The sequence below is a fragment of the Mesocricetus auratus genome, unplaced genomic scaffold, assembly GCF_017639785.1.
Source record: "Mesocricetus auratus isolate SY011 unplaced genomic scaffold, BCM_Maur_2.0 Super-Scaffold_100027, whole genome shotgun sequence".
Lineage (NCBI taxonomy): Eukaryota > Metazoa > Chordata > Mammalia > Rodentia > Cricetidae > Mesocricetus > Mesocricetus auratus.
In genome coordinates, this window is record NW_024429208.1 from 1,626,641 (window position 1) to 1,683,509 (window position 56,869).

Consider the following 56,869-nt stretch of genomic DNA (forward strand, 5'->3'; position numbering starts at 1 on the left):
GGACCCTGGAGGAGGCAAGGAGGGACAGGGGTACTGCAGGAAGGAAACCGCTGCTCCTGAGTTTGCAAAGGCTGGGTGGAATTTCTTTTCCCTTATAGGGAAGGCTAGAGGCAATGGCTAAGGAGGCAACCTATCCCCAAGGGGAGGCAGAGGAGTGGTCTTTTTTTTTTTTTTTTTTGGTTTTTCAAGACAGGGTTTCTCTGTAGCTTTGGAGGCTGTCCTGGAACTCACTTTGTAGACCAGGCTGGCCTTGAACTCACAGAGATCCGCCTGTCTCTGTCTCTGCCTCTGCCTCCCGAGTGCTGGGATTAAAGGCTTGCGCCACCAACGCCCGGCCAGAGGGGTAGCTTATGCTGGCATCCTACCCTTTCCTGTATCCACATCCAGGCAGGCCATGGTCCCCGTTGGGAGGTAACCAGGGAGATCAGGAATGTAATGCTCAGGCAGGAGAGTGGAGCCCAGAGCCCAACACCCAACCAGCACCCTACCCAGCACCCGGAAGCAGAACAAATCCTATTCAGAGGGTAACAAAAACAGCTCCACATACTTGGGAAGTTTTTTGTTTTGCTTTTATGTTTGTGAGGGGGTTAATTTTTATTTTTATGCTTTGGGTTTTTCGAGACAGGCTTTCTCTGTGTAGTTCTGGCTGTCCTGCAATTCCCTCTGCAGACCAGGCCGGCCTGGAACTCACAGAGATCCATCTGGCTCTACCTCCCGGGTATTAGGACTAAAGGCGTGAGCCACCACAGCCTGGCTATAAGGGTGTTAATTTTTTAATTTTTGAGATTACAATATAATCTCATCATTCCCCCCTTCCCTTTCTTCCTTCCAAATCCTCCCAGGTACCCCTTCCTGCTCTCTTTCAAATTCACGGCCTCTTTTTTTTTCAATAACTGTCACTAGGTATGTATACATAGATACATAATGTATTCTCTTTTTGGGGGGAGGGAAGAGTTGGAGAGAGGGTTTCTCTGTGGCTTTGGAGGCTGTCCTGGAACTAGCTCTTGTAGACCTGGCTGGTCTTGAACTCAGAGATCCGCCTGTCTTTGCCTCCCCAGGGCTAAGATTGTCATCCCTGTTCAGCTCATGCTTAGTTAGTCTTGTTGCTGAGACTTTATGACATTCCTAGAAGACACAGTCTCACAGCAAACTCCCTGATCCTCTCACAATCTGTTTACCCTCTCTTTTGCAAAGCTTCCTGAGCCTTGGGTGGGGGAGGTGTTTTTCAGAGGTGTCAACTGGGGGCTGGGTTTGGCAACTCAGTGTTTCCATTGGCTGTGTGGCTTTTGTACTGTGGTCTCTGTCCATTGCAAAAGGTACTTTCCTTGGTGAGGGGTGAGAACTACACTAATCTGTGGGTATAAGGACAAATATTTAAGAGGTAGTTAGGGGCTGTCTACTTAGTAAAGAGACAGTTGTAGATTCTCCTCCAAGATCCCTGACTTGACTAGCCCTGGTCAGTTGGCTAGGTCACCAGGACCAGGCATGACTTCCCTCTTGTTGAAAGAGCTGTTGTTTACCACCAAGGTATGTGTGCCAATTACTGCCCCCTTAGGGTCCTATGCTGCGTCTGGTTTGTAGGCATCAGAGCTGAACTGTAGGTTTAGGCTAGTCCTCCTCAGGGGAGAATGTTAAGAGCTCAGGGGCCGGGCCCTATCCAGGCAGTAGTGGCACAAACCTTTAATCCCAGCATTCAGGAAGCAGAGATGGGTGGATGTCTATGAATTCGAGGCCAGCCTGAGTTTCAGGCTAGCCTGGTCTATCTACAGAGTCAGTTCCAGGATAGACTCTAAAGCTACAGAGAAACTCTGTCTCAAAAAATATCCTGGCTGTCCTGGAACTTGATCTGTAGCCCAGGCTGGCCTTAAACTCACAGAGACCCGCCTGCCTCTGCCTCATGAGTGCTGAGATTTATGCCCTGCAATGTAAAAGAAACAAACAAACAACAACAATAAAACAAAACAAAACCCAAAAAAACTTTACTTATTTTATTTTATGTGTATGAGTGATCTGTCTGTATGCACACCGGGACCTGTGCCTGGAGCCCTTGGAAGCCAGAAGATGTGCTCCAACCATACAAGCCGCCTCTCCAACTCCATCAAGCACACTATTTTGTTACCTAAGGGGGTTCTATGAAATGAACAAATAAATATATATTTTAATCCAGGGTTGGAGAGATGGCCCTGGCTGTTCCAGTAGAGGACTAGGGTTTGGTTTCCAGCGCCTACATAAAGGCTCATATCTACAGATCTAGGGATGTAACATCCTCTTCTGGCCTCCATGGGCACCAGGCACAGGGTACACAGACATACATGCAGGCAAAACACTGTACATATAAAATAATTTCTCAGAAATTTGCTGGGTGTGGTGGTGCACACCTTTTATTCCAAGAGTCGGGTGCTCTGTGACAGCTCTGAGGCCAGCTTGCTCTACCCAGAGAGTTTCAGACTTCTGGGGGCTACATACACAATAAAGTGTCTCAAAAAAGCCCACCGCGGCCTGTGGCATACCCGCCTGAAGTTAAATGCCAAAACCAGACGCTCTGAGACCCTGACCGACGTGGTTTCTTGGTGGCCTGTGGCCTCAGATCCCTCTTCCTTTTGTCATTCTGCTTGGAAGCTGACTGACCATCCCTCGGCTCCACTGTCTGCTGTGACCAGAAGGAGTTTTCCCACGGCTTCTTCATCTCCGCTCCAGGCTCAAGCTACAAATGCTGCAGGGCATGACAGGCTAAACGCCGAAGTCCTTCACTGGGCCCTCGTCCCCTCGATGCTCCTACCCTCTCTCCTGCACACAAATGTTCAAAGAATCCTTCTCTCTTATCCTCTCCAGGTATAATTGATCGAGCCTTCAGTGCCGTCTTCCCACTTCCCCGAATAAGAGTCCCTTTTCAAGGCTTGGCTCCTGCGGAGACCGGCATCTTCATGCAGACTGTGCGTGCACCTCTCTCTACTCCCTCTCCCACATCTTCAGAGCCCCGCTTTCCAGCTTCCGGTTGCCTAGAGAGCCCACTGCTGGCAGCGTCTTCAACAACCTCGCTCAAGCCTGTTTGCGTCCAAGGTGGAATTCATCCCCTTCCCTCGGGAAGGAGCCCCAAGCTGCTACACAGTGGGCTATGGAAGCGTCTAGAGCTTCTTATGGATCTGCTCAACACTCTACAAGAGGAGACGGCCCCTAAGACCAGGGCTCATTCATCGTTTTGCCCCTTAAATCTAGAAACTCGGTCCCGTAGTCTGTTGGCTTTCTCTCGGGGCCCGTGGCGCCGTCTAGATGGGCAAGTGTCCTGCTCTCTGTACTGCCAGGAAGCTCCGCAGTCACCGACCCGACCAGAAGTGGCATGATGAACAATACAAGAAAGCCCACTTGGGCTGGGTGGTGGTGGCGCACGCCTTTAATCCCAGCACTCGGGAGGCAGAGGCAGGCGGATCTCTGTGAGTTCGAGGCCAGCCTGGTCTACAGAACAAGTTCCAGGACAGCCTCCAAAACAATACAGAGAAACTCTGTCTCGAAAAACCAAAAAAAAAAAAAAAAAAAAAAAAAAGAAAAAGAAAAGAAAGCACACTTGGGTCCTGAAGGCCAATCCTTTCGGAGGTGCCTCTCGTGCAAAGGGAATTGTGCTGGAAAAAAGTAGGGGTTGAAGCCAAACAGACAAATTCTGCTTTCCGGAAGTTTGTCAGGTCACAGCTCATCAAGAACATTGAGAAGATCACAGCGTTAATGCCCAGTGATGGCTGTTTGAACTTCATTGAGGAAAACGACGACGGAAGTTCTGGTTGCTGGGTTCGGTGGAAAAGGTCATGCTGTAGCTGGTATTCCTGGAGTCACTCTGCTTTAAGGTTGTTAAAGTAGCCAATGTGTAACCCTTTGGCTCCGTACAAAGTCGAGAAGGCAAGACCAAGATCCTAAATCTTGACAGTAGAAACACAGCAATACATTTTCATATTCCAAGAAAAAACATACAAAAAGAACTCTCTGTTCATCTCTTTCCTAACTGAACTGTTGGGAGGAGATCACCTGTGATCCTCCCCCCCCCATAGTCTAGAGGCTCAGGCAGGAGAATTTCCATTTCTGGGTCAGTGTGGTGACATACCTAGACCCTGCTCAAACCACAAACCAACAAGCCAGGTGTGGCTGAACTCACTGTAACTCCAGTACTCAGAAGGCAGAGGCAGGAGGGTCACAGCAAAATACCAGCCTGGTCTACAAGGTGAGCTCCAGGCCAGCCAGGACCACACAGCAAGACACCTTCTCAAAGAAACAAAGCCCACAAAATGAAGTCGGAGGCAATGGGCGAGCAACCAACCCATTTCTGAGAGGCAACCAGCCTCTGAGGGAATCTGGCTTTACTCTCTGGGCTCCAGGAAAGTTCACAGCACCCTCTAAAGGTTGCAGTGTAGGGGAGGGTATCACGGCAAGGTTTCTACACCACTGAGCACATTTGAACATCTAAGCCCTTAACTCATTAGTGCCTCATGCATGGGGACCATTGGCGGCATGTGGTGTGGTTTGCCTGACCTCGGGTTTCCCGGAGCAAGAGCAACCTCTCTTGTGAGGTCTGGTCTGGCTCGGCCTGGGTCGGGACTCAACAGGACTTAGGAAAGGCAGAGGCAGCAAACACTGCACGTGTGGGTCCATCAGTCCTTGGCTTAGCTTCTGCCTAGAGCTGAGAGGGTCAGTCCGAGTGCCAGGCACCTAGTGGAAGCCTTGGGGACCCCAGCAGCAGGGCTACAGCTTCCCCGAGGAGGGGACAGACATGAGGACAGACATGCTAGTGACCCCTGAGGAGTCCATCCCACAGTTTATTCTTTGAGACAGGGTCTCCCACTAAACATGAAGCTCCCCTTTTGGCTAGGCTCCAAGGATTTGCCTGTCTCCACCTCCATGTTAGCCAGGCCCAACCAAATGGTTTTTTGTTTTGTTTTGTTTTGGTTTGGTTTTGGTTTTTCGAGGCAGGGTTTCTCTGTATTGTTTTGGAGGCTTTCCTGGAACTCGCTTTGTAGACCAGGAAGGCCTCGCACAGAGATCCGCCAGCCTCTGCCTCTCCAGTGCTGGGATTAAAGGCGTGCGCCACCAAAGCCCGGCCCAACCAAATGTTTATTTCAACAACATCTGTCTAATATAAACACACAGGAACACAACCTTGCCAAAGAGCTGGGAAGCCTTTCTGGTTTTTTTTTTTTTTTTTTTTTTTTGGTTTTTTGAGACAGGGTTTCTCTGTAGCTTTGGAGTCCTGGAACTCACTTTGTAGACCAGGCTGGCCTCGAACTCACAGAGATCCGCCTGCCTCTGCCTCCCGAGTGCTGGGATTAAAGGCGTGCGCCACCAAAGCCCGGCTCACACACACACATCTTACAAGGGTCTGTGCAGTTGTTCCAGCCGAGGGAAGAGTGACTCAGGCCCAACTTCCATGTGGTTGCTGGGAAATCAAACTGGGCTCCTCTTGTGTTCACAGAATTCCCTCTCATCCTGTGATCCATCTCCCTAGCCTCTAATTTTCTTCTGGATTCAGCCTAGGATCCTAGGCCATGGATAATGCTGCCCATAATTAAGGTGGTTTGCTCATTAATTAACCTAATCGAGATAATCACTCACAGATATGCCAGAGGCTGGCCTGACTAGGACGACCCCTATCTGGCAGGCACACAGGTAACACTAGAATCTGTCATGTTCACATTTTCTTTGTTTTTTTAAAGACAGTCTCACCGTGTAGCCAGGTCTGGCCTGGAATTTGAAATGTAGACCAGGCTATACTCAAACTCACACAGATCCACCTGTCTCTGCTTTGCAGAGTGCCGAGGACACTAAAGATAGTTATGTGCCACCATGCCTGGAGACCATCAGTGGTAACCATCTCAGTGGGTAAGAATTCAGCCTGTGCTAAGCTACGTGAGACCCTGTCACAAAAAAACCAAAAAGGTGGGCTGGAGTGATGGATGGCTCAGTGGTCGAGAGCACTCTCTGTGGACCAGCGCTTTTCCTAATATGTATAATGCCAAATCAGGGTGTCAGGTGCCTCCGGCTGAGGGGAAAGGGACAACACTTGCACTCAGGTGTGCATACTCACAAGCAAACGCACACCTACAAATAATTAAAATAAGTCTTGCCGGGGTTGGTGGCTCACGCCTTTAATCCCAGCACTTGGGAGGCAGAGGCAGGGGGATCTCTGTGACTTCAAGGCTAGCCTGGTCTACAGAGCAAGTGCCAGGATAGGCTCCAAAGCTACATAGAGAAACCCTGTCTCGAAAAACCAAAAACCAAAACAAAACAAACAAAAAAACCCAAAAAACAAAAACCTCCAAACAAACAAACAAACACAATCTCAACAAAAGGAGGAGAAGGTGTTTTGGATTGTGGGCCCGGGCTGGGGGTATTTCCGTGGATAGTGAGTGTGAAGTCACACTTGGTAGAAGCAGCTTCCAGGGGCCATAGGTGTCTCTATTACCTTTTTGCTTCCAGAAGGGTCTCTTCCCTGAATATTTGTCAGCCGTTAGGCGTGAGGCTGGCCATCTGAGGTCATAAACAAACCACAGACAGGCTGAGGCGTCTTATCTCCCCCTCAGGCAGGTGACAAGTCTCACTGCTGCTTCACTGGTCACACCCCGGCTGGGGCTGGCTGTAGCCCACCATCCCAGGTGAAGGTCACTGGCTCCGCAGCCTGGGGCTGAGAGTCCCTCCTGAAAGAAGCCTCCCTGGGGGGTGCAAACAACAACTCAACTGTCCTGGCCAATAGCCGGGACTAGAATTCACTCCAGTTTTCCATTTTCTTGAAAAGATCTAGCCCAGCCCTCAAGAAGATGAAAGAACTTGGTCAAGACGACGTTGGTTGTTTGTTTTTGAATCTCAGTACTTAGCCCTGGCTGTTCTGGAACTTGCCATAGAGACTGTGGCTGGTCTCAAAGCTCAGAGAAACCTGCCTGTCTCTGCCTCTACACTGTTGGGAATTAAAAAAAAACTAAAAATTTAAAATGTATGTGTATGTGTGTGGGCCTGAGTATATATGTATGTGTGTATGGGTACCACACACATAGAGGCTCCTCGGGAGGCCCGAAGAGGGCATTGGATCCCTTGGAACTGGAGTTACTGGCAATTGTGAATTTCCCATGCAGGTGCAGGAGCTGAACTCAGGTCCACTGCAAGAGCGGCAGGCATGTCAAACTCAGAGCCACCTCTCCAGCCCCTCCCTCCCCTAGGGCTTTGGATGTAGAGCAAACTGGAGCCTTGCCTGGAGTGGGTAAAGTACTGGGTTCAATCCCCTGCACCATAAATAAACAGATAAAGAAAATAATCCCACTGAAAAATGAAAACTGCTGATTAAAAAATCATTTTATTGTTTAGCAATTGCATCACTGTGGTGGAGAACAAAAGGAGAGATCAAATCCCTCTGGGAGGGTTGGGCTCTAGAATCCTCCCGGCATAGTGTAACCCTAGCATTTGGGAGGCAGAGGCAGGAGGATCTCTGAGTTCAAGGCCAGCTCCATCTACAGAGTGAGCCCCAGGATAGCCAGGGACACACAGAGAAACCCTGCCTCAAGGGTTGGGGGTGGGGTGGGGTGGGGAAAGGTTCCCAGAATCTTTTGTGCGTCCCCACTTGGGCATGGGGTAGGGAGAGAGGGAGTCAAGAGAGTAGACCCAAGACACAGGGCTTGTGCCTTGGCCCAGAGGAAGGACGGGCAGGACAGGGCACCTTCCAGCCGCGCAGCTAGGGTCTTAGTATCTGGACTTCACTTCGAGTCTGTCTGGTCCCTTTCTTAGCTTTGGTGATGCAGGGTCTGGCTCAGTGATGGTCCCCTGTCACTCAGCATTGTACCTTACCTATTTCAGAGTCCCTTGGTGGGTTTATTGCCTATGGCCCCATCATAGGCCCCCATCCCCTTTCTGTATGCCACAGCAGTGCCTTCAAGGAAACTGCCCCTGGCCCCCCAGCCACAGTCCTCGAGGGTGCCTGTGTTGGGGGTGAGCTGCCTGGCTGGTCTCTCTCCACCTCCTTTTCTTCTTGGCTTGCCTCTAAAGACCAGTAGGGAGGGGAGAAAGAAGCCTTGCTCAGCCTGGAAAATCTATTGGACCAAAAAGAAATTTTTTTAAAATCACACATTGTAAGAAACAGTACCCCAAAATGTGAGGCGAGGGCTAGCTAACCCTTTAACATTTCCCAGGATTGCACAAGTCGGAAACTGGGCCAAAGCATGTCAGTTTTTCATAAGGAGCTAGGACTGCAAGAGGAGTTTGACTCTCTGGAGGCTGAAGGAGCCAAGCCAATGGGAAGTCCCTTGTCTAGGTACCAGAGATAAAGAAGAAAGCCCAGCCCTGTCCAGCTTCCACGCAGTCTCAGTCACCTAAGGGCACCTTTCTTCCTCTCTCACCTCAGGCCACTTTGTTCTGGTTCTGGCTTCAGGCCACATTCCTCTGGGAAGTCGTTCTCCTCAAGGTCACTCGGGCTGGGGAGGGGAGGTCTCCATTGTCTCCAGCCTCTCCAAGGCAACTTCTCTTTGTTTGCTCGGTTTCAGTGAGCTTACCAAGGGATCACATTGTACTGGGAAGTCGCTCCACACTGAAGAAAAGAAAAGAATGGGAGGAAGAGTGCCGGGAGCCAGGTGTGGAGGGCCATGTCTGAAAACCCAAGCTCTCCAGGGGCAGGAGGCAGGAGGACCATGAATATATGATATGGCCAGCCTGGGACACAGTTTGCCTTCAAGTCTGTGAGCGTGTAAGAGAAAGGGATGTTTTTACCTTTTATCATTATTATCTATTCTCTCATACATTACATCCTCACCATAATTGACTTTTTTTTTTTTTTTTTTTTTTTTTTTGGTTTTTCGAGATAGGGTTTCTCTGTGGCTTTGGAGGCTGTCCTGGAACTCGATCTGTAGACCAGGCTGGCCTTGAACTCACAGAGATCCGCCTGCCTCTGCCTCCCGAGTGCTGGGATTAAAGGCGTGCGCCACCAATGCCTGGCCATAATTGACTTTTTATTTTTTATTTTTTCTCCTTCGAGACAGGGTTTCCCTGTGTGTAGCTCTGTAGATCAGGCTGTCCTGGAACTCACAGAGATCCACATGCCTTTGTCTCCCAAGTGCTGGGTTTGAAGGCGTGCATCACCACCACCCAGGCATAAAATTAAAAAAAAAAAAGAGGTCTTAAAAAATAAAAAAGAGCTGTGAGATAGTGGCGTACACCAAATCTTGGTAGTCAGAGGCAGGTGGATTTCTGTGAGTTTGTGTCTAGTTTGCTCTACAGACAAGGTTTCAGCACCATTAGGACGACACAGAGAAACCCTGTCTTGAAAAACAAACAAACAAACAAACAAAAAAAAAACTAACAAACTGATAAATGAAAAACCTAACCCGAAAGAGTGGAGATGCCTCCTACCATTTTTGATAGTATTTTCCCCCCTGATTGAATCTTTACACGTGGGTTAAAGCAGAATGTGGAGACTCACACTAATCATCTCAGCACTTTGGAAGCTGAGGCAGGAGGATCACCTTGGATTTGAGACCAACCTTGAATAGAGAACCGGGCTAGCCTGGGCTACAGGTGAGATCCTTTCTCAGAACCCACTCCCTTGGAAAAACAAAACAAAACAAAAATAGGAGAGCTGGAGAGATGGCACCAGGTGCTCTCCCAGAGGACTGGGGTTTGAGTTTCAGCACCCACAAGCTGGTTCACTCCAGTTCTGGGAATCCCGTTCTTTCTTCTGGCTTCCCAGAGACACCAGACACGTATACGGAGACAAAACATCCATAACCGTAAAGTAGTAAAATAAAATTTAAAAAGAAAGCAGAAGATAATTGTCACAATAAATAAACAAAATCAGTGTAGCAAAGGACAATTTGTTAAACTCACCTGCAAGGGATTCTGCGGGGCCCTGGACTGCGGCTTCCGCGAGCTCAGCGCGCCCTCTAGTGTCCCGTAGGCTCCATCACACTATCGGTGGGACACCCTGATTGTACTTAGGGTAAGCCTGGATACATTTGAAGCCAATCACCAAAATTTCAGCATCACCATGGCCCCTTCTGTTAACCCTGTAATTTTCTCAAACCCCTCAAACTATGTCACTCCATCTGAGGGTGAGAGGAGTCCCTCTGGTTACATCGTAGCCCTGACAGCGAAAATACAAGGCCAAGCAGAGGTCACTAGCCAGAAACAGAGCCCTGTGCTGTGTGTAAAGTCTCTGGTTGATCTCTGACTCCACACCTGCTCCCTCCCCGAGTGTCTGTCATTGTTGGTGAGCTCTCTAGGATGGACAGGGTGTGGCCTGCTTTGGGGTGTATTCTCCTGGCAGCCCTCTCCCTGTCTTCTGACTTGAGAAATCAGCCAGTCAGGCTTGGGACAGGGGCTCTCACAGTGTGGCCCTCAGGACAAGCAGCAGATGTTAGCACTTCTTAGGAGTTCAGTATTCAGGGCCATGAGCTGGCTGAGCCACTGAGCTCTTACCTCGTACCCTGACGATGTGACTCTACCCGTAGAATTGTTCTTTGTTCTTTGACACAGTACCTTACTATGTAGCCCTGGCTGACCTGGAGCTTTTTTTTTTTTTTTTTTTTTTTTTGATTTTTCGAGACAGGGTTTCTCTGTGGCTTTGGAGGCTGTCCTGAAACTCGCTTGGTAGTCCAGGCTGGTCTCCAACTCACAGAGATCCGCCTACCTCTGCCTCCCGAGTGCTGGGATTAAAGGCGTGCGCCACCAATGCCCGGCTGACCTGGAGCTTGTTATGTAGACCAGGCTGGTCACAAACTCACAGAGATTACCTGACTCTGTGCCCCGAGTGCTGACTCCTGGGGTTAAAGTCAGGCACCACAACACCAGGATCAGATTTCTTTAAAACATATTTATTTCTGTTCTATGGGTGCGATTGTTTTTTCTTTGCATGGATGTATGGATGTGCCCGTGGTTCCTGAAGAGGGCATCGGATCCCTTGGAGCTAGAGTTACAGGAGGCTGTGAGCCTCCATGTGGGTGCTGGGAACTGAACTTGGTGCTGCAGGAGAGCAGTCAGCACACCTACTCATCCCTGAACACCTCTCCAGCAGCCTTGGAGAAAAGCAGTTTCTTCTTTAAAAATAATATATTGATTCTATGCTGTGGTAGTTTGAATGTAATTGACCCCCATAATCTCATTGGGAGTGGCACTATTAGGAGGTGTGACTCTGTTGGAGTGGGTATGGCCTTGTTGGAAAGAAGTGTCACTGTGGTGGTGGTGGTGGTGGTTTGAGGTTTCCTACGCTCAAAACACCACCCAGTGTTTCAATTGACTTCCTGTTGCCTGCAAGATAGGACTCTTGGCTGCCCCTCCAGGATCAAGTCGGCCTGCATGCTGGCTGCCCTGCTTGCCATCATGATAATAATGAACTATAAGTGAGCCAACCCAATTAAATGTTTCCTTTATAAGAGTGGCCATGGTCATGTTTCTTCACAGCAATAGAGACCCTAACATGTGTCTTACTTGTTTGTTTGTTTAGCTTTTGGTGGTCCAATGTGTTTAATTAGCATTGCTCACAGGAGTGCAGTCTACTTACCAGTGTCTACTGCCACCACTGTCTGCCTAGTCATCCTCAGGGAGGGAGTGTTTCCCTCCTGCATGAGGCGTTGTGAGGGGTCAGGGTGAAGCAGGGTTCCAGACTGCAGTGGCCATGCCATACCCGGGAGCTCCTTTCACAGTTCTCCACCCCCCCTGACAACCTGCCATGCTCCTGGGACGTAAGGGGCGTGGCACAGATGTCCCTTTGGGTAGTGTGGCACACAGGGGTTCCCCGCAGCCCCTTCTAGCACTGAGAACACTCCACAGCAGGGGGGATGCTCTCAGTCTAATTATGGCTTAATTTCTCTATGTCCTGTAATTAACGTATGCGGTGTCCCCAGCAACAAGTCTTGTAACCTGCTTCTTGTGGGCAACTGGGAGCACTGGTAATTCCCCGTGTTGTTGTTGGGGCCATCTGCCAGACAATTCACAGGGAGACAGCTCAGGCCTGGAACTGGGTGCCATTTTTTAAATAACCCATGGCTTTGGGGAATAGCCTTTTGAGAAAGCACTCACCTAGTTGTCCTAGATGGCTCAGAACTTGCCATGTAGACCAGGCTGTCCTCGAACTCACAGATATCCCCCTGTCTCTGATTCCTGAGTGTGTATTTCTTCTTTTGACTGATTTCTGTTCATCCCCATGCCCCACTGTGTGATTGGGCTGTTTGCTTTCTTAGCGTCTAGTTTTTGAGTTCCTGTGTGTTCTGGGTGTTAGTCTCTGTCTGATGCGGCGTTGGAGAAGACGTTCTGTGACCTCTCTTCACTCTGTTCACTGTTCTCTTTGCTGCTCAGAGACTCTGAATTCCATGAAGTCCTGTTTGGTGATTGCTGTCTTATTTCCTGGCTGACTAGAGTCCCATTTGACAAAACGCTTTTCTCTGCCTCTGTCTTTCTTGTTTTTGTTTTGAGGTGGAGTCTCTCTATGTAGTTTGGCTGTCCTGAACCTTCAACAGGCTGACCGAGCTCACAGAGATCCCCCTGCCTCTGCCCAAAGGCATGTGCCCCTGTGCCTGGCCACTGCTTTTAGCCCCTGCCTTTATTTTAAAGTGTTTCCTCTGCTTTTACTCCTAACATTCTCAGAGTTTTGTTTCTATTGGTTTTTTTGTTTTTGTTTTTTGTATGAGTGCTAAATTTGTATGTATGCCTGCACACTAGAAAATGGCATCGGATCCCATTATAGATGCTTGTGAGCTGTGATGTGGGAGCTGGGAGTTGAACCCTGATCCTGCTGAGACATCTCTCCAGCTCCCTTTTTTTCATTTTTCAAGACCAGGTATGTCTATAACCCTGGTTGTTCTGGAGATCCATCTGCCTCTGCCTTCCAAGTGTTGGGATTAAAGGCATTCTTCTACATGAGACACCATTTTCTTAGTTGATTTGTTGATGATGTTTTCTTTTCTCAAATATACAGACTTGGCACTTTTGTCTAGAATAGTATGTTTCTGGAGTGGAGAGATTGTTTAAAACAGTGGTTCTCAAGCCTCCTAATGCAGAAGCCCTTTAATACAGTTCTTCATGTTGTGGTGACTCCCAACCAGAAAATCATTTTCATTGTTGCTTCAAACTGTAATTTTTGCTACTGTTATGAATTGTAATTTAAGTTTCTGATATGCAACCCTCTTGGATTATGACCCAAGGTTTGAGGACCACTGGTTTAGAAGTTGACAGTATTGGGCTGGAGAGATGGCTCAGAGGTTAAGAGCACTGACTGCTCTTCCAGAGGTCCTGAGTTCAATTCCCAGCAACCACATGGTGGCTCACAACCATCCGTAATGAGATCTGGTGCCCTCTTCTGGCGTGCAGGCATACATGGAGGCAAGGTGTTGCATTCATAATAAATAAATAAATCTTTAAAAAAAAAAAAGAAGTTGACAGTGTTTACAGCCCTTGTAGACGGCCTAGGTTCCAATCCCAGCACATACATGGAGGCTAATGATCATTCATAACTGTAATTCTGAGGTTCTGAGGCCATCAGACCTCCTAGGGCACTAGACACCCATGTGGTCACATACATGCATGCATACATACATACATACATACATACATACATGCAGAACATACTCATACACATAAAAGTTTTGTCTCTGTGCCATGCTGACTGTCTATCTGTGATGGACAACTTGAAATGACGTATGGTTTTGCTGTTGTTGTTTTGTTTGTTTGATGTTGTTGTTTTTGGTTTTTCCAGACTGGGTTTATATGTATAACAGCTCTAGCTGCCCTGGAACTTACTTTGTAGACTAGGTTGGCCTTGAACTTACAGAGACCACGTTTTGTCTGTCTCTAGAGTGCTGGGATTATAGGTGTGTACAACCACCTTCCAGCTTGTTGTTGCTGGGACTTTTTTGTTTATTAATATTTATTCATTTATTTATTTATATTTTATATATGAATGTTCTGCATGTATGCCTACAGGCTAGAGGAGAGCATCAGATCCTATTACAGATGGTTGTGAGCCACCATGTGGGTGCTGGGAATTGAACTGAGGACTCTGGAAGAGCAGCCCCTGTTGTTGCTGTTTTGAGACAGGGTCTCACTGTGTAATCAATCGTGTCTGGCCTGAAACTCTATCTGCAGACCAGACTGGACTGGTCTCCAAGTCACAGAGATCTGCCCGCCTCTGTCTCCCAACTGCTCAGATTAAAAGTGTGCACCCCCATGCCTGGCTCCAGCATTATTCCAGTGCTCAGGATTGCTTTGACTGTCCAGGGTATTTATGCTTTTGCTTGACTTCTCTGCCTGTATCTGTGAGAACAGCACTGAATTCTGATTGGTGGCTTTAGATCTGTAGGTTGCTTTTAGTTTTTTGTTTTTTGGTTTTTCGAGACAGGGTTTCTCTGTGGCTTTGGAGGCTGTCCTGCAACTCGCTCTGTAGACCAGGCTGGCCTCGAACTCGCAGAGATCCGCCTGCCTCTGCCTCCCGAGTGCTGGGATTAAAGGCGTGCGCCACCAATGCCCGGCTGTAGGTTGCTTTTAGTATGAAGACCATTTCTAACATTAATTCTTCCAATCTATGAGCCTAGCAGATCTTCCCACCTTTCAGTGTCTTCCTCAACTGTATTCTTTAGTGTTTTATAGCTGTCATCTTGGAATGTTCATGTTGGCTTATTCCAAGCTTTTTTGGTTTTGGGGTGTCGTGATGGAACTTTCCCCCCTTGATTTCTTTCTCAGTGTGGTTTTCTTGTAAACAAGGTAGCTACTGATGCCTGCGTGATGATTTTGTGACCTGTCACTTTGCTCAAGGTGGTCATCAGCTGTGGAGTTTTAGACTCGTGTCACCTGCGGGTACGATGATTTGACTCCATTCTCCGTGCTTGTGAGTCCCATAATCTCCTTCCTTTTCCTGTTTGCTGAGCCCAAGGCTTGGAGTGCTATGCTGAATAGGAGAGGGGAGAGTGGGTCACTAACAGGCGTCTGGGAGAGGGGTAACTCACAGTCCACGGCATCACTGAATAGCCAACTCCAACATGGGAAATGACTGGTGAAACTTCTCCCTGGAGCTCTCTGCACAGCTTCCAGGCTGCTAGACCATCACATCAGAGAACTCTCTTCTCCACGGTGGACTGGTCAGGATGTGATACTCCTTTTATACTGTTGGGGAGGAGTCATTGAGAAATTTCCAAGATTTTGTTTGTTTTTGTTTTGTTTTTATCAAGACAGGCTTCCTCTGTGTAACCCTGGCTGTCCCTGGAACTCACTGTAGATCAGGCTGGCCTCAATCTCAGAGAGATTCGCCTGCCTCTGCTGGGATTAAAGGAGTGGAACACCATCGCCTGAAACAATTTTTTAAGACTTGTTTTACTTTACATGTATGGTGATTTCTCTGCGTGTCTGTGTTTGCACCATGCGTGTGTAATACCCACTGAGGTGAGAGAAGGGCGTTGGATCTCTAGGATCTGAGCTGAAGATGGCCGTGAGCAGTCGTGTAGGTGCTGGGAATTGAACTTATGTCAGCTAGAAGAGCAGTGAACGCTCTTCCCTATGGAGCCAGCTCTCCACCCCTCTTCCCATTTGCTGTTCTCCCAGACACATGACCTTTCATTACCTCCTGAGTGCCGTGGGCCTCCCTGTCCCTCCAAGACAGAAGGTTTCAACTCAGAAAGAACTGCTATGGAACAGCTGGAAGTTTCCAGCATTCTCCCGGGCCTCATGGAGCAGACAGACTGTGACTCTGCTCCAGGCATCTGCTTCCTTAGTCTTCTCAGAACACACAGCCATGCTCCTGCCTCAGAGCATCTTCCCTGCAGGATCCCCAGCCTGTCAAGAACTTGGTTCAGCAGCTAGGAGAATAAATCTTTGCACTGGTCTATACAGTTGCCCTCTGGGCATCTCCCCTTCTGCCTTCCAGCTCCTGAGACAACCTGTCCTTGTTTATTCCCTTACACTGTATCACAGGCGTCTGCCCACCACAGTGCTGGCTCCAGGAGACCAGCAACACCATATCACTACCCAATGAGTCTCAGAAACAGAGTGTACATCTCACATCTGGAACAGACCACTGTGTCCCCTGCTTGAGGAGTGGATTTCCTCCACCCCAAATAAGACAGTGACAGCAGACCAAGGAGAACATCCATTCACCATCAGCTCAGTGAGCCCTGAGCTCACTGGTCACTCACAGGATCCTGGGTGAGTCAGGGATAAGCACTGACATCCCACCCCAGTGTGCATGTCACTCAGGCAGCTGCATCACTGAGTCCCCTGCCCAGCTCCCAGCTGCTCAGCTCAACAGACTCCTCTCCCTCAGGAACCACAGCTGGTTTAACCCTGAGAGGGAAGTGCTACATTGTGTCAGCTCCCTGAACCTGTAGCTTCTTGTGTTTCCTGAGCCCCATCAGCCTCCTCCTGACTCCAGAAGGAAGGTTCCTTCAGTCTAGAGGAAAATTCACACCATCACCTCCCTCCCCTACAGGAGCTCCCTTTGTTAATACAACCTCAGCCAAGTGCTGGTGTGTCAGGGGCAGCACCAGGTCCCCTCACACTGAGGTCAGGGTCACCTGAGCTCTTCACTCAGCAAAACCCTCCCTTCCTCTCCCCGCTTGTGTAGACTGAAGTTTCTGTCATGCCTGGTTCCACTGCCCTTTTAGCCCCAAATAAACTCAGGGATGCTGTATTAATATTTAAACTATTGGCTGATGGCTAGGGCTTCTTTCTGGCTAATATTAACCCATTTCTATTAATCTGTGTATTGCCACGAGGCAGTGGCTTACCGGGTAATGCCACGGCATGTAGTAACTCCTTCAGCAGCATGGAGTCCCTTTGCAGCACCTCTCTCTGCCTTCCCTTACCCAGCATCTCATAGCCCCGCCTCTGCCTTCTGCCTGGCCATTGGCCAAACTGTGTATTATTCATCAACCAATAAGAGAAACATATATACAAGAAAGACATTCCCCATCACACCTGCCTTTATGTCTGTGATCCATAATCCCATTTTTTTAGTTCATTCATCAAACATGTATTGGGTATGAATGTTTGCAGAGTCCCTGACACTGGAAGTCATCATCCCTCACAAGACAAAGATGGCTGCATCACGACAGAGATTATCATGATATTGGTCATCAGACATCTCTGTTAAGACTCCTGGAGCTCCTGACTTGAAGTCACGAGGCTAGAAGAGAAACCATGGGTCCCAGAACCTGGAGCAGGGGATGACATAATTTCCCTCTCTGGCGATCCCATAACCTATTTTTAAAAGATTTGTTAATTTTATATCTATGAGTATTTTCTTACCTGTGTGTATTTGCACCATGTGTCTATCTTGTGTCCACAGGGGCATTTGATGCTGTGGAGCAGGACGAACAGGAGGCTGTGAGCCACTGTGTAGGTGCTGGTATCTGAACATGGTCCCTCTGCAGGAAGAGCCAGGCTCTGAAACCCTGAGACATCTCTTAAGTCCCAGGATCTTGTCTTTTTTAAAAAATTAGTTATAATTTAGAAGCAGTCTTATTTACATATCAACCCCAGTTCCCTCTCCCTCCCATCCTACAATGATCCCCACTGATCCCCCATCCCACCCCCCATCTACCCCCATGGAGAGTGAGGCCTTCATGGGGGATCATCAAAGTCTGCCAAATCATTGGGGGAGGTCCTAGGCCCTCCTTGGTACATCTGGGCTGAGAGAGTAACCCTCTATGGGGAATGTGTTACCAAAAGTCCATCTGTGCACTAGGGATGGATACTGGTTCCACTGTCAGAGGTCCCATAGACTGCCCAGTCCTCCTAACTGACACCCACATTCAGAGGGCTTGGTTCCGTCCAAAGCTGGTTTCCCAGCTTTCCAACTGGGGTCTGTGTATTCTCACTTGGTCAGGTCAGCTGTTTCTGTGGGTTTCTCCAGCAAGGTCCTGACCCCTTGGCTCATCCCTCCTCCCTCTCTACTACTCAATTCCAGGAGTATGGCTCAGTGCTTAGCTGTGGTGTCTGCTTCTATTCCATCAGCTACCAGATGAAGGCTCTAGGATGGAATTTAAAATAGACATCAATCTCATTATTGGCAAAGGGCATTTAAGGCAGCCTCTCCACTATTACTTGGATTCTTAGTTGGGGTCATCCTTGTGGATCTTTGGAGACTTCCCTAGTGCCAGATTTCTCTTTAACCCTATAATGGCTCCCTCTAATAAGGTATCTCCTTTCTTGCTCTCCTCTATCTTCTCCTGACTCAGTCTTCCTGATCCCCCCTCCTATGTTTCCTATCTCTGTCCCCATTCATGTCCCTCCCAACCCCCGTGGTCCCAAGTGTTCTTAGGAGATCTTACCCTGTTCCCTTTCTCTGGGAACCAGGTATGTCTGTCTCTCTTAGGGTCTTCTCTGTTTCCTAGCTTCTCTGGAGGTGTGGATTGTAGGCTAGTAGTCTTTTTCTCTATGTCTATTATCCATATAAGAGAGAGTACATACGATGGTTGTCTTTCTGTGACTGTGTTACCTCACTCAGGATGGTTTCTTCCAGTTTCATCCATTTGCCTGAGAATTTCAAGATTTCATTTTTTCCCTTTGGTTGAGGGCATCTAGGTTGCTTCCAGGTTCTGGTTATTACAAACAACACTGCTATGGACATAGTTGAAGCCCGGCGTTGGTGGCACATGCCTTTAATGCCAGCACTCAGGAGGCAGAGGCATGCTAATCTCTGTGATTTTGAGGCCAGCCTGGTCTACAGAGCAAGTTCCAGGACAACCTCCAAAGCAATACAGAGAAACCCTGTCTCGTAAAAATAAACAAAGAAATCAAACAAATGATCATAACTGAACAGATGTCCTTGTTGTATGAATGTGCATCCTTTGGATACATGCCCAAGATTGAAATTGCCGGATCTTGAAGTAGACTGATTCCCTATTCCCTGAGAAACCACCATACTGATTTCCAAAGTGGCCCCACAATTTTGCATTCCCACCAGCAATGGAGGAGTGTTCCCCTTTCTCCACATCCTCTCCAGCATAAACTGTGATTGGTGTTTTGGCAGGTGTAAGATGGTATCTCAGAGTTGTTTTGATTTGCACATCCCTGATAGCTAAGGATGTTGAACAATTTCTTAAGTGTCTTTCAGCCATTTTAGAATCCTCTATGGAGAATTCTCTATTTAGTTCTGGACCCCAGTTTTTCATTGGATTATTTTGGTGACTAGCTTTTGAGCTCTTTGTATATTTTGAAAATCAGCTGTCAGATGTGGGTTTGGTGAAGATCTTTTCCCATTCTGTGGGCTGCCATTTTTCCTTCTTCACAGACCTTGAAAGAAGAATACTCAACTTTATATGGAAAAACAATAACCCAGCATAGGGCTGGAGAGATGGCTCAGAGGTTAAGAGCATAGACTGCTCTTCCAGAGGTCCTGAGTTCAATTCCCAGAAACCACATGGTGGCTGACAACTATCTACAATTCTATCTGGTGCCCTCTTCTGGCAGAACACTTATATGTAATAAATAAATAACTAAAAAAACCCAAAAACCCAGGATAGCTGAAACAACCCTGTACACTAAAGGAACATACAGAAGCATTATCATCCCTGACTTCAAATTCTACTAGAGAGCTATAGTAACGAAAACAGACTGGCATTGGCACAATAACCAACAGGTAGGCCAATAGAATTCCATTGAAGACCCTGATATTAACCCACACACCTATGAACACCTGATTTTTGACAAAGAATCAAAACATACACAATAGAAAAAAAATGGAAAAAAGAAATCATCTTCAACAAATGGTGCTGGCATAACTGGACGCTGACAATGTAGAATATTGCAGATAGATCATTATCTATCACCATGCACAAAACTTAAGTCCGAATGGATCAAAGACCTCAACATAAATCCAGCCATACTGAACCTCTTAGAAGAGGAAGTGGGAGATACCCTTGAATGAATTGGTACCACTTCCTGAACATAACAGAGACACTGAGATCAACAATTAATAAATGGGATCTCCTGAAACTGAGAAGCTTCTGTAAGGCAAAGGGCACAGTCAACAAGACAAAACAGATCATATCTTTTAAATAAACACAAATCTAAAGTAGACTCAGCCTGTAAATCCTGGAGTCACCACTGGAGGCAGCACCAGGATTCCCAGAGCCAGAGAGGGAGAGAGGACCATGGGCAGAGTACAGATCCAACAGGACAGATCTGAGATGAGACCCTGTGGATCCCTCCTCTCTGCCATCCTACAACTATGGTTAAATTCTAAATGATGGGAAAGGAGAGAACCAGGGAGGGGCCTGGAGGGAGGCAGGAGCTCAGATTGAAGTTCATGTTCTTAGGTCACAGTCTCCTGAGTGCAGGGGCCTAGAAGGGTTCTAATGGGAAAGGAAGGATAAACACATTTTAATGCTGTCACTCAGGGGGCACAAGTGATAAGGAGGCAGGCTCTACTTACAGGAACAAGAACAAGCCTAGTGCTCCATAAAAAGTAAAAAGACAACAATAAACAGCGAAAATGGGGTAAAGAGCTACAGCCAGGTCAGAGCCCAGCGTGATCTGTCCCACCAGTCCTGGCTGCTCACACTCCTGGGACAGAACAGGACTCTGGCCATCCCTGTTTCTCTGTGATCACAGATCTCATCATGTGGTTCTAAGTGATGAGGAGAACAGAGCCAGGAGGTGACAGAGCTGAGGACTGACCATGTCACAGCCAATATCAAATTGAGCTGCGCCTGGGCACAACCCTGCTCTCACTCAGCTCCCACAGCCTCATCCTGTGACACCAGAGACACAGAACATGATGCGCACATTTCTGGGAGGTTCTCCACGCTGCCATTCACTTCCTCCTCAAATTCTAAGTATCTCAATAATACATTTAACAGCTATCAGCCTGTCAGCTCAAGGATGTGAACAATCAAATTCAAATTGAGATCCTTAGTTTCAGTGCGGAAGTTGGGACCTGAAGCTCAGAGCAGGAAGAGGTAACAGGATAATGTGTCCCCTCCTGTCTGCTGGAACAGGAGGGCTGGCCATGGAAGAGAACACAGGCAGTGCAGGGACAGGGTCCTGATGTCCAGGGCTGGGCTGGGCTCCCAGTTCTTCATATTCAGCCCATAGGATCACAGGGAACATCAGACACTGTTGCTAAAAGTGAACCTAGGGGCCCTGGATGTCACAGCAGAGGCCTGAACACACTGTCTGTCATTCTGTCCACACAAGTCAGCTGTCTTCCACGCTACAAACAAGAATCATGAATAATCACTGTGAAGACAACATCCCAACAATCTACTACTCACTCACAGGAAATTCTGGGAGTCTCTGAGACACAAACATGTCTGCTTTGCCACCCGCAATTAGATACCAGAATCCCCTTCAGTCTGGGAGACACATATCTGACCTCTGGTAACTGTCACTGAATACACACACACACACACACACACACACACACACACACACACACACACACACACAGGCATTGGAAGGTAAAAACATGGCCCCTACAAGATTTTGCTGGAGGAGCTAATATTGGTGACAGAGGTCTGCAAATACTCCAGGTCCACCCCAAGGGTCTAAGGGACAATCCTGCTCCCCACACTTACCTGTATCTGGAACATAGTTCCCTCCTCTTCCACCTGTGAGAAGAAAAGCTGTGAGAGACCAGGGAGGAACCTAACCCTAGGAATTTTCCAGAAATGACAAAAGACCCAGGTTAGAGACAGGAGCTGTGGGGGTGTGGATGTTTCCATGAGCAGAGCACACTTCTAAAAGGGGCTGAGTGTGAATTGAGACCCCACTGTTTCCTACCTGTGTTTCTCCTCCTCTTCCTCACAACAGCCACCACAGCCCTGTGCTGTGTGTAAAGTCCCTGCCTCTGGTTGATCTCTGACTCCATGCCTGCTCCCTCCCCGAGTGTCTGTCATTGTTGGTGAGCTCTCTAGGATGGACAGGGTGTGGCCTGCTTTGTGGTGTATTCTCCTGGCAGCCCTCTCCCTGTCTTCTTACTTGAGACACCAGCCAGTCAGGCTTGGGACAGGGGCTCTCACAGTGTGGCCCTCAGGACAAGCAGCAGATGTTAGCACTTCTTAGGAGTTCAGTATTCAGGGCCATGAGCTGGCTGAGCCGCTGAGCTCTTGCCTCCTACCATGACGACAAGAACTATACTTGTAGAATTGTTCTTTTGACACAGTACCTTACTATGTAGCCCCAACTGACCTGGAGCTTGTTATGTAGACCAGGCTGATCTCAAACTCACAGAGATCACCTGACTCTGTGCACTGAGTGCTGACTTCTGGGGTTAAAGTCAGGCACTGAAATACCAGGATCTGATTTCTTTAAAACACATTTATGTAGAGAGAAGACTTTTCCTTGCCTGCTGCTTGGTTTTTCCCCGCCAGTCGCCTGGGCTCTGCCACGTTGTAGTTCCCAACTAACACACAAGCCGCTGTATTAATTATGAAGCTGTTGGCCTTGCTTGTTTCTTACTGGCTAGCTCTGACTTAAGTACTTATCCCATAATTGTTAATCTAAGTGTTTCTCTTACCGGAGAAGTTTCCGGGCTTCTTACACCTATGGCGGTTACATCTTGACTTTCTGTGTTTCTCCTTCCCAGCATACTCCTCGACTCCTAGTCCCACCTATCTTGCTTCCCTATTGTCCAACAGTGTTTTATTGACATATACATAGGACTTCCCTCATCACATTTATTTTTGTTTTATGTGTGGGATCATTTTTGCTTCACATGTATGTATGGATGTGCACCTGGGGCCTGAAGAGAGCATCAGGATCCCTTGGAGCTGGAGTTACAGGTGGCTGTGAGCCTCCATGTGGGTGCTGGGAACTGAACCTGGTGCTGTGGGAGAGCAGTCAGCACACCTACTCATCCCTGACCACCTCTCCAGCAGCCTTGGAAAAAAGCAGTTTCTTCTTTAAAAATAATATATTGTTTCTATGCTGTGGTAGCTTGAGAGTAATTGGTCCCCGTGATCTCATAGGGAGTGGCACTATTAGGAGGTGTGACTCTGTTGGAGTGGGTATGGCCTTGTTGGAGGAAGTGTATCACTGTGGTGGTGGTGGTGGGGCTTTGAGGTTTCCTATGCTCAAAACACCACCCAGTTTTTCAATTGACTTCCTGTTGCCTGCAAGATAGGACTCTTGGCTGCCCCTCCAGGATCAAGTCTGCCTGCACGCTGCCCTGCTTGCCATCATGATAATAATGAACTGTAAGCGAGCCACCCCAATTAAATGTTTCCTTTATAAGAGTGGCCATGGCCATGTTTCTTCACAGTAATAGAGACCCTATTGTGTCTTACTTGTTTGTTTGTTTAGCTTTTGGTGGTCCAATGTGTTTAATTAGCTTGGCTCACAGGAGTGCAGTCTACTTACCAGTGTCTACTGCCACCACTGTCTGCCTAGTCATCCTCAGGGAGGGAGTGTTTCCCTCCTGCATGAGGCGTTGTGAGGGGTCAGTGTGCAGCAGGGTTCCAGAATGCAGTGTCCATGCCATACCCGGGAGCTCTTTTCACAGTTCTCCACCCCTCCTGACAACCTGCCATGCTCCTGGGATGTGAGGGGCGTGGCATAGGTGTCCCTTTGGGTAGTGTGGCACGCGGGGTTCCCTGTAGCCCCTTCTAGCACTGAGAACACTCCACAGCAGGGGGTTGCTCTCAGCCTAGTTATGGCTTAATTTCTCTATGCCCTGTAATTAAAGTATGCAGTGTTCCCAGCAACGGGTCTTGTAACCTGCTTCTTGTGGGCAACTGGGAGCACTGGTAATTCCCCGTGTTGTTGTTGGGGCCATCTGCCACACAATTCACAGGGAGACGGCTCAGGCCTGGAACTGGGTGCCATTTTTTTAACAACCCATGGCTTTGGGGAATAGCCTCTTGAGAAAGCACTCACTTAGTTGGCCTAGATGGCTCAGAACTTGCCATGTAGACCAGGCTGGCCTCGAACTCACAGAGATCCCCCTGCCTCTGATTCCTGAGTGTGCATTTCTTCTTTTGAGGGATTTCTGTTCATCCCCATACCCCACTGTGTGATTGGGCTGTTTGCTTTCTTAGTGTCTAGTTTTTGAGTTCGTGTGTACTCGGGGTGTTAGTCTCTGTCTGATGCGGCGCTGGCGAAGACGTTCTGTGACCTCTCTTCACTCTGTTCACTGTTCTCTTTGCTGCTCAGAGACTCTGAATTCCATGAAGTCCTGTTTGGTGATTGCTGTCTTATTTCCTGGCTGACTAGAGTCCCATTTGACAAAACGCTTTTCTCTGCCTCTGTCTTTCTTGTTTTTGTTTTGAGGTGGAGTCTCTCGATGCAGTTTGGCTGTCCTGAACCTTCAACAGGCTGACCGAGCTCACAGAGATCCCCCTGCCTCTGCCCAAAGGCATATGCCCCTGTGCCTGGCCACTGCTTTTAGCCCCTGCCTTTATTTTAAAGTGTTTCCTCTGCTTTTACTCCTAACATTCTCAGAGTTTTGTTTCTATTGTTTTGTTTTTGTTTTTGTATGAGTGCTCAATTTGTATGTATGTCTGCACACTAGAAAATGGCATCGGATCCCATTATAGATGCTTGTGAGCTGTCATGTGGGAGCTGGGAATTGAACCCTGATCCTCTGGAAGAGCAGTCAGTGCTCTGAATGGCTGAGACATCTCTCCAGCTCCCTTTTTTCATTGGTTGTACAAGTTTGCTCTTCTACCTACAATGAATGAATGTTCCCCTGGATCTACATCCCCATCATCGTGAGCTATGACTTGTGTTACTGATCTTAGCTATTCTGACAGCTGTAAGATGAAATCACAAAGTAGTGTTGCTCAGCACTTCTCTGATGGCTAGGGATGATGAATACTTCTTTAACTATTTCCCAGCTATTTGAGATTTCTCTATTAAGAATTCTCTGTTTGGGTCTGCACCACCTTTTTAAACTTTTATTTTCGAAGCACGTTTATTTACTTATCTGCCCCTCTTTTCTTGCTCTCCCATCCTCCCATGTTTCCCATCAACACCCCCAACCCACCCACCACCCACTCCCCAGGGATAGTAAGAGCCTCCATGGGGAATCATCAAAGTCCAGGGGAGCCAGGGTTTATTCTTAGGCTACAAATGGACTTGGGGAGCCCATTCCTAATGGAGGGATATACTGTACCACCTTTTAAAATATTTTTGTTTTCTTGATATATAGTTTTTTGAGTTCTTTATATATTTTGGATATTAACCCTCTATTGAATGTGTAGTTGGTAAAAAACCTTTTTTTCCGTTATGCAGCCAACCATTTTTCTGAATGATGGTGTCCTTTGCTCACAGATATGTCTCAGTTTCATGAGGTCCCATTTATTATTTGTTGATCTTAGTACCTGCACTATTTGTGTGTTCTGTTCAGGAAGTTGTCTTCTTGTCAGTGCATTCAAGGCTATTCTCCACGTTCTCTTCTAGTAGGTTCAGTGTACCATGTTTTATATTGAGGTCTTTGTTCCTCAATTGTAGTTGAGTTCTGTGTAGGGTGACAAATATGGATTCATTTGCATTCTTCTACCTTCAATCATCCGGTTTGACTAGCATCATTTGTTGAAGGTGTTGACTTTCTCCCGGTGAGTGTTTCTGACTTCTTTATCAAAAAATCAAGTGTCAATAGATAATGTAGATTTATTTATGCTTCATCAATTCTATTTCACTGATTAACATTTCTATTTTTTGTGCCAAAAATGCCATGATGATTTTATTACTATAGCTTTGTAGTACAACTTGGAATTAGGGATAATTCCAATAATTCTTTCATTATTTAGTATTTTTAGCCATCCTAGATTTTTGTTTATGTGTTTCCATATGAAGCTGAAAATTGTCATTTCAAAATATGTGAAAAATTGTGTTGGAATTTGGATGGGGATTGCACTGAATGTGTAGATTGCTTTTAATAGAGATGGCCATTTTTACTATAGTAACCCTACTGATCCATGAGCATGGGAGATCTTTCCAACTTCTAATATCTTCCTCACTTTCTTTTTTCAATAAATTTTTATCATATAAATCTTTCACTTGCTTGGTAAGAGTTACCACAAAATATTTTACATTATGTGAAGCTATTGTGGTGGGAGTTGTTTCCCCGATTTCTTCCTTAGTCCATGTGTCATTCATATATAAGAGGACTACAGATTTTTGTCATTTGATTTGGTATCCAGATATTTTGATAAAAGTTTTCTCAGATGTACAAGTTTCTTGTCAAAATTTTTAGTCATTTATTTATACTATCATATCATTTGCAGATAAAGATGCTTTCTCTTCATCCTTTACAATTTGTATCCCCTTGATCTCCTTCAGTTGTCTTATTGCTCTCGGTAAGACTTCAAGTACTGTATGGGATATGTATGGAGAGAGTGAACAGTCTTGTTTTAAGAGTCTTGTTTTGTTGCTGGTTTTAGGGGATTTGCTTTGAGATTTTCTCCATTTATACTGATGTTGGCTATGGGCTTGCTGTAAACTGCCATTATGTTTAGGTATGTTCCTTGTATTGCTAATCTCTCCAGAACTTTCACGATGGAGGACTTGGATTTTGTCAAAGAACTTTTCTGTATCTAATCAGATGATGCTGTGGTTTTGTATATTTGTGACAGGTCTGCATTACATTAGACTATTTGAAAAGTTAAAAAACAAAAACTTGCCTATTTCCTTATTTTACCTTCAATGACTATACCTTTTAATTGAGAATGCTTATTCGTTTTACAAATTTCAATTTTATTTATTTGTGTGTGTTGGGGGCATGGGCACAGGACACATGTGTGGTCAGAGGACAACTTGAGGGACTCAGGTCTCTTCTTCAACTTTGTGAACCCTGGCTGTAGGACTCAGGTCATTGGGATTGGAAGCAAGTGTCTTTCCCCACTGAACACTCTTACCAGTCCTGATTTAATTTTAAAAGCAGCATTCTTTGCCTAAACCCCCATTAAAATCCCAGCACAATTCTTCACAGACCTTAAAAGAACAATAATCAACTTTGTATGGAAAACAAAAGACCAAGGATAGCCAAAACAACCTTATTCAACAAAGCAACATCTGTAGGCATCACCATCCCTGACTTCAAGCTCTATTATAGAGCTGTAGTCCTGAAAGCAGCTTGGAATTGACACAAAAATAGACAGGTAGACCAATGGAATCTAATTGAAAACCCTGATATTAACCCACACATGAATGAATATCTGATCTTTGACAAAGAAGCTAAAAATATACAATGGAAAAAAAGAAAGCATCTTCAATAAATGGTGATGGCATAACTGGATGCTGGCATGTAGAAGAATGTTGATCGATCCATGTCTATCGCCATGCACAAAACATAAGTCGAAATGGATCAAAGACCTCAATATAAATGCAGCCACACTGCACCTCTTAGAAGAGAAAGTGGGTGGTACCCTTGAATAAATTGGTACAGGAGACAGCTTCCTGAACATGACACCAGTAGCACAGACAGGGAGATCAACAATTAATAAATGGGACCTCCTGAAACTGAGAAGCTTCTGTAAGGCAAAGGACACAGTCAGCAAGACAAAAAGGCAGCCCAAAGAATGTGAAAAAATATTCACTAACCCCATATCTGACAGAGGGCTGGCCTCCAAAATTTACAAAGAACTCAAGAAGCAAGTCTCCAAAACACCAAAGTATCCAATTAAAAAGTGGGCTACAGAACTAAATACAGAATTTTCAAGAGAGGAGTCTAAAATGGCTGAGAGACACTTGAGAAAGTGCTCAACATCCTTAGAAATCAGGGAAATGCAAATTAAAACAACTCTGAGATACCATCTCACTCCTGTATGAATGGCTAAAATCAAAAACATCAATAACAATTTATGCTGGGGAGGATGTGGTGAAAGGGGAACACTCCTCCATTGCTGGTGGGAATGCCAACTTATACAGCCACTTTGGAAATCAGTATGGAGATTCCTCAGAAAAATAGGAATCAATCTACCAGAAGACACAGGAACTACACTCTTAGACATATACCCAAAAGATGCCCATTCATACAACAAGGATGTCTGTTCCACTATGTTCATAGAAGCATTATTTGTAATAGCCAGAACTTGGAGGCAACCTAGATGCCCCTTAACCGAAGAGTGGATAGAGAAAATGTGGTACATTTACACAGTGGAGTACTATTTAGCAGAAAAAACAATGGATCCTGAAATTTGCAGGCAAATGGACAGCACTACAAGAAGCCATCCTGAGTGAGGTAACCCAGTCACAAAAAGAGAAACATGGCATGTACTCTCTCACATATGGATTTTAGACATAGATCTGTGGAGTGCCAGCCTACAATCCCATGGCCTGAGAATCTGGGAAACAGAACCTTCATTTAGTGGCTGATGGAAGCAGAGGCAGACTTCCACGGCTAAGCACTGAGCTGAACTCAAGAAATCCAGTGACAGAGGGAGGACTTATGACCAAAGGCATTAAGACTGGGCTGGTTTAACCCCCAGAAACAGCTGACTTGACAAGGGTAGGATCTTGAATCCCAGACTGATGCCTGGGAATCCAGCATGGAACTGATCAAGATCCCCTGAATGTGGGTGTCAGTGAGGAGGTCTAGGTAATCTATTGGGCCTTGGGTAGTAGATCAGTATTTATCCCAGGTATACAAATGGACTTTGGACTCCCATCCAAAATGAGAGATGTACTTTCACCCTGAACTCTTATGGGAGGGTCTAGGCCCTGCCCTGGATGAAATGACAGACTGTGGACACCCCCATGTAGGGCCTAACCATTCTTGGGGAAATGAGGGGATATTGGGGGGGTTGGTGGGAGGGCACTGGAGGAGGGGAGGGAAATGGAGAGGGACATGGAATTGACATGTGAAGCAACCTTGTTTCTAATTTAAATTTAAAAATTATATATATATATATATATATATATATATATATATATATATATATATAGAAGGCAACAGGAAGTGAACTGAGACACAGAGTGGGATCTTGAACACAGGAAATCTCATAGCCTGCCCCTGTAGAGACACATTTATAACAAAGCCATACTTACTCCAACAAAGTCACACCTCCTAATAGTGCCACTCCTTATGAGATTATAGGGGCAAATTACATTCAAACTATCACATGGCCATGGTTTCTCTGCAAAGAAATACAACGCTAGCTTAGACAGTATTTGTTGTCAGAAGTGGTGTATTGCTGCTGTGTTGGGATGGCCACACTTTTGTTTGGAGGATTGTGAACTTTGGACTAGGAAAGCAGTTGAACACTTTAAGTGGGGCTTAATGGTCCTCACCAGTTGCAGTATGGAAGATAGTGGTGCTGAGAGTGCTTTGAACTGTGAGGGACTGACTCAGTAGGTTTCAGAGGATAAGAATTTTAGTATGTGGACTAGAGACTGTTCTTGTGATATTTTACACTCTGGAAGCACAGGCAGGTAGATCTCTGAGTTCATGCAACATGGTCTACAGACTGAATTCCAGGACTGGTAAGCTTAGACAGTGAAGGCAAACATAAACCCAGAAAAAGTGAAAAAGTATTTGAACGAGGGGGCAATGTTCCACCTTCAGGAAGCAGTAGAACTTTTAGCTTATCACACGTGATTATGGCTTTAGAGAGGTGGTTCTTTTTTAAATTTTTTTATTTTAATTTTAAATAGCTTGTTTTACACGTCAATCCCAGTTCCCTCTCCCTTTCCTCCTCCTGCACTCCCCTTCCCCCTCAGCCTCCCACCCTATTGCCAATTCCTTCCACATAGGGGATATCTAGAGTCTGTCATTTCACTCAGGGTAGGGTCCAGGCACTCCCCTAAGAGTCCAGGCTGAGAGAGCATCCATCTTTGTGTTATGGGCACAGGATGACTGTTTGTATTCCAGGAATAGACACTGATCCACAGCTCAGGGCCCCATAGGTTGCCCAGGCCTTCTCACTGACACTCACATTTGGGGGGGGGAGGGGTCCAGATGAGTCCCATGCTAGCCTCCTGGCTGTCTGTCTGGGGTCCAAGAGCTCTCCCCTGTTTAGATCAGCTGTCTCTGATCTAAACCTTCCTAATGCTGCAACCATTTAACATAGTTCCGTATGATATGATGACCCACAACCATAATATTATTTTCATTGCAGATTCATAGTTATAATTTTGCTACTGTTATGGATTGTAATGTAAATATCCTATGGTCTAAGGATACCCCTTGTGAATGGAGTTTTCAATACCACCCCTAAAGGGGTCCTGACCACAGGTAGAGAAATACAGCTTTAGAGCCATTATATGAGAAAGGGGTTATAGAATCTTTCTCCACAACTAAAGAAAGGTGATGAGGCCAGGCAAGGGCCATGGTTGTTTGTATTTGGATGTTCAAAGAGGTCAATGCATGAAGTCGAATAAATAAATGAATGAATAAATGAATACATATTTTATTACTTCTTTGACAATATCACACAATATATTCTGATCTTACTTACCCTACAATCCTCCCCCTAACTCCTTCCAGATCTGCCCTCAGCTCCCTACCCAGAATTTTATGTCCCCTTTCTTAAAAAAGAAAAGAACCCATTGACTCTCCTTCAAGATTTTCACAATTAATGTCTGATCCTTACAACATTTCGAGTCTACACAGAATGCACGGTAGCTCCATGACCAGGTTGGCCAGAAGTCTCCTTGTTTGGTGTCAATCAAGATTTATGTCCATCATCCCTTCATGAGAAACACTGGAAACCTGGTGATTGAGAGACTGAACTTCCGACACTGGAAGCACAGATTTGACAAAGAGTCTCAGGTCAGAGCAGGGCTAACAAAACCTGAATACCACTGCATAACCTGCACACACCAGGGCACAAAGGGCTTGGCACATTTCTGGACAGCTTCATCATTCCTGCACACAGCTTTTTGAGTGAAAGGTCAGCTGGTTTGGGACAAGGAAAACCTTGTGCTTCCAGGGGTCTCTGTACCTCACAAGGTGGGCTCTGCCTGCAACTCTATTGTGAACCATCAATGCTGTATGTACTTATTAGTTATTCATCTATGTATTTTTGTGCTGTTAATTCTAAAATCCAGGGCCACAGGAATACCACACAAGAACAAGCTAATAACCCACAAACAAACTCAAGATTAATGGTACAGAGAGTTAAGTAGAAAATAAGATATGGCTACTGTTGGAGCCAGGTAGAAGGCACGGATGATGGTACCCCACAGCCTGAGTGCCAGCAATACACCATGGTGACTATGAAGAATCTGAGATGATGAGGCAGATGTGAGTTCAGACAATTGAGCTGAGGAAGCAGCATTATCAACAGCGTTCCTCTTCTCAAGGGTGATGGTACCTGTGGGAAGATGGAGGAATGACAGGAGAGAAAGGTAATGCATGCTCACAGAAATATCCCTGAAACAATTCTAGCTGCTTTCCCAAAGCTACGTGCTTCCAAAGATGTTTGCACATAGATTGGCAAAGAACAAGGATGGGTCAGGCTGGGAGATAATTGAGGTCTGGATGACCTGGGATTCTCAGCATGAGGTAGGTGAGGCCTCTGTGACCTCACAATTGAACCCTGTCCTAGAAATACAGGTGGTCTTACCTGAGGACAAGCCAGAGTCCAGAAGGAGGGCTTGAACCACAGCAAGTGCATGTGACTGGGTAAGTCTGGGCTGTTTTCTGGGGTGGACACTACCTGAAATGAATCACCTGAGTGACTCACTCAGTTTGAGGCACTTCTTTATTGAGATCTTAAATGGTGACAACGAAACATAGCTAGTTTTGAAATGTCCCAGCCCGAGGACAGCTCATCCTAAGAAGAGCTAGAAACAGCAGAAGTCAGGAGTCTCATAGCAGTGGGACAGGAACCTCAAGACCACATGTAGAGAAACCCCTCCACTCACAGAGAGAGAGGCCTTGGGATGAAGCCACACGGTGGATCTGGACCAGGACTCCAGCCTCTGACCTAGCTGAGAAAGACAGTGGGTTCCTGTATGTATGCCCACATTTGACAATCACATGTAGGTTGTTCAGGGAGTGTAGGCAAAGGATCCCTGGCACTGATGTCTGACCTTCCCTGATAACTCTAGTCACCGGTGGCAGCAATGTTTTCATTTGTACTAAGATAGACAGCAGCCATAATATGGGAATAGACACCAATGTCACTATCACAGGAAGCACAATGGCAGTACTCTCCTTCTAATTCTGTGCTTATACACGTTTTCACTTGGATGTGTTTAGAGGAAGCTTTAGGCACTGTAGAGGGAGAAATATACACAGGATTCCTGGGATGAAGGCCTAATTGAACTTCACTGTGCTATACTGGGAGCAGGGATGATAAAGGATATGAGGCACAATGTGGTTCTTTAACAAGACCTGTGCTATAGCTGTAGAAAAAGCTGCAGGAAGAATCAGTAGGATGTGTGACAAAGAACTAGTGTAACAAGGACTCAGGAAGACAACACCCACAACTCACTGGAGAAAGAGGCCATGGGATGTCCACACCCAGCCTGTATCACATGAGAAGACTTCAGCCTCCAGGCTGGTGCAGAACAAACTCTGCTATTGTGCCCAAGCCAGGGACAACCTTCAGCTATGGCAGCCCACAGTGTCAGGACAGGTAGGGAGTGGGTCAAATTCATTACTGCAGGGCTCTGAAAGGTCGTTGTTTCTCCCAAGCATGATCCTTATCTTTTGTAACTATGGGTTTTGCCCAGCATGGCTGAAGTCAGGGACACAATATGAAACACAACTACAGCCATCTCCCTAACTTAAACATTTAACTATAAATTATATGTAAAATTTAATGAAGAGAGGCCTCTGAAGAAAGTGTCAACTTAGTGCATAGTCTATGACATAAGGCTTGAGCCTCCAGAATGTTAATGATAATTACTGGCACCACCCACCTGTTTGTGACATCCCCACAGGGAGCACATGCTTCACAGGTAGGGGTGCTTCTTTTGGGCTTCTCTAGACATGAACCTCCCTGGAAATCATCTTTACATTCGCCTCATAGGCCCTTCCCAGAATGGCCACAGTCACTGATGCCATACTCTATCCATTTTATTTTCAAACTTAAGCCTTTACTTATTAGACCTGTGTTCATATAATTGTGGGTTAATATGTGTGTATGTGTGAGGTGATTTTGTCAATTTACTTCAACTAATCTCCACCTGTATTTGTAAGAAAAGGTGACAGCTGCTGAGGCAGAGCCAGCACATGCCTTGGAACTCCAGTTTCCAAACGACCAGAGGATGAAGCTCTGATGTTATGCTGGTCTCCAGAGTGACATTCTTAGAAGTCATTGACTGTATCATGGCAGGGCCAGGTAAGGGAATTTCATGACATCCTGCTTTCTGGGCAATCCTCCTGCAAGCTATGTTTAATGGTGGTGATGGGAGAGGTTGTACCCAAACATTTTCCATCGGCTGGACACCCAAAATACTGCAGATGGCACACTTATAATCTCTTGACAAGAGAAACTTGTTGATAAACTGAGGAACAGAAATGAGACACCAAGAGATGAACTGTGTACATTAGGGATGAGTATGACCCTTTCCCACTGAACAAGCTGGGCCCAGGGGTGAAATTCCCTGGAGAAGGAAGACAGGATATGAGCTTGTTCCCAAGAAATGATCTTAAGGGAGGACTTCAGGGACTTCCTCTAAGTACCAGCCCAAAAGACATCTGTGTGCATTGACAGCCTTTGAGTTTCACAGACAGAGTGAGGCCTGGCTTCTGTGACCTCACATGAAGGTCACTGTCATGGTTACAGGTGTGACCCACATCTGAGGGCAGCAGAGCCAATTACAGTGGACCAGGATTTAGCTCAGGAGAAGGTGGGCAGAGATCTATTTCAGGTAAGTGACTGCAGAAAATTCTGTAGGTGAAGAAGTGATCTCAAACCAGTGTACTTGAAAGGGGGTTCTCTTGAAAGGGGTGACTAAGGCAGATTTGGTGTTGAGGTGTTTTTGATGGACAAGACAGATATGACCTTGAGAAGGGTTGCAAAACAAGGATCAGAGAAATACCATCACTGAACATGGCCATGTATGACATTCAGAGAGAGGATGCCATCCCCACACAGGAAAGAGATCTTGTGATGATCTGTAGAGACTTGTATGCCTTAGCAAGGCATCATCTAGATGATGGAAGCACTAACAGCTGCTGTTTCATGTAACTGTGATATTCCATCAAGGGTTCAGACCACAGAAAGGAAATATACCATGGTGTCTTGGTGGGACTTTCCTATGTGTATCTCACAAAGTCAAAGGACCAGTCTTTCCACATGAGCTCATGGATATCCCCTCCACCATAGACCGTCAGCTGTGCAACAGGAAGGACTAACCCAACCAGTTTTCTCTCCTACATATTTCATCTTTGTATAATGTATAATTATTTTATGTAAACTGTGGGCTATTTGTGTCTGTGTCTCTGCAAGTTTCCCTGAGGACAGGTCAGTGATGTTCTGAGACATTTAAGATGCTATTATTTCCACTATCAAAGTCCACCTGACTTTTCTTTCTATTTTTTCAGAACTGCTGAAAATAGACGAAGACTTAGTCAAAGATTTGTGCAAGCATGGGATGGAAAGGATCGACTACCTACACCCTAATATTAAACAGGTACCCTGACCATGAAAAATGCTGGACCCCAAATCAGAAGACATGGGGACCCAAGAAATTCCCTGACCCTAAAGAAGCACAGGCCCAGTTAGAGAGGAAACATAGGCCTGGGCCCATCAAATGAAAGAGGCCTGGGCCAGACCAAGAAAATGAGTGTGCCCAGGCCAATCCTTACCCTGCAAAGGCCCGGGCCCAAAGCAAGAAAAAATGTGGGCCTGGGCCAATCCCTGACCCTAAAGAAGCCTGGGCCCAATTAACAAGAGAATTAGGCCTGGGCCAATAAAATGAAAGAGGCCTGGGCCAGACCAAGAAAATGAGTGTGCCCAGGCCAATCCTGACCCTGAAAAAGCCCGGGCCCAAAGCACGAAGAGACCTGGGCCTGGGCCAATCCCTTACCCTAAAGAAGCCTGGGCCCAATTATCCAGAGAATTAGGCCTGGGCCAATCAAATGAAAGAGGCCTGGGCCAGACCAAGAAAATGAGTGTGCCCAGGCCAATCCTTACCCTGCAAAGGCCCGGGCCCAAAGCAAGAAGAAATGTGGGCCTGGGCCAATCCCTGACCCTAAAGAAGCCTGGGCCCAATTATCCAGAGAATTCGTCCTGGGCCAATCAAATGAAAGAGGCCTGGGCCAGACCAAGAAAATGAGTGTGCCCAGGCCAATCCTTACCCTGCAAAGGCCCGGGCCCAAAGCAAGAAGAGATGTGGGCCTGGGCCAATCCCTGACCCTAAAGAAGCCTGGGCCCAATTATCCAGAGAATTCGTCCTGGGCCAATAAAATGAAAGAGGCCTGGGCCAGACCAAGAAAATGAGTGTGCCCAGGCCAATCCTTACCCTGCAAAGGCCCGGGCCCAAAGCATGAAGAGATGTGGGCCTGGGCCAATCCCTGACCCTAAAGAAGCCTGGGCCCAATTATCCAGAGAATTTGGCCTGGGCCAGTCAAAAAAAGAGGCCTGGGCCAGACCAAGAAAATGAGTGTGCCCAGGCCAATCCTGACCCTGAAATAGCCCGGGCCCAAAGCAAGAAGAGACATGGGCCTGGGCTAACCCCTGACCCTAAAGAAGCCTGAGCACAATTATCCAGAGAATTATGCCTGGGCCAGTCAAAACAAGAGGCCTGGGCAGGACCAAGAAAATGAGTGTGCCCAGGCCAATCCTGACAGTGAAAAAGCCCGGGCCCAAAGCAAGAAGAGATGTGGGCCTGGGCTAACCCCTGACTCTAAGGAAGCCTGAGCACAATTATCCGAGAATTATGCCTGGGCCAGTCAAAAGAAGAGGCCTGGGCCAGACCAAGAAAATGAGTGTGCCCAGGCCAATCCTGACCCTGAAATAGCCCTGGCCCAAAGCAAGAAGAGATGTGGGCCTGGGCTAACCCCTGACCCTTAAGAAGCCTGAGCACAATTATCCAGAGAATTTGGCCTGGGCCAGTCAAAAGAAGAGGCCTGGGCCAGACCAAGAAAATGAGTGTGCCCAGGCCAATCCTGACCTGAAAAAACCCGGGCCCAAAGCAAGAAGAGACGTGGGCCTGGGCTAACCCCTGACCCTTAAGAAGCCTGAGCACAATTATCCAGAGAATTTGGCCTGGGCCAGTCAAAAGAAGAGGCCTGGGCCAGACCAAGCAAATGAGTGTGCCCAGGCCAATCCTTACCCTGAAATACCCCCGGCCCAAAGCAAGAAGATAGGTGGGCCTGGGCTAACCCCTGACCCTAAAGGAGCCTGGGCACAATTATCCAGAGAATTTGGCCTGGGCCAGTCAAGAGAAGAGGCCTGGGCCAGACCAAGCAAATGAGTGTGCCCAGGCCAATCCTGACGCTGAAATGGCCCAGGCCCAAAGCAAGAAGAGACGTGGGCCTGGGCTAACCCCTGACCCTAAAGAAGCCTGAGCACAATTATCCAGAGAATTATGCCTGGGCCAGTCAAAAAAAGAGGCCTGGGCCAGACCAAGCAAATGAGTGTGCCCAGGCCAATCCTGACAGTGAAAAAGCCCGGGCCCAAAGCAAGAAGAGATGTGGGCCTGGGCTAACCCCTGACTCTAAGGAAGCCTGAGCACAATTATCCGAGAATTATGCCTGGGCCAGTCAAAAGAAGAGGCCTGGGCCAGACCAAGCAAATGAGTGTGCCCAGGCCAATCCTGACGCTGAAATGGCCCAGGCCCAAAGCAAGAAGAGATGTGGGCCTGGGCTAACCCCTGACCCTAAAGGAGCCTGAGCACAATTATCCAGAGAATTTGGCCTGGGCCAGTCAAAAGAAGAGGCCTTGGCCAGACCAAGAAAATGAGTGTGCCCAGGCCAATCCTGACCCTGAAATGGCCCAGGCCCAAAGCAAGAAGAGATGTGGGCTTGGGCTAACCCCTAACCCTAAAGGAGCCTGAGCACAATTATCCGGATAATTTGTCCTTGGCCAATCAAGAGAAAGTGCTCTGGGCCAGACCAAGAAAATGAGTGTGCCAAGGCCAATCCTGACCCTGAAATAGCCCAGGCCCAAAGCAAGAAGAGATGTGGGCCTGGGCTAACCCCTAACCCTAAAGGAGCCTGAGCACAATTATCCGGAGAATTTGTCCTTGGCCAATCAAGAGAAGGTGGCCTGGGCCAGACCAAGAAAATGAGTGTGCCTAGGACAATCCTGATCCTAACAATGACGAAATTTTGGCACAAAAACTAATGTAATATCAGCACAGATTAATCCCCTCCCAAAGAAGCCTGAACCCACTGCCAATCTAAAGTTAAACAACACCGTGGTTGTACTTTGTACCATGAGGTTCTCTGAAGAAGGTCTTAATTTCAGTTCTTATTTTACACCTAACCAAGACATCAGTGCACACTTGTCACGTATAGCCTTGGACTAACCCTCTATGCTTCCTATAATGATTGATATAAGTGACATTCTGAGTACCAGATGTGTGGCTCTCACACGCACACTTCATTCAACCCAACATCTTCAACACGCTAAAAAGGATGACAACATTGCCATAAAGTGCCAAGGACTCACCTAAATAATCCAGTAACATGGATGCACCTTATCAAAAAGGGTGTTACAATGCACCCTGCACCTTATCTTGACTGACTTTTTTTTAAGAAAATTTCTCATACTCTAGCCATAGACTGCTCACCAAGAATCTTGGGCAAACCCAGAACTTGATCTGATTAACTGAAATCTGGATGCATTATCCCCTCCAAGAAGGGGAACTTAATAATGACTTGATTATTGATACAGGTTCAAGGCCATAAGCAGACCTGAAAGGAAACCCAGCACCTCCTTGAACCCTTAGTGGACTGGACTAATATTAAATGGTGTGTGGACCACACCCTCTAGTCAACCCAGGACAAGATACCACCACAAAGGAGGGAGTCTTTAAAGGGACAATATATCACCTTAATGACCTAAGGAAAAGGACATATCTATGACGCCGACCTGGTCTGAGGTCAGGCATTATCTCACTTCAAATATTTTTGGACAAACCATAGCTTCATTTGTGACCCAGATCAAACCTCACCTTAATGACCAAAGGAAATGGACATACCCATGACGAAAACCTGGTCTGAGGCCAGGCATTTTCTCACGTCAATTTATTTTGTTGGACAAATAGCCTCATTTGTGACCCAATCCATGCTATTGCACTTAGAAATTTGGACTCAACCACAACCATTCTTGCACTGATGATTGACATCACATCATAGACCATGAACTGTCATCAATGCTAATCTAGATTCTTCTTTGTGGTACCACTGTAGTTTGTGAGATGTACCTGCTATTACAACACATCCAACAAACAATCTCACAGCAGATGGATTAAGACCTCATTGCTCTCTAGTAATCTGAGCCTCACATAAACATCAAATAACAATAACACAGCTTGGGATCAAGGGTGTGTGGGCCGCACCCAGCAAATCCTCTGTGCCCAGGTCTTCCTGTATGAGGACTTTCAGAGAGCAAGGATAAAAAGCTGACTTGAAGTCTGACCTAGGCCACACCTACTGCTCCAAGAAGGTTGAACACACATTAACACCATGAGTGAGGTGTCTGAAGAATGGCATACTCTGAGTACCTTCTACTACCTGGGTCTAGCTTAAATGTTAGGGTATGTGGGCCGTACCCTCTCTCCATAGGACCCAGTGATACACTCACAGCAAGGGAGCAAGGACTATGCAATGACCTTTAATGGAACAAGGAACCACTCTCCTTAATATCAAGAAGAATTAGATAGCACAGGGTCTTATTGTGATTCACCTGAAACCCGACCCCCACCATTCCATCCATCAAAAATCTTGGATTCCTAAACAAGGGTTCTGAAGCTGATCACTGAAGGACAATCAAAATCAGTGTGGGCTGGGGGCTAACTTAACACCAAGAAGCCTGAGTCAAGTTTAACTTTGACAGTTGTAGTCCTCATTCTCTCTTCATCACACCCAGGAGATTTGTTATCTTGGAGGACCCAGGAGCAGAAGCTATGGCTGTCAGGATATCTGGGCCACAGGAGAGAAACAATCTGGGCAGACACTGGCATGATGGGTGTGTGGGCCGCACCCAGGAATCATTGTGTGCCCAACTGCTACCTGGTCTTCAAGAGATCCAGGACAAGATGGTCTCATGTGTGTTAACACCAACAATTCAGAGGAAACTGGAACCACCACAAGGACCAGCATAAGCTTCAAGACTCTGATCCAAACCCTCATATTCTGAGTTACCTAGCAACTCTGTTGACCTTCAGCTAAACTTGGCCACTCCGTTGACGTTGACCTTCAATTTGATATGATTAAAAACATCAAGTAACTTATCAATGTGATGACCCTGGAGTACAGACACAATTTTAATGTGGATGTCTAGTAGAAAACACTGAAATCCACACTCTGGTGGAAACTAGACGTAGATTCTTATGTTTTCATAGTGTCACCAGAGCCTACCTAGAAGAAGCAAGACTTATACCCTGATTTCTATAGATCTCTGCCTTTATCTTATGTACCTAACACAGTGTCATCTTACAATATTCTTTGTCAACTATTTCCTGCCCTACCATTATGTATATAGTCTTCAATAAATATAAGGTTTCATTGTGTCCTAGCGTTTCAATTGCTGTGAAGAGACACCATGACCATGGCAAATCTTATCAATGAAAACGTTTATTGGGGTGACTTCCTTACAGGTTCAGAGGTTCAGACCATTACCATCATGGCAGGGAACATGGCAGCATGCAGGCAGACATGGTGCTGGAGGAGTTGCTGAGAGCCCTGTATCTTTCCTGCAACCGGAAGTCCACTGATACTGGGTGGGATCCTGAGCATAGAAAACCTTAAAGTCCACCTCCACAGTGACACACTTCTTCTAACAAGGCCATACCCACTCCAGCAAAGCCACTCCTCCTAAGAACACTCGCTATGAAATTTGGGGACTAATAGCCTTTAAACTACCACAATCTTCCTCCATGGCTTATCCATAAACCTGTATTTTGACTGTTCCCTCTATTTTTGACTGATGTTTTTCAATCTTTGAATTGAACTTGAGAACAGGCTGTGATGTAGATAGATACCTAGCACATCTCTTTCTTCCCTGTTGTCTCCAAGTGTATGGCATGTATTTGTATGCTCAGACCTCAAGATGATCAGCCCACCTCTGACCACAGTTTGTATATTTACCTTTTGTTGGAATCTCCCAAGGAAATCTAAGCCAAGGGTCGTAGTAGCCAGAACCCTCACCCAGTCATAAAATCACAGAGAAAACAATTTCCATATTGGAAGTACAGCTGCCAATCTCTTCTAGTACCCAAATCAGATTCGCACCAATTTTTAGATATTTTAGGATATGTGGGAGGAACAGTTTAGTGCGGATCATAGGGCACAAGGCATCTGGAAAGTGTTTTCCAGCAGTGTCCACATGAAGATGAATGGACAGACAGTGAGATTCCATGCATGGAGTCTAAACACAGGTACAGATCCATATTATAGAGATGTGCCATGGGAACTTGAGCCACTGGTGTGTGTGCTTGGGGGTACCTGAGAACTGGAAGAACATTTTTATTACAGCCTGTAGACTTCAGAGTTTCTGACTGATCCCTTCTTCTTCAGAGAGTAATGGGGGTACCTGGATCACACACAGAGAGATAGTGTCCCCAGGTTCATGGTGTATTCCAAAGGGACAATTGCTGTGGGTTTTATCTCACCCTATCACTCTATAGACAATGTCAAAAAATGGTTTGCAGAGCCAAGACCGTAACACACAATCCCAAACACAGACGACTAAGTCTGGAGGATATGTATAGGTTTTCTCTGGGCCTCTGTGTGTCTGGACAACTCATCTCTTTTTAGTTTCCATTGTTGGGATGTGTCACTTTATCCAGTCATCCATCCACTTACTGAAAGGTATCTGTGCTGCCTCTGCATTTGCACATTGTGAAAAAAACTGACATAGATGTTTGTGTTTGGATTCTTGTGTAGGCACAGTAACATGTTATTAAACAAAGGATGAGAAAAGGAGGCTCTCTAGAATAACATGTCATAAATATGTTGAGCTGGGGAGATGGGCATTAGCTCTCAATGGGTAAGAACATTTGCTGTGCAAGCATGGAGACCTGAGTTCGAATCTTCAACACCCAAATAAAAATCTGGTGAGACCACTTGTGTCCCAGCACCAGGAAGCAAAGACTGAAAGATCCTGGAACTCCCGGAAGCCAATCTCAGAGCAATTAAGTGAGAGACCCTGTCTCAAGGGCAAAAGGTTGAAGAGTGGTAGAAGCTGCCTTCAAGCAGCCTTCTGCCCACCCTGTGGTCACACAGAAGCACATACGTGCACATGGGCACACTGACACACCACACACACACACACACACACACACACACACACACACACACACAAACCAAAATTAAACAAAACTCCAAAAAACATTGCTTAACATTTCCAGACTGGGGAAGCAACACAGAAAACTCAATATCTAACCAACAGGGGACAGTGTTTGTAAAACATGGACAACAGTTACAAAGTAGTTTCCAATTATTTAATCCCTTCACTATATTTAAGTGTTTTTCAAATTCTCTCTCCCTCCCCCTCTCTTCCTACCTCCGTGCGTGTCTGAGAGAGAGAGAGGAGAAAGTTTGTGTGTGTGTGTGTGTGTGTGTGTGTGTGTGTATTGTGATGTGTATGTGATGCATATATGTGTGAGTAACGTGCACTTACAGGAGTCTTCAGGTCCTCTGGAATAGCAGCAAGCATTCTTAACCACTACACCATATCTCAGATTCTATGTTTATTATTTCACAGGCATGTGTGTATCTGGAGGAGGATAAATCATCAGTTCTCATGGGATTTGTCTAGAAATCATATGTTAAACTTGTAAGGACACTTTGTCAAAGACACACCTACAACTGTGTGGTTGGGGGGCAAGGACTGTTTCCATGGCATAGAGCTACATTTTTGAGCTCCACGCTCTCATAGAAGAGATTTGTGCTGTTTTTTTCCCTGTTACTGCTGGGGCCTGGTTTGGGTTCCACACTGTAGACAGCTCCTTTGCAGCAGAATATGTTTGCTTTGAAGGCCAGCACCAGAATTCTGCAGTGAACACTGACTAAGAAAGAGTTGCAAACAGCCACAGGCTCTGACTGAGAGGAAGAAAGGGAGCTGTAGAGGACTGGATGGGCAGGACCTGGGGCAGATGATATTTGCACCTATAGAAGATAGGGCTTTCAGGAACCACCAGAAAATGCCTGTAATTCAATGGGAAAAAAACAGCTATGAACACAAGCATGCTATAGGAAAGGCATCCATTTATCTGCTCCAAACAGATATCATTTCCTGTGTGTCCCGAGAGCAGTGAAGGCCCGCACTCAAGACAGCTCTATTGTGCTTTCTTCAGGGAGCCTTTTCCCTAATGTACAGACAGCTGTGGCTAATGCTGCATGGGCTTCTGTCTGTGGCTTGGACATGTAAGGATTAGCCTGGAGGTGTTAAGGCTGCTGAACTTACCTTCTCTGTGGAGACCCAGTGGAAGCTCCAAAACCTTCAGCAGCTATTCCTTCTTGTGTATGGAGTATTCATAAAATACCTGCAGAGGTAGTTTTGAATGTTGTCCTCAGGTGGGAACATGTACCCATTTATATCATTCCTATTGAAGAGTTGATCTTTATTGATTGGCAAAAATAAGAGACTAGAAGATGTTCTGAAGCTTGTTGTGGGTTATTTTGATCTCTGAGGACACTCCTTGACACTGGCAATAAAGTTTGCTTAGAATCAGAGGGTAGAGCTAACTACTAGCTGACCAACATTTGCCATAGAGGTTTTGGAGGACAAAGGACATATAGAGAGGCACAGGAAATAGTAGGGAGGACCTTTGGAGAGTCTAGGCTCTTTTGGATCAAGGAAAGGAGAGAGGTCACTGGTCACTCCACAGCCACTTCTCTTATCACTGAGGTTCTTACCCAGATATCGAACTCCAGAGTTTTTATTGATAGAGGTTAGTTAGATAAACACTTCTATAGCTAAAATGAGAAATGCCTTCTATTGGTTCAAAGGCCCCACCTCACTCAATGTAATACCATTAGTACCTCAAATTTTAAAGTTGTATTATAGAAGGTTTGTGGAAGTCAAGACTGGTTTCCCTGCAAAATGCTACTTTTATGTGTTACTGCACTGGAGCACCGTGCTGTCCAAAGTCAGTTGGGGTCCTGAGTCACTCATGTCTCACTTTGCTGCTTAGACTTTCTTAAATTATCTGAACTTGGCACCCGAGGGATGGGGTTACCTCTTTTGATAGCTCCAGATCCAGAGATTCCCGCAGCTTCTCCGGCTTCCTCAAGCACTAGACACGTGCAAAGGGCACTTGCAAACATGTAGGCAAATCTCTCATACACAGAAAATAGAAACAAATGAATAAAAACAATGATCTGAACTCAAGCATGCAAAGGAAATGGGGCACCTGAAAGGCTCTCCAGAGAGGAGACCTGGCCCACCCCTTGCAATCCTGAGCCCAGCAGGGCAACATGCAGAGGGAGAGGTATGTGGGGATTCTCTAGGTACTCATTGTTTTGCCTAAGTCAGATCATTGCTTGGGTAGCTAGCTCCATTGGTTCTGCAGAGATGAGATCTGCCCAGATGAGAAAATCTAAGCCTTGGCCTCCCTCATTCTCCCCAGAAGCCAGGGTACCATTGCCTGGCTCAAGCATGATGCCTGCTGGTTTGCCCAGCAGGCCCTGGGGAGCCACTTTAGTCAGGTGGAATAGTGGGAGCTGGGGAGATAGATGCATGCTGTCTGTCTGACCCTGAGGGGAGAAGCTAAAGGCTTGGGACACCGTGCCTCAGGAGTTCTCTAGTCTCTTAGTCTTGTAGAGAACGCATTCTTCACTAAATCATCTCAGTAGTGCAGGCAGTGAGTGTGGGGCAGGAAAGAGAAATGGTTGTGTTTTTTTAAATCAACCTCTTCCTCTTGCTGTGCTCCTCAGTTGCCCTCTGAGTACTGCCTTGTGTACACAACGCTCTTTCCTGTGCCCCCGGGAACACCATCTTCCTACCCTGGCAGACAGATTTTGTGAGCTGTTTTCCCCTCTCATAGCTCTTGCATTTTCAGGAAGAGATTAACTCTTGATGTCTTAAGCTGACAAACCTAATACCACACTTGGGACTCGGGGGAAGGAGAACACTTAGGGATTCTGTTTCCTGCCAGGAGTTTCCAAGGAAGAGGAATGGGCAAACTTTCTAAAGAAATTTGCCCATGACTGTCCAGTCAGACTGTGTTACATGTCTGGAGGCTAGAGAGGAGCCAGCTGGAGGGAAGTCACTCTTCTGAGTGGGGTTTCCATACTTCCTGTGGCCTGAGAAATTAGTGTTGGCGCAGAAAGATGAAGCACTGACCTCATCAGTGATTTGAAGTCCACACTACTGATCATCCAGAAGGAACCCCAGCCTTCAGTCAGGTTCAGGAGCCCATCCCTGGGTAAGAACTGCCCTGAATCCATAGCCTTGGGTCCTCACTGCAGGAGAGCAAAGGGACATCTCATATCTTCCTCTATCACTGTAGGAGAGCAAAGGGATATCTCATATCTTCCTCTATCACTGCAGGAGAGCAAAGGGACATCTCATATCTTCCTCTATCACTGTAGAAGAGCAAGGGGACATCTCATGTCTTCTTCTATCACTCTCGCCTGAGTTTTGGACACAGAGTCTCACTTGGTTGACTGCACTCTCCAACTGGTTAGATTGGCTAGAGGGATCTAGATGAGCTCCAGGGATTTGCCTGCCTCTCTGCCACTTCCTCCCTCCAGTGTCAGGGTTATAGAGGAACCCATTCACACTCATTTCTTACGTGGGTTCTGAGAATACAAACTCTACTCCTCAGGTGTGGCTGAGAGACATCTCCCCAGTCACTCTATAGTATCTATTAAAACAAAGTCTCACTGAATCTGGTGCTCACCAATTGGCTGGACAGGCTGTCCAATGTCCCCATCCCCTAGAGTTTCAATCTTATTTCTTTCCCATTATTTTCCTTTTTCTATTAACAGTGCTGGATGGGAGGGAAATGGCTTTCATTTTAAAGATGGAGATGGATGTCAGGGTACCACTCAGGTTGATCTGTTCACATAAAGCATTTGATTTTTGTATTTTGGATAAAGTAATACATTAAAAAATCAGTCAAAGCAACCAGAATGAAGTTATAAGCAATAAAGACTGTTCCTGGACATGCCGCCCATGACACTTGCACAATGGTTTGTCCTCATAGCAAATGTCATGTTTTTCTGACCATGTTTTTAACATGCTGTGGTAAAGGATATGGTAAATAATGGTATAATTACTTTTGTCAGATGAGACTAAGATAATTTACTCAAGGCCAGCATGTATGACCTTTTCACAGTGTTTCTGAGTGTGACCCTCACCTGCTCTTTCCTCCAGTCTCTTCTAGTCCTGAACAATGCCAGGGAGTGCATCTTAGGAGGGGCATGTGGAATCTACCCCACTTTTGTCAGCTCTGATGTCCAACCAGGGGCAGGAAATACCTGTTGCACACCCACTGATCCTTCCACTAACTACTTAGAAATGAATGGAAGAGCTGATGACTGTGAGGTGGGTGGGGTTGGTTGATGACTGGCTCCCAGGGGACAGGGAGAGAGCACAGTGCTGTCACAGGAGAGTGGTGGCTTAAAATAAGATACCCAAAGGGGACAGAATGCAAGAGGTGTGAACCTGGAAACAGAAAAGGTGACAGTCATTTTCCTGGATGTGAGTGGGTTCACACTAGAAGAAGCAAAGGAGAGGGAAATGTCTAAGCATTTGAGACATTCTCACACCTAAAGAAGGCTTGAGAAATGAGAAAACCCCTGATGCTCCAACCCTTGCTGTCCTTACTCTGTCTTATCAGACTGGATCCTGAGACAGCAGCTGTTTAAGGTACTCACCTTGGGGGAATGACCTGGCACCTGTTGCTTGGTCAAAGGCATCCTAAGAGTAGCCCTGCCTTAGAGACGATAGGTCAGCACCAAGGGGAAAGGCAGCATGCAGGGGAAGCTGTGGTTGTGCTAGCATTGCTCTTCCATGCAGTGGTGTACAGCCTGGTTTCGCCCAACCTCCAGAGTCTTGGTCTCCTCACAGGTGTGTAAAGCAGCATAGGGCTTCCAGAGTACCTAGGTCTTACTTAGCTTAGAAACCTCAACACTGTCTCCTTACAACCTTACTGTAGCTGGCCCTACATGCTCCCCTCTACTCTTTAAGACAATTCCTCTCCCTAAAAGTATTGCTATACTGTGGTCTGCATACAGTTCACACAGCAGCACCTGTATTTCTGTGTGCCCAAATTCCTGGACCTGTGCTCCAATCAAGTGGATACAGACTAGCCATCTCTGAAAAGCTCTCAGAGGGCAGAAGGACAGATGGTCCTCAGGAACAGGTCTCCGTGTGAAAGTCCAAGCCTATGATAGACAATCAGCAATTTTTATGAGAACTCTCGTATCTATGTGAACCAGATTAGATTGGTTTCTGCGGGACTGGTTACAGTGCAGAGTTCAAGAGACAGGGAATTGTTGACCCAAAGGAAATGGGTACATGTGATATAATCATAAGGACAGACAAAAAGTACCACAGCTTGTTTCCTGGAGCTAAAAGCATTTTCAGTGTGAAAAGAAGTTACTGGTGGTAAATGCTGGGTTGTGACATTTGATATCAGAACTTAAAGGACCCAAAATTTATTTATTTGTGTTTCTTCCTAAGTTGGTCTCTAGCCACTTTCATATGTAGAGGGGTATCTAGAAATCCATTAGTTCCCAAAAGTGTTTTGATCCAAAAAGTGTTTTGATCCACCAAAGACTCTAAGATTATGTCATTAGGCATTCCTTTTGAGGCCTATGTTGACTATTCTTTGTTGTCAACTTGACTACATGTATAATTAAATGAAACCCAGATTGCTGGGCACACCGATGAGGGATTTTTTTCTTAATTAAATTCTTTAATTTAGATCTAATATGGATCTTTGAGTTGGGACGACCACCTTTAATCTTGACCACACCTTCTGCTAGCATCCTATATAAAGGACATGTAAAACAGAAGCACTCTCTTTGTCTGCTAGGCCTGTTGCTCACCTAGCAAGTCCATTTGTTCACTGGTATTATAGCCTGCTTCTTCTGAATCCCAGTCTATACTCAAGACCAGCTGAGACATCCAGTCTCATGTACTGAAGAATTGTCTATGAAGGTTTTTTCCTCACTATGAAGGCTGTCTCCACTCAGTGAGTTGCTTCTAATACTGTACTGAGCTTTTGAATTTCATAAAAATCCATGTGTTAATTGTTGGCATCATTTCCAGAGTAAGTAGAGCCCTTTCAGAAACTCCTTACCTGAAACTTGTAGTACTTTCTTTACTTTTTCTTTCAACAGTTTCAGTTCTTAAATCAAGGTGATACAGTTTGAATTGATTTTCATAGATTGAGAGACAGGGATATGACTTTATTTTTCTACACAAGGACACACAGCTTTTCCAGCATCATTGGTTAAAGATGCTATCTTTTATTATGTATTTTATTGTATCTCTGTCAAAAGTGACATGGTTATACCTGTGTGAGTTTGTGTTGTGGAATATTAGTTGAAGATGTGTTACATTTGTTTATGCTGTGGAATATTTGTTTAATGATGCAAAGATGTGTTCTTTTATGTTTCATTTGTTTAACTGTGTGGCTGTGTTACTTTGCCCATTTAAAATGCCTAATTGGTCTAATGGCCAAGAGCTAGGCAGGAGAGGGATGGACTGGCTGCCAGGCAGAGAGAACAAATAGAAGGAGAAAAAGAGAAGAGGGAGGCATTTGGAAAAAGGAGGAGAGAGGAAAGCCGGGGCCAGCCACCCAGCTACACAGCAAGCCTTGAAGTAATAAAGAAAGAAAGGTATACAGAATACAGAAGAAAAAAGCCCAGAGCAAAAGGTAGATGGGATAATTTAAGTCAAGAAAACGTGGCTGGGGTTGGAGAGGTGGTTTAGTAATTAAGAGCACTGATTGCTCTTCCAGGGGACACAGGTTCAATTCCCAGCACCGATATAGCACCTAAACAACTGTCTGTAATTCCAAGATCTAAATCTCTCACACAACCATACATGGAGGCAAAGCACCAATGCACATAAAATAAAAATGAATAAAGTATTAAAAAAGAAAAAAGAAAAGCTGACTAGAAATAAGCCAAGACCAGACATTCTTAACAAAAAATAAGTCTCTATATAATTATTTGGGAGCTGGCTGGTGGATTCCCCAAAGAGTAAAGAAAAAAAACCCAGCAACTACAGGTTTTTGTCTAGGTCCTCTATTCCATTGATGTGTATATCTGATTTTATGCTGATACCATGTTTTTGGTTTTGGTGGGGGTATTATTGTTGTTGTTACTATGCCTTTGCAATATAATTTCAATCAGGTTGGTGATACCCCCTAACATTGCTCTTTTTCTCAGAATTACTCTATATATTACTCTACCTGGAATCTCTTTTCTTCCATGGGAATGTTAAGATTTTTTTCTATTTCTTTGAAGAATGACACTGAAATTTTGACAAAGATTATGTTGAATCTATAGGTTGGATTTGGCAATATTAACATTTTCACAATATTAATTATTCCAACTCTTGAGTATGATCAACCCTTTCATCTTCTGTTTCCTTAAGTTTCTTTCTCTGTTTTGCAATTTTCATTGCAGAGTTCTTTCATTTCCTTGGATAGCCTTATTCCAAGGCATTTATCTCACTGATCCTGTAGCTGCCTTTTCCAATAGAGTGACTGGCCAGAGAGGCCCTGGTGTCCACCTGTCTCCCTTTCCCTGCAGTTCTGGAATTACAAATGTGCACCACTGATCTTGGGTTTGATATGGACACGTGATTTACAGGCACTATATCCTCCATCCCAAATCCATCTTTCCAACGTGATATTCACATTTTTAGAACAGATTAACTTTATTTTTATTGGTGTGTGTAGATGTGTGTCTGTATGGAAGTGTGCACATGTGAGTGCAGTACCTGTGGAGGCCAGAAGAGGGCATTGGTTCACCCAGAGTTGGAATCACAGGCTGCTCTGAACTGCCTGGTGTGGATATTGTGATTCAAACTCTGGTTTTCTAGAACACAACTATGTGATCTTAACCCCTGAGCCAGTTCTTCAACTCATTTTCACCTTTTTTGTTGTTGTGTTTGTTTGTTTTTGTTTTTAAAGACAGGGTTTCTCTGTGTAGCTTTGTAGACCAGGCTGGCCTTGAACTCAAAGAGATTCGCCTGCCTCTGTCTCCCGATCGTTGGGATTAAAGGCATGTGCCACCACTGCCTGGCCCACCTTTCATTATTTTTTTTAATGGCTGAAGAATTCAGGAGAATGATGTTATTATAGCTTCACACATGAAAATTATATGTAATTTAAAATTCAGTGCTCATCAAATTTTATGAACACAGTCTCTTGATCATAGAGGCTTTTGCCTGCATGTGTCCTTGAGTGGCTATGCTGTCCACTATACAGTCTTCCGAGCCCAAGATACTCATCTTCTGGCCCTTTTTATCACTGATCTTAGACTTTCTGGTTCCTGTGTTTCTTTACTGCTGATCTTGTATTGCCTGGGGTGAGACCTACAGTGTTCATATAACCTCTTCACTCAGTTCCCTACTCATGCCCAAACCTCTTGACATCATTCTCTTCTATACGTTCAGAACCCCCTGCTTCACACACACTGAACTTTTTCTTTCTTGGGGTTGCAGAGATGATGGAGCCTTACGTTCATATATATATATGAAAGAATATATATATGAAACAATCTTATTTTACATATCAATCCCAGTTTCCTCTCCCTCCAATCGTCCCATGTAGCCCACTAAACCCCTCTCTCTGCTACAGTCCCTATCTACTCCCCAGGGAGAGTGAGGGCTTCCATGGGGATCATCAAAATCTGTCACATCATTTGGGGCAGGGCCTAGGCCCTTCCCCATGTATCTAGGCTGAGACAGTAACCCTCCATGGGTTCTCAAAGTCCATTTATGGTTCCACTCTGAGAGGCTCCATAGTCTGCCCTAACCTCCGCACTGACATCCATGTTCGGGGGCTTCGTTAGGTCCTATGCTGGCTCCCCAGCTGTCAGACTGCGGTCCTTGAGCTCCCATTTGTTCATGAGATTTGACTTTCACAGCCTCTTGATTCTCTTGCTTCTACTTTAATTCTCCTGTCTTACATCTAACTTCTCCTAGCTTCTTCTCCTCGATTCTTCTCTCTCTAGTCTCAAAACTGTATTTCTATCAGTAGGCTTGAATCAATAAAGAAAATACAAAAGTTTCCTCTGATTGGTCAAAAGCACATTCCTAGGGCAAGGGATAGTGAGTTGATCTATTGCCATGACAACTCAAAGGTCCAAGGTTACAGAAGTGAGACCATGACCAGAGGGGAAAGCTACAGTGAGATGAGCTTTGAGACATAAACAGGTCTCTTGTTAACAAGACTGGCAAGCAAAGAATTGGTATGCTTTCCTTAGTAACCTTGGTTGGACGTCTATGACTCTGATCTTGAGCATGCTGTAGTTTTAAGCTTATGTTCTGCTTATTCTGGTTTGAATCTGCTTTGAAGAAAAAGTGAGATAATCATGTGTAGTTAATATGAGTCAAAAGGAACAAAGCAGGTTTTCAAGCATCTACAGTACTCATGGGACAAATAGATGTAGTTATGAAGCATGCCCTACTATATATTCTATATATCAAAACTATACAGATAAATGAAAAGTCATCTAACTACCCACATATATATGTTCCCATAAAATTGAGATGCAATCATGAAATTATGTATGTATATCACACACACTACAATGGAGGTATTGGTGACACATCAAGCTGCTTTAGCAAAATCGAACAAGTTTCTAGAGTCAATGGTCCTGCAGGCCTTTTCTGGACAGGTTTAACCGTTGCCAGAGTTTCTCTTGTCATGCCAGGTTCTGCTGCCGCTTCAGCCCCAAATAAACACACAGATGCAATATTACTTATGAAATTATTGTCTGGTGGCGAGGGCTTCTTATTGGCTAGCTCTCTCTTAATTATTAACCCTAATTACTAATCTATGTGTTTCTACATGGCCTTATCTTATCAGAGAACAGCTGGAGCATCCATTCTTCCCAATGCATGCTTGCTGTCTCTCTCTGACTACCTTTCCCAGAATGCCCTCATATGTCCTAGTCCTGCCTATCTTCCTGCCTTGACTGGCCAAACAGAGTTTTGTTCATCAACCAATAAGAGAAGCATACATACAGAAGGACATCCCCCAACAATTAACCTCCATCAGATAACCATTCCTCCGGTGGGTTGACATCTGAACACTAGTTGTCACCTGCTGTAACTCTCACAGCACCTGGCAATTTACACAATGTTACTTAGAAGAAAACTGGCGAGTTTGACTTGAGGGAATCAATGAGAGTGGAACTGAGGTGCCCAGCATGGACAGAGGTGGAGAACACTGGGGGAGGGGCTGATGGTGGAAATCCCCTGAAAAGACTCAGTGCCCCCGGGAAATATACAAGCTAATTAAAATGACGATAAATATCAAACCTCACACAATAAGAAGGGTGGCTGCTGTGATGTTGGAGCCCATGCACGTGTTGACTCTGCAGAGCATCTTAGCCACCCAGCTGCCCTCCTGCTCCTTCAGCTCCTGCTTCTGCCTCTCCACCTCCTGCCTCACCTTGGCCAGGTAGCACCTGTAGGCTTCCTGGTGCTCACTGCTGTCACTACTAAGGAACACAGAGGCATGAAGGAAGAGGTCATTGCTGTGGAAAGAGCCATTACACTCCTGCTGCAGCCTGCTCACCAAGGTCATGAACTCTGTCAGCTGTCCCTGATGCTCTTCCCCAGAAGCCCTGTTATTAAAGGCACAGTACCTCCTCCCACACTCCTGGACCAGGCTGCGCAGGCTGTGGTTGTCAGTGTGGATCACAAACTCATGCAAGGTCTCATTTGCCAGGTCTTCCTTGTGGGTGAAGAGGACGATCATGTGCCTCATGACTCCTGCCCCAATCATTTCTTTCACCCTCCTCAGGGCTATGGCGTCCTGGGCTGTGAAGCGTCCCAGCTGGGTCACCAGTAACAGTACATGGGGTCCTGGCACACACAGCAGGTAGCAGTCTCCAATGTCCTTTTCTTGGTTCTGGGCCTTTGACTCAAAGATGGGTGACGTGTCTACCACTAGGAAACTCCTTCCCTTCCATGTGCCCATCTCTGCCTGCCTGGTCCTGGTCCCGGAGTGGCCTCTGAGTCTGGACTCGAATGCTTGTCGGCAGAGGATGCTGTTCCCTGTGGGGCTTTTCCCACAACCAGATTTACCCACAAGGAGTATCCTCAACTGGCAGGCTTCCCCATTCCCTGTGGGCGAGAGAAAGTTTGTGCCTCACTTAGCAATTCTTCAGACTGTGATGTCGTGGGTCCTTGCAGATAGCTCCTCGTTCCCAGAAAATGGGTGTCATTCAAATGTTCCCAACTGTTTGCCTATAATTTTAGGTGGTTCTTGTCTTTTATTAAATCCCTGTTGGGAGCCCATCCTAGAACACACAGGCACGGGGTGGGATTGCCACAGGAGGGAGAGGCTCTGTTCCATCTGGACCACAACAATTATGTCATTTCTGAAGAAAAGGTCCCTGTGCTCGCCCCTGGAGAATGCTCAGGGCAGATCCCGGGTAAACTGGTTGTGAAATAAGTGTGAATTTCTAAGACGGCAGAGATGAGAAGTCATGAATGACAATACAGAGTCACAGCTTTTACCCACAGTGTTCCAGACACGCTGTGCCAATGTGTTCAGCATATGCCCCCCAGAGGTTATTTCTGGTGGAAGAGCTGCAGCCACTCACACTCAGAGCCAGCTGGGTAGCCTAGGAGGCAAAGTGGGCACTGGGAAATGAGATGAGTGATGGTGCCAGTTAAGTCTGGGAAATGATATGGAGTGGGCTGCTGAAGAAGGGTGGAAGAGAAGATGGTTATGAACACTTAGAAGTAGACATGCTAGAAAGACCATCTCTTTGCCAGGTGTGCTGGAGGAACCCCAGGAAGCCAAGAGCTCAAATCTCCAGCATAGAAGGACTGAGGATATGGTACTGGCTTGTGAGTCCAAATGAATACTAAGTGCACTATAGACTCCTAAGAATCTGTCATTTGTGGAAGCTGAGGGTGTGGCTCAGTAGTGGAGTGTCCATCCAGCAGGTGTGAGCTCAGGGCTCAATTCTCAGGAACACAGAAGACAAATTCATTAAAATCTGTTTTACTCCTTTTACTCTGTCTCTCCCTTGGTGTTCTGGGGTGTTCTGTAAGAAATAGTAAATTTAGGGGTTCCTCTTCTATTTCTTTTCTTTCTTTTTTTGGACAGTTGAGAGGAGATGAGGGTAGAAAGAGAAATTTTATCACTGTTTAGTTTCAGCCCTTGGAACTCTGGATGCATGTTGGTGTCACATTTCCCCACATTGTGTGGAGGAGAGTGTCACAGTGGAGTGTGTGTGTGTGTGCATGCACTTGTGTGTTCACATGCATGTGAGCATGTGTGTATGCATGTGTGCATGCACTTGTGTGTTCACATGCATGTGAGCGTGTGTGTATGCATGTGTGTGTTTGCAAGCATGTGTGTGTGCTTCTGTGTGCACGTGTGCAGGTGGGTGCACATATGTGAGCACATGTGCATGTATATGTACATTTGTGTACATGAAAACAACAGTGGCTTGGACATAAGAGATTTGGAGACATGGGGAACAAACAGCAATGGCCTTTTTGTTGTTGTTGTTACCTGGATGTATGACCCTGTTTTGGGACAAAACAGGTGGGATAAAGAACAGTGACTCCCATTCTTTATTACTTTATGACCTTGGTTTTTCTTACGTTTGGCTATAGTTCCATATGTGCACTTCTCAAGGCCTTCCATTCTTTTCTGGAACCAAAACTGGACAGGAAGTAAAGTCAGGTCCTTGTGGGAATTGGTAAGACACTTTGACTCAGGTAACTCAGGATAACTCTCCTTGCATGACCATTTCCATGGCTAATTCTCCCACCTGTGTTTTACTTTCAAACACCTAAGTAACTGGCTGGAGTGAGGCAGGGTCATCCCAGTACAATGGGCCATTGTGTTTCCTTGCTCATGGGAAAGCAGAGGTTTTACTACAGGTGAACTTATGATCTGCACCAAGCTAGAAGTATAAATATGGGAAGCATTCTTCTATGAGCAAGAACTGCCTCCTGAGTGTTGGGAATAAAGGAATGTGCCAACACTGCCTGGCCCACCTTTTTTTTTTAAATGGCTGAAGAATTCAGTTTGAAAGAAGGATAACCTATAATTCTTAACAAGAGCTGCATGGTATTGGAGAATTCCAACCCAGACATAATTAAATAACTTAAAACTACTCCGACCACATATATATTACAAGTCAGTATTACTCAGGTTACTGAATGAGTAAACATTGAGTTTAATAATACATAAGCCTATGTTTTTCTAATATAGTATTTATATGTGATTGAATAGAATATAGATGTTCTCACTACCTATTTAGTATCCTTCATTATTTTATTAAAAATATTACTTAGAGCAATGTGGCAAAGACAGAATAAAAGTGTTCTCGAGTTTTAGCCTATAAAACCAGTACAGGGTTCCATTGTTTTTTTTTTCTGCTGAGTAGTACTCCATTGTGTAAATGCACCACATTTTCTCTATCCACTCTTCAGTTGTGGGGCATGTAGGTTGCATGAAGGATCTGGCTATTACAAATAATGCTGCTATGCACATAGTGGAACAGACGTCCTTGTTGTATGAATGTGCATCTTTTGGATATATGCCTAAGAGTGGGATTGCTGGGTCTTGTGGTAGACTGAGTCCCATTTTCCTGAAGAATCTTTGTACTGATTTACAAAGTGGCTGTACAACTGGCACTCCCACCGGCAGTGGAGGAGTGTTCCCCTCTCTCCACATCCTCTCCAGCATAAACTGTCCTTGTCGTTTTTGATTTTAGCCATTCTGAAAGGAGTAAGATGATATCTCAGAGTTGTTTTGATTTGCATTTCTCTAATGGCTAAGGATGTTCAGCACTTTCTCAAGTGTCTATCAGCCATTTTAGGATACTCCATAGAGAATTCTCTATTTAGTTCTGTACCCTACTTTTTAATTGGATTTTTTGGTGTTTTGGAGACTTGCTTCTTAGGTCATTTATAAATTTTGGAGATCAGCCTTCTGGGATTAGTGAATATTTTTTCCCATTCTGCGGGCTGCCTTTTGCTCTTGTTGACTGTCCTTCGCCTTACAGAAGCTTCTCAGTTTCAGGAGGTCCCATTTATTAATTGTCAATCTCAGTGTCTGTGCTACTGGTGTTACGTTCAGGAAGCAGTCTCCTGTATCAAGAAACCATCCCGAGTGAGGTAACCCAGTCACAGAAAGACAAATATGGTACGTACTCACTCATCTATGGATTTTAGATATGGATCAGGGGAGTCCCAGCCTACAATCCCACAGTCAAACCTTCATCCAGCTACTGATGGAAGCAGAGGCAGACACCCACAGCTAAACACTGAATTGAACTCCTGAAACCCAGGGACAGAGAGGGAGGAGTGATGAGTAAAGGGGTCAAGACCTTGCTGGCGAAACCCACAGAGGCAGCTGACATGACAAGGGGGAGCTATTGGACTCCAGACTGATGGTTGAGAGGCCAGCATGGGACTGATGCAGACTCCCTGAATGCAGTGTCAGTGAGGAGGCCTCAGCAATATCTGGGGCCTTGGGTAATAGATCAGTGTTTACCATGGCGTACTAATGGACTTTGGGAGCCCATTTCACATGGAGGGATGCTCTCTAAGCCTGAACACATGGGGAAGGGCTTAGGCCCTGCCCTGGATGAAATGACAGACTCTGGAGATCCCCCATGGAAGGCCTCACCTTCCCTGGGGAACGGTGTGGGGATTGGGTGGGGGGCTGGGGAGCTGATGGAGGGGCAAGGGAGTAGGGTAGGGAGAGGGAGCTGAGATTAACATGTGAAGCAAGCTTTTATTCTAATTTAAACAATATGTATGTATGTATGTATGTATGTATGTATGTATGTATGTATGTATGCATGCATGCATGCATGCATACCAGAACAGGGTTAAATCTCTAATAACGAAGAAATAAATTAATGAAAAACTTACTGGTCAACTTACTAATATAAAGCCAACTGGTCAAGTTGGTCTACAGAGTGAAACCCTGTCTCAAAAAATCAAAAGAGGAGGAGGAGGGATTAAAGAGGGAAAAGGGAAAGGTGAGAAGAGAGAAGGAGGAAGACAGAGGATGGAGGACAAGAAGAGGGGGAGGAAGAGGGAAAGGGGAGACAATGTTGGCCACAGATGTTCACATATGTAAGCTCAATACTCAGAGGCTAACTAACGTAAGGTGATTGCCCAAGTTCACAGCGAGCCTGAAATTCAAAGGGAGCTGCAGGTCAGCCTGGGCTCCAAAGTGATGTCCTAGCTCAGTAACACAGAAGAAATACACGTGGTGTTGATATAAGTATGTATCATCTATCGAAGTAATTGCATTTACTGTCCTGCAATACCAGTAAATACCTTCGGGAGCCTGGTTCGCTCACTCTTGGAGTTTCACCACATACGCATTCCACTTCATTCTGAGAATGTGCGCGTCATCTTTGCTATCTTTGTTTTGGTGCTTGGAGTCACAACTTCTAATGCTTCCTATGGAACAGCATGGTTTAGATCTCAAGTGCTTAATCACAGCAACTGGAAAGTAAGAGTTGCTTGAAGATTCATTCATATCAGATGTCATCCTGGTAATGAATTGTTCATGAGTCACAGATAAGGAATACTGCACCATGGAAGTGAAGTGTTAAAGGGCCACATGCATCAGAGAACCCCCTGTAGAAGAATGGGACTTGAGGGGACTTGGGATGGAAATAAAGACAGTTCATGGGATTTGTCTTCAGTTGGTCTCATATTCTAGATAGCAA

General features: G+C 45.7%; 3 long non-coding RNA genes and 2 pseudogenes across 4 annotated transcripts; 2 read left to right on the plus strand and 3 right to left on the minus strand.

The window, feature by feature from the left end:
* The first annotated feature begins 3,270 nt into the window (after nt 1–3,270).
* On the plus strand, nt 3,271–3,906 carry LOC121134320 (annotated as a pseudogene).
* A 3,399-nt stretch (nt 3,907–7,305) lies between these two features.
* LOC121134321 lies at nt 7,306–10,526 on the minus strand. Its single transcript, XR_005871401.1, has 2 exons — nt 9,841–10,526; nt 7,306–8,548 (listed from the first exon to the last, which is right to left on the minus strand). It is a non-coding gene; the product is annotated as an uncharacterized LOC121134321 (long non-coding RNA).
* Nucleotides 10,527–19,897: 9,371 nt separating this feature from the next.
* On the minus strand, nt 19,898–44,671 carry LOC121134296. 2 transcript variants are annotated; one of them, XR_005871363.1, is made up of 3 exons: nt 44,295–44,671; nt 42,414–42,492; nt 19,898–21,548 (listed from the first exon to the last, which is right to left on the minus strand). It is a non-coding gene; the product is annotated as an uncharacterized LOC121134296 (long non-coding RNA). The 2 variants fall into 2 exon arrangements; XR_005871364.1 differs by lacking the exon at nt 19,898–21,548 and adding an exon at nt 41,638–42,154 and having other exon boundaries at nt 44,295–44,666.
* On the plus strand, nt 31,202–34,652 carry LOC121134297. Its single transcript, XR_005871365.1, has 3 exons — nt 31,202–31,504; nt 33,034–33,170; nt 34,379–34,652. It is a non-coding gene; the product is annotated as an uncharacterized LOC121134297 (long non-coding RNA).
* Nucleotides 44,672–50,247: 5,576 nt separating the features above from the next.
* Nucleotides 50,248–54,646, minus strand: LOC121134325 (annotated as a pseudogene).
* Nucleotides 54,647–56,869: the final 2,223 nt, after the last annotated feature.